Genomic DNA, 71,713 nt, shown 5'->3' on the forward strand with positions numbered 1-71,713 from the left:
GGATCCACTATGAACCGGAAATGTCCAGATTTGTGCAGGTTGCAGTCTCACCCACCTATGGGCGGTATGTCTCAACTCTCTGTCCTCGGGACCCACTAATCATTTACAGCCTGTTGATGAAGTATTTTGAACCAGAGGTCAAGGTGAACAGTCTCAGTTGCACAACAAAAATGCAGACTTTGGTCATTTGTGTGTGTGTGTGTGTGTGTGCATGCACGTGATATGTGTTTCAGAAAGCCTGTATAAAATTCTCTGCTGTTGAGGACCACAGCACAAAGGATGGTTTGACACAATGAAGGCCCTCGCTGCAGCCCTGCTTTTGGCCACGCTGCACTGTTCGTGGGCAGTGACTCCCACTGACTGCAATGCTGTCAAGCCTGTGGCTGAGAAAGCTCTAGATCTGATCAATAAGGGGCGACGGGATGGCTACATTTTCCAGTTGCTGCGGGTCGCTGATGCCCACTTGGATGGAGCGGTGAGGAATCACCAGTGGCAGAGTTCAGCTGGGAGTCCATGTGACTCTGGTCCCTACGCCTGCTGCTTTACACAATGAAGAGCTTGGGCCAGGGCTTTCTGTAAAGCTTTTTAGCTGCTCTATAATGTTCTTTTGTTCCTTCAAATTAATGCTTGCTGTGTGTCCTTATTTACAAATCAATTTTCAAGTACTTAGAAGCAGTTATGGAGATTTAAGTTACAATAAATTGTGGGCCATGATCTCAAGGGAATAATGATCTGTGGGTACACTCTGGCAATAGTGTAAGACAGATGTATCCTGCTGCCAAATATGTGCCATGGATGTGGAGCAATCCAGTGAAAGGAGATCGAAGGGCTGGTGGAGAGAATGCTTCAGCTGTGTGCTGAAGAATGGGTAGGCATTGAGTAGGAAGAAGGCATGGATAAAGCATTTTGTCTTTGGGTGGACGGTAAGATGGGGGCAGCGTATTAGGTGGAAATTGAATATACTCCAGAGGCCATATTCAGTATGGCCTCCGGAGGAGCCAGAGGTTGGAAATGAAACTGGAGTTATCTGAATGCCAAGCAAAGTCACTGTCTTTACTCAGCTATATGCTTCTCTGGAGTGCATTGCAGGGCTGATGAGGATTTTCGGGGGAAGTCGCCACTCAATTCCTCTAAAGAAATCCTGCTCTCTCTTAGATGAAATGAGAGAAATCAGAGAGGCCAAATTTGGAGTCCTACTGGGGACAAGCAGCACAATCCACCCATGTTAAAGTATTACAGAGGGAGGGACTGCAGGTTACAAACAACAGGGATACAGGAACTAAGGTGTCTACCAATAACTTCATAAGCATTGGTCCCATTCCACGCTTTCTGTCGCATGCATAGGACATTAAGTGAATCTGCCCAGAGCTATTTGTGAGCAATGCCATGCAAGCAGGAGGGTTGCAGCTAGAGCAGCAAGTGCCTGGGAAGAGGGAGGCAGTGACCTGAGTTAGGAGGCTGGTTCGGGCACTCAGAAATGAAGGTGAGCATCAGGCGGTGGGAGTCAGGATGAGGAGCAGCCTTGCAAGACCATTCACCATCTACCTCTGGTCAGCCAAAACAAAGCCAAGGGGGAAAAAAGACAAAGCTGATTAACAGTTTTAAGCTGGAACTTAAGGCACCCAAGTAATTTTTTAAGGGTGCCAGTGACAAAGACAAGAGAAGTTGAGAGAGGCAGTTGGTTTGGAAGAGAAGAGAAGTAACTTTGGGCAAGTTGAAGTACAGGCAGGAAATTCAAATTCAGCAACAGGGTGAGATCACAATGGGCTGAAAAGAACATTTGGAAATCCCTTTGGAAGCTCTTTATTCAAATAAATAGACCAAATAATGCAAAATTTGCATGATAATAATGCAATAAAAATTTGGAGAGGAGCAAGAATTCTGCATAAGAAATAGGAAATTGCTGGGGCCCGGCGTGATAGCGTAGTGGTTAAAGTCATCGTCTTGAACGTGCCAGGATCCCATATGGGTGCCGGTTCTAATCCCCTTCATTGAATGACTGCCTATGATGGTTATTTTGATGGATGATTTGAAGCTTTAAGAGTTGCTACTAGGGCCCAGTGCGGTAGCCTGGTGGCTAAAGTCCTCGTCTTGCATGTGCCGGGATCCATGTGGGCGCTAGTTCTAATCTCCGCAGCCCCACTTCCCATCCAGCTTCATGCCTGTGGCCTGGGAAAGCAGTCGAGGACGGCCCTAAGCCTTGGGACCCTGCACCTGTGTGGGAGACCTGGAAGAGGCTCCTGGGTTCGGATTGGCTCGGCTCCAGCTGTTGCGGCCACTTGGGGAGTGAATCATCGGATGGAAGATTTTCTCTGTCTCTCCTCCTCTCTGTATATCTGCCTTTCCAATAAAAATAAATAAATATTTTTAAAAAAGAAATAGAAAATTGCTTCTATTAAAAAAAAAAAACCTCTCAGGCTCCATATGCTACTCACCTGCCACCTGTCTTCCCATTCCACAGGAGTCTGCAACTGTGTATTATTTAGTCTTAGACGTGAAAGAGACGGACTGTTCAGTGCTAACCAGGAAACATTGGGAAGACTGTGAGTCAGCTGATTCCAGACGTCCAGTTGACTTCGTAAGTTCATAGAGCATCATTTCCCTGCTCTGCAACCCTGCCATCCATGCCCTCTGCTTACTCAAGACAGCCACACCTGAGCCAATACAGCCAAAAGAGGAAGAGCAGTATATGCCCTGAGTGTTATAAAGATGGGGGTGGTCTTGAGGAATGCTGTCATGAGAGCCATCTCTGAGAATAAAGTGTAAGACAAGTCAGCATGGTCTGTGGTCCTGAGGGACCTAGCATCCCTAGATTCCAATATCCTCCACTGGAAAATAAGAGAAAGGGTTTGGAGCGGGTGGACACTAAGGTCCTTGCCAACCATGAGAGTCAATGGCTGTAAGAACCAGGAGCTTGTTATTGTGTCCTATGAAACCTGGTCCCACACACAGCAATGGCCAAAAACGTTAGTCCCAGTGAGGATGAGAGTCTTGCTCTGCACAATGAGCAAGAGTATTCAGATGCCAGGTTTTCTGCCTGGGTTCTCTGCCCGGGACCAAGAAGCACAGATATAATAAGATTTCATTTCCAAATAGGGAGAAGTTTTAGTGGTTTTTCTCCCTGAAAATTCTGTAAATGTGGTCCTCACCCATTTAAACAGTTTTTCCCTGATTCACATGCAGGTTTAGGATGCTGCCAGTATGCAGCACATGGAATCAGACTAGAAAATGCAAGATTTGGTGAAGCACATTTTAGACAGATCATAGGAATATACTGCATCCCCTCTTTGCTTCCTTCTGTTGAACCTGAGAAAGTGTATAATGACTTCAAACCCCCTTTCTTACAGGTGATTGGACAATGTAAAGTAATAGTTACCAGGTACTCAAATGAATTTCAGTTTCTTAAACTGAATGACTTTAACTGCACCATAAGTTCCGGTAGGTTCACCTATTAAATTGTTAATTCATTCTAGAACATGGTGTACATGTCACAAAGACCCTGCCCTTTTGGTTTCCATTATTATTCACTCTCCTGAAAACAGAAGAAGGAAACTTTGCCTGTTACTGCAATACCTTCCTTTTTTAAAAAAGCCAGTATATAGGCCCTGGCACGGTAGCCTAGTGGCTAAAGTCCTCGCCTTGCATGCGTCGGGATCCCATATGGGCGCCAGTTTTAATCCTGGCTGCTCCACTTCCCAGCCAGCTCCCTGCTTGTGGCCTGGGAAAACATTTGAGGACAGCCCAAAGCCTTAGGACCCTGCACCTGGAGGAAGCTCTTGGCTCTCAGCTCTGGCCATGGCAGCCACTTGCGGAATCAATCAGCACATGGAAGATCTTCCTCTCTGCCTCTCCTCTCCAATAAAAAAAAAAAAAATCCAATATAGAAAAAACAGAAAGATGGGTAAGAGACAGTCTAGCGTCAATGTAGAAACAGTGGAGTCAGGCATACTTGAGTTTGCATCCCAGCCTCATCATGTTCCAATTGTATGGTCTTTGGAGCAAATCACTTATTACTATTAAGCTTTCCTTAATAGTAATATGAGATTAATAAGAATAACATTAGAATTAGCTCTTGTGCTTTTTTTAGAATTAAATAAAACCCTCCAGATGGCACACTTTCGGAGTACTTAGCATTCAGTGAGTATTGACCTCAAGGTCTCAAGGTTATATAATACTGTACAGTTTACAAAGAGTTAGACCTGTGATCTCATTTAATGCTATAACAAGCTACAAAGTCAAATTAGGATACTTTCTGTTTTCAACATAAACTAAAGGCAATTCAAAGTTCTATGATTTGGTCTTGGGAACACAGTCATGATGTGATGAAGCTATGACGACCTTGACAGTATTACCCTAAAGCCTAACCTCTCCTGTTTGTTTGTTTGTTTGTTTGTTTTTTTAAAAAAGAACCATTTCGGAATCCCTTTTAAAAATAGCAAGCGTCAGCATGATTCAGTAGATTAAAATACAACAGCCTTAAAAAGCTTCATCTGGGTCCTCTTTCACTGGGCTAACCTGTGTGTGATTGATGCCTTTCTCCCTTTGGCAAAAACAGGACAGATTCTTTGAAATACTAGGACCTAATTGTGGTGCCAGAGGGGTGCATTGCACCAGGGATCACAACAGAGGCTTGGGCAACCGAAGGATCAGCAGGCTAGTTCTGCTGCTGACTGACTGATCTTGAACAAGTGACTATGCTTTTTCAACCCTTAATTTGTCCATCTGTAAGATGGAAGCCATTGTTATTCTTGCCACTGGACCTGCATATTTCTATGTCCCAACAAGGATGCTGCTGGGTGTCTGACCCATTGGGCATAACTCTGCCATTTTCTTCCTCTAGTCTCTTCAGCACTGGCCAACACCAAAGACAGTCCTGTACTGTTTGATTTCATCGAGGACACAGAGCCCTTCAAAAAACCAGCAGACAAAGCTCTGGATGTGTACAAGAAAGAACATGACGATTTCGCCTCTTTCAGAGTAGACCGGATAGAGAGAGCCATAAGAGTGGTGAGTCTCCACTACGCTTCAGCTGGAGTCACAGGCCTTGGGCCATCATGGGCCGCAAGTCCCAAAATACCTGGGTGTGGGCTGGGAGAGGACAGAAGATATCTGACACAGAGGAGGAAAAATCCAAAAAGGAAAAGGGGAAAAGATAAGATCTTAACCTCCTAGTACAAGGCTATTTGTAGAAGTTGATGGGAAATGGAATTAAACAATGTCTAGTTTAGTACGAGACAATGTTGAAATGGATGCATAGCTTTTTTAATTATTTTGTTTTGTGACACAATTTAATAGGCACTAGGATTTCCTCTCCCCCTCTCCAAATTTCCTCCACCCGCCCCAATTGATTTTCTCATCCAGTTTTACAATGGGTGTCTTTCGTGAACTTTTGCAAGTGCATCATACTCCCACTGAAGTGTCATCCAACAATATAAGTGTGAACAGTGTCAATTTTCAACCATTTCATTGGGAATCCATTCTTGTACTGTATGCATGGAGACATACTGCTTTCTCTTTCCATCAATGAACATATCAATTTCTACTACACTTCCATTATGCATCCTGTTAAATACAGAGCCAGTGTACACAGTCCACAGTAGGGAGAAAAATAATGAACTTTCATCCACGTAAAGTTAACAAACATGCAACAAAGATACCAATGTGATGCTAGGGTGGTGAAAAAGAGTATCAAGAATATTCATGTAAGAGTAGATGCCAGTGTGTGACCCATGTGGCACTAATGAAAGTACAATAAAGACTAGAACATCATTATTTATGGGAAGCAGCAATAACAGTGATAAAGGGACATGACCAATCTCAGATGATTACAAGCAATGAGTCTCTTATGGATGATTGATTAATGAATTACATCACAAGATCCTATTGAGAAAGATACAAATAACTAGGAAGTGTAAAAAGGTAAAATAACAGGTAAAATGCTTAGATTTGACATATTACTATGAATTGAAACAGGAAAGAACCAATCCCTGAGATGATATGCAAAACTTGCCCTAGCCATGTTAGCATTGCGCCTCACCAGGGCACAATCTTTTAAAATTAGATATATGTCTATGTGCATTCTTTAGTACAAATGCATTCCATTGATTTTCCTTGATTCCTGGTATTCTGTTCTCTGTTACAACCTTTGATTGTGGGGTTACATGTATTTATGTGTTCTCCTCTTAGTTGTTTTGTATTTTTAATTGATGTTATCTTATATTAGAGCAAACATGATATCTGACCTTTTGGGAATGACTCACTTCCCTTAGCATAATGGTCTCCAGTTCGGCCCATTTGGCCACAAACAACTGTATTTCATTTTTTTAATCGCTGAGTAGTATCCCCTAGAGTAACTGAACCACAATTTCTTTATCCAGTCCTCCATTAATGGGCATTTAGGCTGCTTCCATGTTTTTGTGATTATTGATTATGCTTCAGTGAACATAGGGGTGCACGTTGTTTTCTCATGCATGAGGTCTTTTGGATATATTCCTAGAAGTGGGATTGTTGAGTCATATGGTAGGTGAATTTTCAGTTGCCTGAGCAGTCGCCAAACTAACTTCCATAGTGGCTGCACCAGCCTGAAATCCCACCAGCAGTACAGTAGGGTTTTTTCTCCTTGCATTCTCACCAGCAGGCATTGTTGGTAGTTTTCTATATTTGGGCCATTCTCGCTGGTGTTAAGTGGAACCTCAGTGTTGTTTTTATTTGGCTTTCCCTTATTAGTAGGGAATTTGAGCATTTTTTCATATGCCTGTTAGCCATTTGAATTTGTTCCTTTGAAAAGTGCCTATTTCCTTTGCCCATTTCTTGACTGGTTTGTTTGTCTTATTGTTGTCATTGTTCTGGAGTTCTTTGTATATTCTGAATATTGGCCCCTTATTTCCTGTGTAATGTGTAAAGATTTTTTTCCCATTCTGTTGGTTGCTTTTTTACTTTGTTAGTTGTTTCCTTTCCAGGGCAGAAGTTTCTTAACTTAATGTAGTCCCATTTGTTTATTTTGGTCTTGACTTCTTTTGCTTTTGATGATTTTTCCAGAAAGTCGGTGCCTACACCTATATCTTGCAAAGTATTTCCAATGTTTTCTTCCAAAAGTTTGATGGTTTCTGGGTGTAGGTTTAGATCTTTTACCCATTTAGACTTGATTTTTTTGTATGGTGGAAGGTGTGGGTCTTGCTTCTTATTTCTGCATACTGCTATCCAATTGTCCCAACAGCATTTATTGAAGAGACCTTCCTTTTTCCCTGGGTTGTTTCCTGGTTTCATTTGTTTGTTTCCTTGTTTGTTTTTGTCAAAGATTAGATGACTTTGCATGTGTGGGCTCCATGGATAGTTTTTGTAATAGACATTTTTCCTGAACTTCTTGAAGACCATTCATTTTGGGATAGAAAAATGAGGCTCTCCCCTCAGCGATGGGGCCAAGAGCTGGATGGGTCGCTATCTTTCAGTCCAAGGACTCTAGTACTTTCCCACCAAAGTTGTCCTGTGGAATGGCTGGTTGATATTTTCCTTGCATTTTGCAAATGCAGAAGTAAATAGACTATGGGGCATGCAAGCAATGGGAGGAATATAATGTTGCTCAAAAAAAGGTTTACAGCCCATGTGCATTGGAAGAAGCTTAAGATGTATTGCCAAGGACTAGAAACAGGTTACAAAACGGTATCTAGAAAATGAGCCCTGTACATGTACAGGTGCAGCATATCTAGAAAAAGGCTAGAAGGAGAAATATACTGAATGAATGTAGAGGGGCCTCTGTGACACGGTACGGGAAGGGGAATTTTCTCACACTGTAAGTATTACTTGAACCTTTTCAGGACATGGCGTCCATCTTGCCAGTTCCATAAGAAATTTTAAAGAGGTCAGAAATCACAAGGCAAGTGGATCACGTTAAGTTTGGAACACTTCCAGTGCTTTATGCTAAGTGGGGCAGTTGGAATCTGCAGCTTTTTTTTTTTTCTTTTACTTTCTCCTGTTTTGAAACTGTCTCACACTCATGTTTTCCAGAAAGGAGATGAAAGAACCAACATCTACGTGGACTTCTCCGTGAGGAACTGCTCTAGATCTTACTTCCGCAAGCACCCTGTGAGTACAGGGATGTCTGTGAAATAGCTCCCTTCTGCTCTGCACCCTTCCAAGCACTTTACACACATATTTGTTACCCTCACACCACTCAGAAGGGCACGAACTAGTTTCAGCCTGGTTTGTAGGTGTGGAAACTGAAGTACAGAACAGGAAGTGAATCATGAGAATGAAATTCTGCCATCTGCATCACAAGATATTGTGTGTGTACCTAACCTTAAAACAGAGTCTTTTAACCCATTGGGATTCAAGCTGAGCTAACTCGTATGTAGCTTATGTTAAGACCCTGCACAGCAGGTGCCTTCACTCATTCCATCTCAAGCATACTCACTGGGGTCCCACTGGACACTGAGGAAGAATGAAGTTCTGACACCCCCCAGTAGGATCCTTACCCTCCCCCACACCAAATCACGGACAGAATGATACTTATGACCCTGTAGGAAGATCTCAGTAATAGCAGACACTTTATTATTATTATTATTATTATTTTATGATACAGTTCCATAGGCTCTGGGATTTCCCTACCCAATCCCTAAGTCCCTCCTCCCCATTGATTTCCCCCATATTATTACAGTAGTAAGTCCTTCACAAATAGTCAATAGCAGACACTTCCACAGTGACTTAAGGCTTATACACACTGTTGTGCAACACACACACACACACACACACACACACACACACCCTATTGCCTGGTAGGAGCCTCCTAACAGCCCTGCTGAAGAAGAGTAGGATATGTCTCCGAAAGTGTGATTACGAAAGATTCTGAAATAACAGGAGGGGGAATCTGATGTTGCCCTGATTTTTCTTTCCTGCACATCTGCAAGCTTCTAGGGAGGCACCTACACACACACACACACACACACACACACACACACACACAAACAGGCTCTCTCTCTTTTTTCACAGGATTTTGGATTCTGCAAAGCAGATCTGTCCTATACTGTAGGAGCCTCGGATTTGGAAAACCCAGAAAACATCGTTATAAACTGTGAAGTCTTTAACTTTGAGGTGGGTTGTAACTAGCCTTCATTATGAACAGTGCCAGGTCAAGTGATGTCTGCACATACATAAAGCATTTGGTTTATAAAGTTATGAGCACAGCATGATGGTGGGTTGAGGGGTGGGGTGGCATTGAGAAATACAGAGAGAATAAGCCCCTGGGCAAAGGAGTACAATTACTGATATCACTTCAAAGTAGGAAGAAATGTCCTAGAATTAAAAGGGATAATATTTAGCAGAAAAATAAAATTATCAACAATTCAAATCCACCCCAAATAAATTTCAAAATATTATTTTGTAATCAAGACTCCAAGTACTAAGATTTAGTAATTCTTTTTTAAAGATTTATTTATTTTTATTGGAAAGTCAGATTTACAGAGAAAAGGAGAGACAGAGAGAAAGATCTTCCACCTACTGGTTCAATCCCCAAATGGCCACAATAGCCAGAGCTGAGCTGATCTGAAGCCAGGATCCAAGAACTCTTTCGGTCTCCCATGCGGGTGCAGGGTCCCAAGGCTTTGAACCATCCACAACTGCTTTCCCAGGCCACAAGCAGGGAGCTGGCTGGGAAGTGAGCAGCTGGGACATGAATGAGTTTCCACATGGGATCCCGGAGCATGCAAGGCGAGGACCTTAGCCACAAGGCTACCACATCGGGCCCAAGATAGTAATTCTTAGTTTTATTATTAGGGAAAAAAAGCCTCCAGAGAATTTATCAGCTTCAATTTTATTTGTTAGAGGCATGTTAGGGGTAGCACTTGGTATAGTGGTTAAGTTGCCACTTGGAATATCCACAGCCCATGTAATAGTGCCTGGGTTTCCATCTTACCTCCACTTCCAAAGCAGCCTCTTGAAAATGAGTACCCTAGGAGGCAGCAAACAATTGTTCAAGTAACTTGGTCCTTGACAAACACAATCTCCTGGCTTCAGCCCTGATCCAGCCCTGGCTGTTGGGGGGACCTGGGAAGTGAACCATCTGAGAGAAGCGCTCTCTCTCTCTCTCTCTCTCTGTCATTCTCTCACTGCTTCAAATAAATAAAATGATTTAAAAAGTTATGTAAAATAAGATGTAACACAATTTTTACATACATTCCAGACTGTTCTGTTCTGTTTTTTGGGTTGACCTTACATAGTCTTAATAACATTTTTAATATTATTTAACTATTTAAATTTATTTGAAAGAGAGCTCCCATTTGCTAGTTTATTGCCAAATGATCAGAATGGTGCCTGGCTGGGGAAGAAGCCAGGAGCCAGGAACCTGATCCAGATCTCACTTGTGGGTGGTAGGAATGCAGTTACTTGAGCCAGGGCTTCCAGGGTGTGTGTCAGCAGGAAGCCGGTGCTGAGCTGCAGACAGGGCTCAAACCCAGATGCGCCATTGTGAAATGTGAACATACTAACCCGTGTCCTAACTACTAGGCAAAAAACTCACCCCATGGTATGTTTATATGATCCCAGAAACCTGAACATAATCCAAACATCCACGTTCCAAGGAAAAAAGAAAGAGAAATCTTGTCCCCATGGAAGTGACTCCATTTTTTTTTAATTAAAACTTGGACAAAGAAGAATGTGACAAGACCAAATGTTTATCCTTTAGGAGTACAAAAGGTTTATGTAATCGAGCCTCAGCATAGTGTTGGGAATATCTGTTACAAGGTACTCATTTCCCAATGAGTACCATTGGTCTACAGAGGGTAACAGACCATAACTAAGTTTCCCAATTTTCTCTTAAAATGAGAAAACTAAGGATAATAAGGAAAGTTTTTCAAAATGTAACATTCATTCCATCTAAATGATTCTTTTTTAAGATTTTTTTTTCTTGCTGTCAAAATATTGTTCCTTTTATGAAATAATGATTGTGGCAGATGAAAGTCTTTCTTTGTATTTAAAATGTCCACTTAGCTAGGAAAAAATTGAAAAAGATGGTAGCCTACTTAAAAAAAATATATATATATATATATATATATTCTGATTGATTTGAAAGGCAGTGCTAGAGAAAAACAAAAAGAACTTCCATCCATTGCTTCACTCTCTAAATGGCTGCAATGGCCAGAACTGAATCAAGCCAAAGCCAAAAAGCCAGGAACTGCATCTGGGTCTCACACATGGATGGGAGGGGCCCAAACACTTGCGCCATCCTCTGCTGCTTTCCCAGACACATTAGCAGGGAGCTGGATCAGAAATGGAGCAGCCAGGACCCCCACTGGTGCTTATATGAAATTCTGGCTTTGCAAGTGGTGGCTTAACCTGTTACACCACAACACCAGCCCTGGTAGACTACTTTTTAAACTGATTTGTGAAAGCCAAGTTTGTGAAAGCCAAGTTTGGGAAACCACTGTCCTCATCAAGTGAAACACCTGATGTCTCCTTTTATGCTACACAGTGAGGCTGACTCTTCTGTCTTTACCAGGATCACAGAAACATCAGTGGTTTTGAACCCCATCTGGGCCACCCTTTCCACTTTGGCGGTCGCAAGCATCCCCACAAGCCACATAAATCTGAATGCCCACCTCCCCAAGAAGGGAAAGACTTCTCAGATGGACCACCGCTCCCAGGAGAAGCACCTCCACCATCACGGCCAAGATGTCGTCATCTGCCTTTTGGAGCCAATGAAACCCATAGGTTCCCTCATCATCGTAATTTCAGTGAACACCATCCGCCCCATGGACCCCCTCCCCACAGCCATCCCCACGGCCATCCTCCCCATGGACGCCCTCCCCACGGCCATCCTCCCCATGGACCCCCTCCCCACGGCCATCCTCCCCACGGACCCCCTCCCCACGGCCATCCTCCCCATGGACGCCCTCCCCACGGCCATCCTCCCCATGGGCCCCCTCCCCACGGCCATCCTCCCCATGGGCCCCCTCCCCACGGCCATCCTCCCCATGGGCCCCCTCCCCACGGCCATCCTCCCCATGGGCCCCCTCCCCACGGCCATCCTCCCCATGGACCCCCTCCCCACGGCCATGGTTTCCACGACCATGGACCCTGTGACCCACCATTGCAAAGACAAGACCCTCAAGATCCCCGTGAGCATGGCCACGGACCCCCACCTAAGCATCCCGGAAAGAGGGGCCCAGGTAAAGGACACTTCCCTTTCCACTGGAGACCATTCGGAAATGTGTACCAGCTCCCTCCACTGCAGAAAGGTGAAGTCCTTCCTCTTCCAGAAGCCAATTTTCCCAGCTTCTCTTTGCGAAACCATACCCATCCTCTAAAACCAGAGATTCAGCCCTTCCCTCAGACTGCCTCGGAACTCTGCCCAGGGGAGTTCAACAGTGAGTTTTCACAACTTTCTAGTTTTTTTGCATCTACAGTTCCAAAATAAAATCTGATTTCCTTGTTGTGGAAAAAATGAAATGATGTTCTGTATTAGAACCATAAATAAAACATGATAGTGAATACAAATCAGTACTTTGAACTTCACTTCTGTGCTCCGGATAGGGGAAATGTGAGTGGGGGAGAAGAGCCCGTGAGGACACTGAGCGAGGAAAGGAGCGGAATGCTCCCAGCACCACGGTCAGTAAATCATTCTCCATAGGCCGCCACCACACAGGAGGCAACCTCTAACCCTCAAAATTTCTGTCTTTCCTTGGACTTAACTCTTCTGATCTTAGGATCTCCATTACTGCTTACACTACAGTTGGGCATACCAAGAAAGCATGTTAGCCTTTAAATGCTTATGATTACAAAAGTAACCTAGATTCTCTCCCCTTCCAGAACAATAAATTCTAAATTCGATTATGAAGCCAACAAAACTCTGGCTGTAAGTTGTAAAGATGGCTGCAAGCATACACCATGACCACAAGTCTTGGTACATGGAAATATCACATTCTTTTCTGAACCAATCCACTTCTGTTGCAAGGCGTCACCCTACTGGACTCCCGTGTACTATAATCTCAGTCCTTTTTGGTGTCTCCTCCCATGCACTGGGCCACAGTTCCCAAAACTCACCCCACAGTGTTTGGAGGTCTGGTTCTTGATCATGGCTGTGCCAAGCCTCCTGCTGGGGAATGCTCCTCCAGTCTGCTGATGTCATTCTTTAAGTCCTGACTGTTGACACGTGCACACAACTCTTTCTCCCCGGGGTCATGCTGCCTCCAGGTTGCATGCCCAAGAAACAAGGGAGAGGTCTCTTCTACCTCCTAGCCCAGTCTGTACTTTCCCCTTCGCTTCTCCCCAAGCAAGGGATTCCTTTTTTAGTCTAGTTATTTCTTTATCCAATTTTCTTGAGCCAGAGGGTCTTTCCCCATATTGTAATCCTCTTTCTTTCCCCTCTGCCCCAAAGAAGGAGTGATCATTTAGTCACAGGCTGGTAAGAATTCAGATTCTCTGTGCCTTAAGCCACAGTGGTGGCATTCCTAATACTGAATAACCAAGACGACACAAGTGGTGAGCAATCAGACCAGAGACAACATGTCATCAGAAGAGTTGCCAGGTATACCGTGCCAGCCTGGCCACAGTGGTGGGCACCAACTGAATGCCACTGTGCAGGCTCCTGCATCACAGGGCCAGCTGCTTGAATGGGGAGCTTGAAGGCTGAACTCCAGGGAGCCCCCAAAATACACATGAATTAACTTCTTCTGAAGCATTTATCACCTACCAGGGGTGGGGAACATTCAGCCCAGCATGCCACATCAGATCTGCAAAATCTTTTGTTCTGGTCCTGCAAGGCAGCCAGAGATAGGATTTAAAAATCAGTAAACAAATAACGCTCATTTTTTAGTTGATCATTTTGTATGACCTGCAAATTATGTCATAAATATACAAATAGTTCTTGGCTGAAAAAAAATATTTCCCACTCAGGATAGTACTTTGAAAAACATTGCTTGAATTAATTAAAGTGCTACTTGGAAGACATAGGGATTAAAAGCCTAAATTTTTTTGGGGGGGGCAGTGTGGTAGCTCAACAGGCTAATTCTCTACCTGCAAGCGCCAGTATCCTATCTGGGCACCAGTTCGTGTCCCAGCTGCTCCACTTCCAATCCAGTTTTCTGCTTATGATCTTAGAGCACAGCAGAGGACTTCTTGCGACCCTGTACCCACATGGAAGGCCCAGAGGAAGCTCCTGGATCCTGGCTTTGGATCAGCTCAGCTACAGTTATTGTGACCATTTGGAGAGTGAACCAGCACATGGAAAATCTATCTCTCTGTCTCTGCTTCTCTCCATAAATCTGTCTTTCCAATCAAAACAAATAAATCTAAAAATAAAAGTCTCAATTCATTTCAATGAAATGTATTTGTCACATGCACAGTTGCTGCATGAGGTAGAAACTGAGCTTCTATACTTGTTGATACTATATCAATGATTATTGTTTTTCGAGACTTTTTGTCATGAGGGCTATAAAATACATAAAGGTTTATTTGGAAATATTCAATCGACTTTCAAAGGTGATACAGAGATACTAAATATTACTGCCTTATCAAATGTCCAAAGCCCAGACTCCTTACTCCTATCCAAACCATTTCTTTCATTATATAACATTACTCTTTCTAACCACACCACTACCATTTAAGTCTTACAGACCAGTAATAGCTACTGATTCTTCCCTTTTCTTCTTTCCCAACATGTATGACATCACAGACTCCAATTTGTTCATCAAAGTTCCTAGTGACTAGGCATTGAATAGGTTCTTGTCTAGTAAATACATATGCATCAATAATGGAATGATAGACTTATGGCTATTCATAAAAGACTACCCATTGTAATCCTCGAGGAGAAATCAGTAGTGGGGGAGGGAAGAGAACTTGGGGAAGGGAAGGGAAAATCCCAGAGCCTATGAAACTATATCATAAAATAATAATAATAATAATTTTAAAAATAAATAAATCTACATATATATGTATATATAACATTTACTATGAGTTGGAGAGTTTCACATTTTGTGATTTAATCTTCATTGACAACTCTCTTGAGTTTTTTCATTATTTATTTGAGAGACAAAGAGACACAGAGATAGACAGTGAAAGCAAGCTCCCAGTGGTTGGTTCACTCCTCAAATGCCTACAACACTAGGGGCAGGGACAAGCCAAATCCTGGAGCCAGAAAATCAATCCAAGGCTCCCATGCGGCAGGAAGTTCCTTGGGCCACCACTTGGTACATCCAGGATGTGCATTAGCAGGAAATCAGAATTGGGAGTGGAACTGACACTTCTGCTTTTAACATATATTTATTTAGTTTCACCTGTCCGAGAGGTAGAGTGGCTAAGACAGAGAATGAGATGGGGACAACGGGGGGAGAGAGAAATCAAGGAACAGAGGGACAGATATCCCATCTGTTCACTTGCTTCTCAAATGCTCCCAAAAGCCAGAGTTATCTCGAGTTGAAGCCAGGTTTCCCACCTGAGGAGCAAGGGCCAAAGTTCTTGGGCCATCTCCCACTGCTTTTCCAGGTTAGGTTAGCAGGAAGCCAGGTCAGAAGCAGAGGTGCCAGCACTCTGATATGAGATGTAGGCATCCCATCATCTGCTTTCCCCGTTGTGTCACATGCCCACCCCTGGAGTCAGTACCAAAACCCAGGGATTTGGGTATCCTGATCAATATTTTAACCAGTAGGACAAACAACCACCCAAGTTCTTTTATCCAGATAATACTGCAGCATGCCATCTGCTATAACAAATAAACTCGGTGTCTTAAGGAGACAGAATGTGATTCTCTCCCATGTAACAGCTCCATATGGGCTACCAGAAGGTGACCTTCCACACAGTGATTCAGGTTTCGAAAATTCTTTCACCTTGCAACTCTATCTTCCTTCTGGGCACCTATGTTTTCCCCTAGATCTTCTGTATCCAGCCTCCTTAAGATAAGAGAAAAAGATCATGAGGGTGGTTTTTAATGGGCCTGAGTTAGAAGTGATATGCATAATTTATGTTCACATTTCATTGGCTAGAAGTCAGTCAGCTGGCCACACTTATGAATGCAAAGGAAATGAATGCCCTCCTTGTCTTCTGCTCCAGGCTGCTGCTCAGTGAAACCCAGCAACTAAACACTGGAGAAATTGACTGCAACAACGAGGATGTGTTTAAGGCTGTGGATGCTGCTCTGAACAGAAAAACCACCAGAAGGGGTGAAGGGTAGCTGTATACCAAGAAGCAAAGGGAAATAAGTTTGGAAAATGAATGCCATACTGGTTTTTTTTAGAGAAGGAAGATAAGGTCCAAATAGGTTTAATTACTTGTGGTACTTCACAATTATTAATTTGTGGTACTGGAATTAGAGTTCTTACTGTTCCCCCTCCAAAACCACATTTGTTCTTTGTTTATCACACTGCGTGAACACACTACCAAACCCAGCTACAAAGACTGTGTGACATCTGCTGGACACATCCCCCGCTGGGCAGCCTTGCCTAACCCTTTCCAGCCCCTCTGGGGTGTGCATGTCGCTTGATTCCTCACCCTCCCAGCTCTCAGCCCCTGCATCTCTGCTGCCTCCTCCTTCCTGTCAGCCTAAGAACCTACCCACGTTTTGTACACCTTTAATTTTGTTCTTTCCTCTTCAGGTAGAATTTATCTCTGCCATCACCATGCAATTTTAGTAAGTCAGAGATTTCCAAACATCTCCCCCTAATAGCAGACACCATTTATAACAGACAATTACCAGGCCCTGCACATATACTTCAATCACTCCTAAAAAAAAAAATGAAACAAAACAAAAACCTTTTTAAGAAGGGGGCCAGTATTGTGACATAGTATGTTAGCTGATGCCTGAGATGCTGGCATACCATGTGCTCACCTGTTTGAGACCCAGCTGGGTCCGCTCCTCATCCAGCTGCCTGCTAGTGACCTTGGGAAAGCAGTAGAGTAAAAGAAAGTCCTTGATCCTCTGTACCCTCTTTGGAGACCCAGAAGCTTCTGGCTTCAGCCTAAACCAGTCCTGGTCATTGTGGCCATTTAGAGAGTAATCCAGTAGATGGAAGATTCTCTCTCCCCATCTGTAATTTAACCCTTCAAATAAATGAAAAGGAAAAGATATGATGACTCTCCATATTTTACAGGAGAAGAAACTGATCCACAGAAAGGTTATACAATTCCACCTTGCTCAAGGTAATATAGTTCTCAAGTACCACAGCCAGACTGGAACACAACTTGAACTTACTGCCACGTTCCTATACCACTCTAACGCACGTTCCTATACCACTCTAACGCACGTTCCTATACCACTCTAACGGCACCGTTCAGTCCCCACTGACTCCTCTTTTCCAAAACGGGGAGGGGCTTCTCAGACAAATTCAATTGCCAAGCTAAAAATCCTATCAACAACCGCAAAAGAATTCAACCTTTGTTTTGGTAAGACTTGTAGGCAAGCATCTACCAAGGACCAATTCATAGCTTTAACCTTACAGCTTCCATCAGAAAGCTTGCTAAGGCTTGGCGAGTAAAAGACACCCATACCTAGAAACAAGAAGCAAAGGCAGGAACTGCAGGTCTACACTCAACCCAACCTTTACTACAGGAGACTAATTGTCTCCTGTCTCTTCCACCCTGCTGACAATTTTTTTTAATGTAATCAATGCACTCGAACTGCGAGACTGGCTTGGCCAAAGACCCAAGAGACTTCTCATGTTTCTTTTCAGTTGTGCTACTGTTGTGGGGTTCCCAGGCATGCATATCAAGTGACGGCAGCCGGCTTCTATACAGACAGATGAACTGCCTAGAAAGTTGTTGGGCAAAGAGGTCTGCACCTTGTACTCTTTGTTGCATTGTTTACACATGGAGTCACTTTTGGGAAAGTCATCGGAGAATAACAGAGCTGACTGATGGTGTTTTCTGCTTTATTGGACTCTGCTGTGATTTGCAATGCAAAGTGGTGCAATCTCCTGTAAATATGTCCTGTGCTCCAACACACTTTTCCAAGGCCAATGGGCAGGTCAGCAACCCCAGAGTCACAATGTTCTAAGCCAGAAACTGCCTTGGGTAATGAAACAGTCATTTGTCCTTTTGGAATAGGGGCACATAGCGTATGGCAGCAGGAATCCAATCAAGGCCCCATACGTTGAGGCAGAAGAGAGAGGAGACAAGAGGCTGAAGATTGCTGGACTCAGCATCCAACTTGGCTCCAGAATCCTCATCCCTCTGCTCCTAGAGGGAGACTGTTACATCATGAAGCTCATTGCCCTCCTTGTCTTCTGCTCCAGGCTGCTGCTCAGTGAGACCCAGCAACTAAACACTGAAGAAATTGACTGCAACAATGAGGATGTGTTTAAGGCTGTGGATGCTGCTCTGAACAAATATAACACCAGGATCCAAAGTGGCAACCAGTTTGTGTTGCATCGCGTGACAGATGTCAAGAAGATGGTGAGTTACATTTAACCTTGGGGTCCTTTGGGATTTGTACTGATACTCAGAGACCAGGAACCTCCCCCTACACACACATACAACCATTGATAATCAAAGGTAGACTTTCCAACTCTTAAAAACATTGACACCACTCTCTGGCCTTGGAGGGAGGACAGGGAATGATGAGTCCTTGGACCACCACAGTAAGACTCCTCAGTGATGGGAGAAGTGATATGTAGTGATGGGAGAAGCTGTTTCTAGGGTAAAATGAAACAAAGGGAGGGGCAGTGATCTAAAAGGGATTCAGCCAAGTGGGAGAACCCAGGAACTCGGACTGCAATATGAAAAACCCCTGAGAGTCTGGGATCAACTAAAATATAAAGCCCGTAGATCTCAAGTGAGGCAAATCACCAAGAAGGTCCATCTACACAGAGTCAAGGCTGAGATTAGCCTGGGTAGGCTGCTTAGACAAAATACAAAATATGAAACTCAGATGCCTGAACAAATCAAGTCTGACAGCCAGGACTTAGCTGGCTGTTCCCATTTTTGGTCACTGCCCTGACATCCCCAGGTAGGGGACAACTTCTAGCAGAAAGTGTGATTCAAAGAAGTCATTGTTCCAAGGTTTGTTTTCGTTAGAGAAGACTACGTGGCTGAGACAGATAAACAATTGATCGCCTCGATGGGAAAATAACCCAACCATGTGACCTCACAAATATAGGGCCAAAAAACACAGTGGGCAGATCTTGGTTATTGTTGGCTTTTTTTCCCCTGAAAGTAAAATCACGCCACTCGGTCTCATAATCTGGGGTGGTCATGTGAGGAGTTCTGTTCCCAGGGGCCCTTGCATGACAGTTGGCTCTGGTGTCTTCGTTGGATGAGGTTGGTAGCAACTGGGGACTTTGCTCTAAACTGACCATGTCATTCTCTAGTTAATCTTCACTTTGCCACATGAGTGCTCCCGCCACTACCTGTGCCTTACGCCTGCCTCTTCACCATGCAGGGAATCTTGGAGACCATCCTGTTTGACTGTCCTTGCCTGATGCATTCACTCTGACCAGGCAGGCTCGCAGCCAGCACAGTCATGGGCTTCCCTAGCTCCAGAATTGTATCTGGCTCTGCTCAGGACCTGGGGGCAGCTTGAGCCAGGCCTCATTCCTCCTGGGACATCCCTGCTCTCAGCTGCAAAGAGAGGGGCTGCACCATGTCACTGCCCAGGCCCTTTACTGCTTCATATGCCAGAAATCTGCATCCAAAAACCCAACCAACACAGCACCTTTCCACCATAAAAACATACTCAGTTAGATCTTACGAAGTAATAGAACAGCCATGAAGAGGAAGGAAGTACTAACATATCCACACATGGCCAACATTGAAAACATGATGCAAAGTGACAGGAGCCACCGATGAGGACCACATGCATGACCCACTAATAGTAGTGTCTGGAACAGGCAAAGACAAACTCAGAAAGTAGGTTATTGGCTGCTGGGCTGGAAGGAAGGAGGAACGTGTAAAAGATTTCTTTCGGGTGAAGAATTACTTGGAAGAATACTAAAAAACATTTAAGTGTATACTTGGGTGGGTTAATACATCTATTTAAAATTGGAAAGAACAAAGGGCCTGATGTGGTAGCTCAATTGAGTAATCCTCTCTCTACAAGTGCTTACATAACTAAGGATGCCGGGTTTGTGTCCCAGCTGCCTTATTTCCCGTCCAGCTCCCTGCCTGTGGCCTGGGAAAACGATAGGGGACGGCCCAAAGCCTTTGGACCCTGCGCCCATATAGAGTCCTGGCAGAAACTCTTGGCTTCTGGCTTCAGATTGGCTTAGCTCCAGCCGTTGTGGCCACTTGAGGATTGAGCCAGCAGACAAAAGATCTTTCTGTTTTTCCTTCTCTCTACAAATCTGCCTTTCCAATAAAAATAAATTTCTTTTTTTTAACTCAAAGAAGAAAAACTAGAAAACAAATAGAAATACCAAAATTAATTACTCATATTAAACCCCACCACTCAGATACAGCTATTCACATTTATCTTTAATCATGATCTCTTTTTTGTTTTTTTATTTTATTGTATTGTGTTTTTTGATTGTCCAAAGTACCTCAGTGGGGCTGGAACCATGGCATTATAGGGTGAACCTCTGCCTGTGGCACCAGCATCCTACATGGATACCAATTCAAGTCCTTACTGGTCCTCTTCTTTAAAATTAATTAATTAATTAACTAATTAATTAATTAATTAATTAGAAAATTGTTTCTCCCAGGCCACAGGCCACAGGCCAAGAGCTGATGGGAAGTGGAGCATGCAGGACATGACCCAGGGCCCATATGGGATGCCAATACTTTCAGGTGGCAGATTAGCCAATTAAGCCATCATGCTGGCCCCTGCTGCTCCACTTCTAATATAGCTTTCTGCTAATGATCTGGGAAAGTAACACAAGATGACCAAAGTGCTTGGGCCCCTGCACCCACATGTGTGACCTAGAAGAAACTCCTTGCTCCTAGCTTCATTTTGGCCCATCCCCAGTCTTTGTAGCCATTTGGGTAGTAAATCAATAGAAGGAAGATCTCTCTCTCTCCTATCTCTCCTTCTCTCTCTCTCTCTCTCTCTCTCTCTCTCTCTCTCTCTCTCTCTCTGTAACTTTGCATTTCAAATAAATAAATACTTTCATGCTCATTAGAAAAAAATTAGAAGATCATTTAGAAATGTTTGTTTGAAGGCACTCCACTATTCCAGCATCATAAGTAGCAACTTAACCCACTGTGCTACAAAATCTGCCCTTTTTCTAGTCTTTTAAAAGACATGCAAGGGATCTTCTAAAAGTCTGTAGAAAATGTAATAATGGAAGCCAGTGCTGTGGCAGCGAATTAAGTTGCCATATGGGCACCGGTTCGAGTCCAGGTTGCTCCAATTCTGATCTAGCTCCCTGCTGATGAGCTTTGGAAAGCAGTGGAAGTGCTTGGGACCTTGCACCCATGTGGGAGACCCATGGGAAGCTCCTGTCTCCTGACTTCGACCTGGCCCAGCCCCTACCATTGTAGCCATTTGGGGTAAGAACCAATAGGTGGAATCTCTCTCACTCTCTCTCTATTTCTCTCTCTCCTCTGTAACTCTGCCTTTCAAGCTAATTAATTAATTATTAAATTTAAAAAGATGTGTATCACAAAAAACTATGCAGGAATCTTAAAGATTTGTTCTGTGCAAATAAACTTATCTTTTATTCCATTTTCTTATAAATTTTTTTAAAGTTTCGTCACCTGTGGACATATCAACAGTTGTTTTTAATTAACTAATACTAGGGATGTTTCCTGGCAACCTTTGGAAGTTGGTGCTGGTGAGCCACCTGCCACCTCAGTGCATGTTAGCGCCTCCCAGTCATTGTCGTGAGAACTCCGTTCCCACTGGCTGGATCAGCCATTACAACTCCACACACACTCCGAGGACTGCTCTGCAGTAAGCTGACTGCACTGTAACTTTGATTGCTTTTTCAGGTTGGCTCCGATATATTTTACTCCCTCAAGTACCAAATCAAGGAGGGTGACTGTCCTGTTCAAAACGGCAAGAGCTGGCAGGATTGTAACTACAGGGACGCTCAGGAAGCTGTAAGTGTCATGTTGGCAACACAGTTTTGCTTGCACAGATTTAAAAACAAAATAATGAAGAAGCCAGAAGTTACACAGAGCAAGCCCACCCGTGAGAAGGGGGCTCTGGTGTCGAGCCAGGGCATTGGACAGGGTGAGGGGGTGTCACCTTCAGGAAAGCAACTGAGCACTGGGTAAGTTGAGCTGAAGGACTGGCAAGGGAAGGACATGGGGCTTCAATGGCACAAACCTGAGAACAAGTGTTAACCTTGTCTCAACTAGCTGTGTGCCTGCAGGCAAGTTGTATGCCCTCTCTGAACTCATGTTCTCCCTTGTTTAAAAAAAAAAAATCTGCAGAAGGAAAAAGTGATGATTATGCAAGTGATCTTATAAGTAATGGCCATTTTAACTGAGCCCCTAACAGATGCCTGGCACACCATGGCTGTCTGGAAGTTTGCAGCCCTCCTCCCGAGCCTGCAGATTCAGCGCTTGGGTGTCAAGACACAGGCAGTCTGTGTGTGGTTTGAACAAGGCAGTCAGCTGCAGTTCTAAGAGAGCTCTGGGCTCCGAATCGGATGTCCTCAATGTTCTCATTTGCAAAGTGGGGACAGGTGGCCACTGTGCCCTGCCCGGCCTGGCTCCCAAGGCGATACAGCCTGTACATAGAGAGATGTGCTTCATCCTGAGAGAACAGCTCTGGGTGGGACTGAAGAATGGGGAGGCAAGACAAAACAGACACCGTTGCTCTGCCTAGCCAAAAGCTGCCAACAGGAAAGCCTGACCATGGTGGGCCTCTGTCAGGTGCTCTCATGATCACAGCATCCTGTCAGATCCACGTGGCATGTCTCCTACAAGATGGGTAAACATGAAGGGACTTGACAGAGATAACCTCTAGCCTGTGGCTGGGCTACATGGGCACCAAGTCCTTGTTCTTTCTACTAATTTGAACTTAGGTTCATATGAATCGTATGAAGCTACTGACATTAAGAACTGAGTTAGGAGCTGCATTCTGTAGGCTGGTTCTTTGACCCTGTAGTCCAAACATCTTGGGGGAAAAGAAGGCTCTCCAGGGATGGAAATGCAGACACAAGCTTAGGAATGCCACCACTGATACTGCTTCTCCTCCCACGTCTCATGGATCTTGGTGACTTGTACGGAATTATTGGTAGGCTAGGAAAACACACATCTTCACTTGTCAAAGCTCTCCTAGTGTGGTGCGTTCTGTGTTTCGTAGAGATAGCTATGTGTAGCGAGTCCAAAGAGAGCCTCTCTGTGTGACGCATCAGCATAGATACTGCCTTTCTGTTACTCACAGGCCACAGGAGAATGCACAGCCACCGTCTTGAAGAGGAACAACGAAAGATTCTACGTGGCAACACAGACCTGCCAGATCACTCCAGGTAACTGATGGGCTCATGGCACAGCCCGAGGGGCAGGGAACCAGAGTGGACAGTAGCAATGCCACTGGCAGTGTCAGGGGGAGGGGAGCGTGCACGTGGGTCGGGTGAAGTGAGTGAGTGCCGGAGTTGGACCAGGGTCCTGCTGGTCATCACCCCCACTTTGCTTCAGAACTATCCGAACCCTTCTGTGGGGCCACATTGTATCACGTGTGTGTGCAAAGCAATGGAAACACTCAAGCCTAACCTGTGTGTAGTTGGCAGCAGCAGGCTATTGTGGAAGAGGTGGCATAGCACAGACCCTTAGGTCCAACCTGACCTGAAATCAGAGCTCTTCGCTTTCTTGGCTTTCCTTTTCCTCACGCAGACAATGGAGCAAGCAGGACTTTCCTCCTCCTGGGATTGCTGTGAGACTCACAAAAGACGAAGTGCAAGTCCTGTCTGGCACATAGACCAGCACAAACACACGGGCAGCAGTGCGAGTCACGGGCACAGAGGAGGAACACTGAACTAGGAGCAAGAATATCCCGTGACCAAAATCTTGGCTCCCCATGTTGTATAGGGCTAACTTCCAGGAAAGCCATCCATATTCATGAAGTTTCAGGGCCATTCTGAGAAAAGGCATGCATATTCCAAAGGGAGCCAGCACACATGCCCACTAGGCTCTCAAGCATGTTGCTTGGAGTCCATGCTCAGTTGGGGGTTAGGAGGGGGTGTGGGCTTCTTCCCGTGGCAGCAAGGTGAAGGAAAGGGTACAGTTGCCAGCTGTGCCAGGGGCCTCAAACAGCTGGATCAGAACTTCCAACTCCCTTTTTTCTTAAAAAAAGGTTTTTTTTTAATTACGTATTTATTTGAGAGGCAGACAGAGAGCGCCCATCAACCGTTCACTCCCCTAAATGCCTACAATTGCCAATGTTGGATCAGGTCAAAGCCAGGAGGCAGGAATGCAATCCAGGTCTCCCAGGTGGATGGCAGGGGCCCAGCTTTTTGAGCCACCATCCGCTGCCTCTCAGGGTCTGCTTTAGCAGAAAGTTGGAGTCAGGAGCCAGAACAAGGGATTGAACCCAGAACAAGGAATCAAGACATGCAGATATGGGACTCTGGTATCTTAATTAGCCAGCTAAATCACCAAGCCAAATGCCTACCCTCAAGATTTGCAATTTTTTAATGAGAAGTCTTAGCCATTGAGTTTTGCTTCATTCAATAAGCTGCCTCCTGCTTGGCTGCAGGAACACCTGGTTATTCTCAACCAAGGTTTAATCAAGGCTATGTTATTTATTTTTCCTTTGGAGAGATGGTCAAAAGCATCATGCCAAGCAACCATAAAAATGTATTTATGATAATCATCAGAGCACAAATACTAGAAAGTAAAAATACTGAGGACTTCTGAGGCAGCCATGGTTCTGAACATTTTACTTGGCTTAACATACCTCACCCTCATCTCAACTCCAAGAAGTAGACATTCATATCCCCCAAGTACAGATGAGGAAGTAGAAACCCAGAGCAGTTAATAAACTTGCTCAAGATCCCATAGCTAGTAAGCAGTGTAACTGGGAGAGCAAATCCTCAATAAACAAAATTCCTGAAGACTGTAAGTTACAGTGCAACCAATCAAGAGATGGGCCTACTATTAGCTTCTTCCATAACATGGCAGACATGCAAAGTTCAGAGGGTGGGCACATCTAGATAATGTCAATCACCAAAGCCTTCCCAGAACTGGCCTTCCTTCTGTGAGACCCTGCACCTGACGAGCCTGGGACAGCTCGGCTTCCCTGTCCAACGTGGCCCTCGTGGCAGTGGTTGCCCATCAGCACTAGCGATGGCTAGAACCCACAGAAACGGCATTCCTGGCCTTCGGATGGCTGCCAGCAGTTGCACTCCAAGAAAAACAGCCCCAAACAGGAAAGAACTCACTACTAATCGCAAATATTTAATTGCTAAACATATCTCTAGGAATAGGAGGGTAAGTGCGTAGAAAATCCATTCTGCCACCCAGAAAAATGGAGTGATTCTGTTCCTGCTAACCTCACCTCAGGGGTGGTTCTCCCACCAGGCCCCAGTCAATGTCCTGAATGCCAGCTGGCTTTGAGAACAGAAAAAGCAACCGCTGGCCTTGTCTCCAGCACCAGCTCTGCCATTCAGGCTTATTATTTGTATTCAGTAATTCTTTTCCCTTCCTCATGGAACTCCCCTCCAGTGTGTAATGTCACCCAATACCCTGACTCAAAAGGAATCTTCAAAAAGAAAGGAGGGAGGAAGCTACACATATCCATCTTGCAAATGTTTCCCTGACCCACTTATCTAAGGAGAGAAATGGTTGCGAAGAGAGTTGTGTTGAGCTGTTTACAACCTGGGGACAGTGCAGTCCAACTGTTGGCTTCCTGGCTGTATTTGGATCGCAGGCATGCAGACACAGGTGCAGGCAGGGAGTGGAGCATCCTGGAGGAGGAAGTCTTGGGGGCCCAAGACCAGCCAGCCTTCTGCAGCTGCTTCCCCCCACGCCCCCACCCTCCCACCCCCAGCCACGGCATTTGCCCCAAGCAGCCAGCAGGTGGGACCATCTGTGAATGAATGTTGCTTGGCAATGAAGCAGTACAAGCTCCTTTCAAAATCCTTTGCATAAACTGAGTAGTGACCTCGGACTACAGTTAGTAACCCCAGGCCTAGGGAATGCAGGCTGTATAACTGCACAGGGTCCTCTTTGCAGATGCTGCACACTCTGATGACCCCCCTCCCCACCGCATTCTTGAGGCTCTGGTAAAATGCCTGTGTGCTGTGTCCCATGCTGCTGTGTCTCACTAGACCTGTCTGGGCTGGGGCCATCCATCCCTCCTCACCACGCCCTCACCCTTACATGCATGCCTCATGTTACGTCATCCTTTTTAGCTCAGGCATCTTTATCTTTATCTTTACGTGCAAGTCTTCCTTGATGCCATCCCAGCTCCTGCCTTGGAAGATGTTACCAAATAATGTTGAGGTGATCTGCCTATAGTTCTGACTCTCCTCCCTTCCCTGTCCTTTTCTTTATATCAGTAACTATCAGTGATGAACCTGAAGAGCCCAGTGTGTAACAGCAGGTGCAAAATACATATTGATGAGATTTAGTTAAGATAATATCTAGGAATCCCTGTGCTCGACTTCAAAGAGCTTTTTGTAACACTGAAATATAAATAATAATGTAGCTATAATGTTTCACTTCTTTTATAAAAGGGTAAATTAAAAATTAATTCTATAATTAGAAATTACTTTAAAATAAAAATTAAAATGATGATTCATGTCCCTATACCTATAAGATGTCCCTGAGTGGGCCAGCACAATGGCTCAATCAGCTAATCCTCTGCCTGCAAGCACCAGGATCCCATATGGACACTGGTTAGTATCCCAGATGCTCTACTTCCTACCCAGCTCTTTGCTTATCGCCTGGGAAAGCAACAGAGCATGGCTTAAAGCTTTGAACCCCTGCACTCATGCGAGAGACCTGAAGAACCTCCTGCCTCTGGCTTTGGATCAGTTCAGTTCCAACAACTGAGGGTAAACCAGCAGATGAAAGATCTCTCTATCTCTCCCTCTCTCTGTAAATCTGCCTTTTCAATTGGAAGAAGAAGAGGAGGAGGAGGAGGAAGAAGGAAATGTTCCTGAGTGAATGACAGTTCTTCCCCCTCCCTGATAAAGCATCTTGTATTCTCTCTTTCTAACGCATACTAAGACTGACTGGGAACTCGGCCTATTAGGGTCTGCTCAATTGTCCTTGTTTAAAACCCCAGTGTCTGAATGCTGGTATCCATCATTAACACTGCCCTTTCTTGCCCTTTGCGAAGCTGAGGGCCCTGTGGTGACAGCTCAGTATAACTGCCTGGGCTGCGTGTATCCTGTGTCCACCAAGAGCCCTGAACTGGAGCCCGTTCTGAGGCACGCCGTTGAACATTTCAACAACCACACTAAGCATTCCCACCTGTTCGCTCTTCAGGAAGTCAAAGGGGCCCTAAAACAGGTCTGCTGCTTCATTTTTTATGTTACATGATATTGATCAAAACAAAATGTTAGTTCTTTACATTTAGGGTTTCATAATCTTAAATATCATTGGCTACCATGGCAGCACGGCCGTGGTGAGGAGTTCTTCCGGGTGTCTCATGTCCAGCACTGGGGCAAGAATGGTGCGACCCACAGTGGGAAAGGTGGATGGTCAGATCCACTTCCTTTGAAGTTTGTTCATAAAGGGGAAATGTGAGTCCTACCAGTGGTGTGATGGCAAATCACCCTGGCTTTATAGTCTTGAGACAACTGGTACCGTCTTGCTATCATAATGTAAACGTGGTTCTAGCATGTTCAATTGTATCTTAAGAGGTTGAAATGCCTTTCTGAGTACCCCTGAAATTATAGTTTCCATATCATCAGAACAATAAAGGAAGTGATAAACCAAAAATTTTTATTGGCTCAGTTCACCAAATCTTTGCTGGCAGTTGATTGGGTCGCTTGCATTTCATCCTCTTATTATGAGTGATTCATTTTAGTCAATAATGTTCTCTCTTCAGTAAATGCCTTATAAGGGATAGGCGTTGCAGCACAGTGGGTTAAGCTGTTACTTGGGATGCCTGGGATGGAGTCCCATGTCCACCTGCAATCCAGCTTTCCAATAATGCAGTGAAGGGAGGTAACAGATGATGGCTCAAGAACTTGGGCCCCTGGCACCCACGTGGGAGACCCAGATGGAGCTGCAGGCTCCTGTGTTGACACAACCACGTTCTGGTTATTGTGAGCATTGAAGGGAGTGAATCAGTAAATGGACGATCCCTCCCCCCCCCCCAACTTCTTTCCCCTCTCCCTTCTCCTATCTCTTTCAAATAAATAAAAATAAGTAAACAAAAATATGTATTTCACAAATTTCGAAAAAGGCCCCACAGCTTGCCTTCAATAAAGATGCCAGTATTGCACAATTACAATCTTATTCAGGCACTAGAATGAGACAGCACAGAAAGCAGGAGAGAGTGTGCCACCTAGTGGTCTGATAATCTAAGCACACCCCAAAAGGTCTAAAGGCCACTGGAGCATCATTTTCTTTACTTAGAGGAGCATTCTTGTTTCATGACAGTCAACAACACATACTCTCTCTGTAGCCTGACAGAGGAAATACTGTTGGGTCTTATTTAAGGGGTTGGCAGCTCCATCCACTTCTTTTTGTTTTAGATTTTTTTTATTGGAAAGTTAGATATACAGAGAAGAAGATCTTCTGTTTGCTGATTCACTCCCCAAATGGCCACAATGGCTGGAGCTGTGCTGATCCAGAGCCAGGAGCCAGGAGCCTCTTCCAGGTCTCCCACGCGGGTGCAGGGTCACAAGGCTTTGGGCCGTCCTCGACTGCTTTCCCAGGCCACAAGCAGAGAGCTGGATGGAAAGCAGGGCCACCAGGATTAGAACCGGCACCTATATGGGATCCTGGCGCTTGCAAGGCAAGGACTTTAGCCGCTAGGCTACCATGCTAGGCCCTCCATCTACTTCTTATGCTTCATGTTTTAGATGGACTTGGGTGTGTGTGTGGGTGGGTGGGTGTGTGTGTGGGTGGATGTGTGACTCTCAAGGTATTTAGTACTTGCTCAGTAGTGATGTTTGTCTAGAAATTATTATAAAAGTCTACTTCTTAAATAGAGTATATATTATGTGTAATAATATAGTATAAATGATATTTAGCATATTTGTAATATATATGTAATCTATGCCAGGTAGTCTCCTAAACTCATTGTGTTTACACCTCACAGTGATTAATGCTTAAATTATCCTCTTTCAATGCTCAACCGCAAATTGTTTCAGGTGGTGGCTGGATGGAACTTTGAGATCACCTACACAATTATACAGACCAACTGTTCCAAGGAGCATTTTCTCCTCCTGACTCCAGACTGCAAGTCCCTTTTGAGTGGCGTAAGTAGACAAAAGCTGAAGGATGAAGTTCTCAACTTTCTGGTTATAGGACCTACACACGGGAAGGATCAAGCTGTGTGGCACAGTCTAAGCCCTGGAGTTTTAGCTGACATTTTGTGATTTACATTCACCATAAGCCCACGTCTTTGCCTTCCAGGAGAAGACTCTCCACAGCCAGCTGTGAATGTTTAGAATATAAATAGGGCTCTGGGTGGGTCTGAGTAGACTGATGATATTGTCAAGTTCATCTGGTGATGTCCTCATACCTTCCTGTTTCCTGTTCTTCCCTTTGCACTCAGTGTCCTTCCGCTGTTTCCAGCTTTCCTTGGGACAGTTCCTCACTTTAAGCTTCTCTGTTTTTCTCACCTTTCCTTCTCTGCCTGTGTCTTTAACATCCAGACTCTATACCTTTGTGGTCCATGCTGGAACCATAGTTTTCCTTCTGAAGCATAATTACGTTACCATGGTGTGTCTCAAAGTGGCAATGGGTGAGGAATATGCAAAGAGCCAAGGCATGATGCCGTGCAGGAGTATTTTCTTTTAACACGGTGCCACTACCAAGGCATCGCTGTCAGTCAGTCTAGTCATTTTGCTTCTAAAAGTCCGTTCTACGGGGGGGAAATGGGAACTGCAGACCACAAGACATTGATGTTGATGTTATTTTTAGAAGGAAAACAATGAAGCTAGATTTTTTGAGTAACATTAGGGAATAATTAAAATACAGTATGTCCATACAGTACAGTATGATGTAGCTACCAGAAGACCTTAAAGCTTTCAGTGACATACTAATGTGGCTATGAGTTAAGTAAAAAAAAAAGTTAAGTCAAAACAAAAAAAAGCAGAATCAAAAGTAAACATATAGGGCTCGGCAGTGTGGCCTGGTGGCTCTAAGGTCCTCGCCTTGATCCCACATGGCCGCTGGTTCTAATCCCGGCAGCTCCACTTCCTCTCTATCTCTCTTCCTCTCAGTATATCTGACTTTGTAATAAAAATAAAATAAATCTTTAAAAAAAAAAAAAGGGCTCGGCAGCGTGGCCTGGTGGCTCTAAGGTCCTCGCCTTGATCCCACATGGCCGCTGGTTCTAATCCTGGCAGCTCCACTTCCTCTCTGTCTCTCCTCCTCTCAGTATATCTGACTTTGTAATAAAAATAAAAATAAATCTTTTTTTAAAAAAGTAAACATATAGATTTCATTCAAACATGGTAAACATAAATATAAAACCTGATAGAAAGCAAACATGCCAAATAGAATATAGCTAGCTTTCAGTGGGAATTACAGATCCTCCTCCTAAGAAGACATCAGTTTGAAAACAGCCTCTGGGCCCAGCAACATGGCCTAGCAGCTAAAGTCCTCGCTTCCTGTCACTGTGCCTGGAAAAGCAGCAGAAGATGACCCAACTGCTTGGGCACTTGCACTCATGTAGCATGTCTAAGAAACTGTTGCCTTAAGTCTTGCTCACTGGCTTCATAAGACAGTTTGGAAAGTAGATATCCTATTTGTAGATTTTATGGTTGTTGAAAGAGCATTTAAAAAATGTGATTTGTGTATATATTTGCATATTTTTTTTCAACTCCAGGATACCGCTGAATGTTTAGATCATGCATACATGGACCCTCAGCTAAGGATAACTTCCTTCTCCCAGGAGTGTGACATTCTCCCAGGTGAGGCAGCCCTCCAGCAGAATCATGCTCCCAGACAAATGGCTGACTCTTTCTCGGAAACTGAACATGGCTCCCCATGGCCTACCAGGCAGTCGATGTAACCTCCCACCCTTTTGGAGAGTACTGTCCCCGTCCCTACCCAACTTAGGCAGCAGGTGCACCTGAGTCTGCTCTGCCATAAAGGGACATGGTGACAGAAAGGACATGTCATGTCCTCTGGGCAAGGCTGGCCTTGGTGATCAACACCGGCTGGCCTTCCTTGAGTAGAAGTTGTCTTTAAATTGGGTAATAAAAGAGAGAAATGTATTCCACTGTTAATGACACAAAATAAAATCCTTGCAATCACAAGGGTTTTTCTTTTCTCCCCCACATGTTACAGCAGAAGAAAATGAAGTTTCTTGTTCAGTATTTGTTGTAACTGTGCTTGGCTTTTCTCATGCTATATGCATTCAATAATGAGAAGCTTGGCATAACTTTCTGTCCCCCAAGACTTAAACATTTTCATTAGAAAGTCACTCCTTTACTTTGAACATTGCTTTCAGTATCAAAAGTAAAAAAGTCAGAAAAAATAAATCATGCTGATTTTATTTATTTATTTATTTTAATGATTGACTCATTAATGCTTCCAAATGAAGGTGTTTCCCTACCATACGCTAAGAAGAAGACAGTCAAATAATGACTCATTAATGCTTCCAAATGAAGGTGTTTCCCTACCATACGCTAAGAAGAAGACAGTCAAATAATGCAGGTCAGACAGACAACCTTCAGTACCTTGGCTACCTCGTGGCACTCCACAAACCACAGGCTGGGTCTTGTGCAGGAGAGGCGTTAGGGGAGGCTGTTCTTGCACTGTGCATATTCACTTAACATTTGATTCTTTCAGGGGAGGAGTTTATTCCACCACCCACCAAGATATGCGCTGGCTGTCCCAAGGCCATACCCGTGGACAGCCCAATGCTGCAGGAGGTGCTGACTCATTCCACAAAAAAGCTTAATGAAGTGAATAATGGAACTTCCTTGTTTAAGATTGACACTGTGAAAAAAGCCACCGTACAGGTCCGTACCTTATGCTACAAACACAGCGATACCAACAATCTAGGCTCAAGTGGCTTACTAATTTTGTCACTGATGCTGGTTCTGGATCGGGAGACGGTACCCTTGGGCACAGGACTTGGTTGATTTGAATTCCAAGTACTGGCCTTGCTGCATGCTTGATGTACGACCATGAGTAACTCTCTTAGAACATTCTCTCTGTTTTCCATTTGTAAAGAACTGGGTTGAGGATACAATAAGATAATCACAAATCACTTCTCAAATCCTAAAAGACTGTATTAATACTAACAAGTAGAACATAAGAAACAAAAGCGCAGGCAAGGAAAGCAAGATTCTACATGTATCTACTCTGTCATCACGTCACCTGGTGCCACGGGCTCGACTGTGTGGGTCAGTGTGTCAATTTGTCTCTCCACACTTCTGTCCATGTCACTCCTCCCTCCATTCTCACTGCCTAGGGTTTCCTTTCTTCTTAGAAATGCACCCTTAGGCCCCGGCAACATGGCCTAGCAGCTAAAGTCCTCGCCTTGAATGTGCTGGGATCCCATATGGGTGTTGGTTCATATCCCGGCAGCTCCACTTCCCATCCAGCTCCCTGCTTGTGGCCTGGGAAAGCAGTTAAGGACAGCCCAATGCATTGGGACCCTGCACCCGTGGGAGACCTGGAAGAGGTTCCAGATCGGCGCAGCACCGGCCGTTGCGCTCACTTGGGGAGTGAATCATCGGACAGAAGATCTTCCTCTCTGTCCCTCCTCCTCTCTGTATATCTGACTTAGTAATAAAAATAAATAAATCTTAAAAAAAAAAAAAGAAAAGAAAAAAATGCACCCTTAGATGTTGGGCTGCTCGGTCAAGGCATGTCCGTGGTGCACAGGTCAGAGCCTGGAAGGCAAAAACCCTGGGAGCCTAAAAGCCAGGTTAAGAATGTCCAGGTGGGGGGTCAACTCCCCACTGTCACCTGCATAGGTGAGAAAAGGCAGAAGCAAGGTGAGGACTTTAGCCACTAGGCTACCACACCGGGCCTGCCATTCAGGCTTTTTCAGCTCATAGGGCTCCATCTGTAAAATGAGTGGCTGGGTTTGAAGAGCCTGAGCCTCTTCCACTGCTACCATTTGGGACTCAGGCGTCGGTGGACGACAGGTGGCTATTGCAGAGACCCAAATCAGGCTTCCCTAAAGATAAGCTAAAGAAAAGTAAACAAAATAAAACTTAAGTCTTAGAAAGCAAGCCAACGTGACCATAATATCATTGAAAATTTTCACAAGAATCTAAAATAGGAGTCTTATATATATAATGATATTCATTGTAGTTTTGATGATAAGAGCAAAAAAAAAAAAATGGTGAACTGTCCAAAAATCAATAACACGAGAATTAATAGACAACTAGGCCTGGCATAGCCTTAGAGTGGAGCATTAAATAGCCATTTTTAAATAAAGGTTTATTTATTTATTTGAAAAGCAGAGTGACAAAAAGAGCGGGAGCTACAGAGAGACAGAGAACAAGAGAGAAGTTCTATCAGCTGGTTCACTTCCCAGGTGGCTCTAACAGCCAATGCTGAGCCAAGCTGATGCCAAGTGACAGAAACTCCCTCCAGGTCTCACCCATGGCCTAAGGCCTTGCACCTTCTTCAGCTGCTTTCCCAGGCACATCCACAGCGAGCTGAATCAGAAGTAGAACAGCTGAGACTCAAACTGGTACTCACATGGGATGCTGGCGTCACAAACAGCTGCTTAATCCATAGCACTACAACACTGGCCCCTGAGCAGCAATTTTTTTTTAAAGATTTATTTATTTTCATTACAAAGTCAGATATACAGAGAGGAGAGACAGAGAGGAAGATCTTCCTTCCGATGATTCACTCCCCAAGTGACCACAACGGCCGGTGCTGCACCGATCCGAAGCTGGGAACCAGGAATCTCTTCCAGGTCTCCCACATGGGTGCAGGGTCCCAAGGCTTTGGGCTGTCCTCGACTGCTTTCCCAGGACACAAGCAGGGAGCTGGATGGGAAGTGGAGCTGCCGGGATTAGAACCAGCACCCATATGGGATCTTGGCGCGTTCAAGGCATGGACTTTAACCGTTCAGCCATGCCGCTGGGCCCGAGCAGCAATTTTACAGTGCCTCTTCAAGAACTGTCATCATGGGAAATGTCTTCTGTTTTCATAGTTAATGTTTAAAAGGAGCCATACAATTGAATATATATTGTATTCTCAATTATGACATAAAAAAATGTACAGAGAGCAATAATGAAAAGAAACCAACGCGTCGAGATTTACAGAGGTGGTTTTCAGGGGGTTGCACTAGAGGTCATTTATCTTTACCATTCTGATTTCTTGTGCTGCTTTATAACTGGAGAAAAGGTGAACAAATTACTAAAATCAATCAAAACTGACCCTCCGACTTCTGTACTCTGGGGCCTCTTTCCTGTCCTCCCACTTCTCATAGTCACATGACCTGCCTGGGGCTTACTTGGTACCAACCCAGAACAGTCTTGTTTTTTTGTCAGTTTGACTTCCCCTTTCTGGTTTTTGCTTTCCTATGAAACTTTATTCTTTAATTTACTTAATTATTTATTTGAATCACAGTGAAACGTTGATATCTTCCATCTCTTGGCTCACTCTCTCAGAATATCCAGTTCTGAGTTGAGCTGGGCTGACCACAGCCCAGAACCAAAAACTCAATCCAATTCACCCACATGGGTGGCAGGGACCTAGGACCCTAAACCATCAGCACTGCCTCCCAGGGTCTGCATCAGCAAGATGAGTCAGGACGCAGCGCTGAAAACCAAATCCAGTCTCTTCAGTGTGACACATGAGTATCTTAACCACTAGGCTAAATACCCACCTGCCAAATATTTTAAATATGCATACAAACACAAAACTTTGTTGCAAAGCATTGGTGTTCTTTTATATGTAACCCTCCAAGGCAGTCAGGATATGATTGAAATTTCAAGAATCTCGCTTTAACATCCTTAGAGTAATAATATACATGATTTATTATACATACCTATATTAAGCAATTATTTCATACAAATTAATTTTCCAGGTGGTGGCTGGACAAAAATTTGCTATTGAGTTCACAGCCAAGGAAACCACATGTTCTAAGGAAAGTAATCAAGAATTGACTGAAAGTTGTGAAATCAAATCACCTGGTGTGAGTACTAACACAGCTGTCTACTTTCTCCCTGGAAACCTCTTTGATATACTAAGAATCACTTGTTTCAGTCTCTTACAAATGACCTCTTGTTTTTTGTTTTCACAAATAGCAAAATCTAGAATGCAAGGCTAACGTTCATGTGATACCTTGGGAGCAAAAAATTTACCCTACTGTCAACTGTCAACCACTGGAAATGGTATGACTCTCATTTTCTCAAATATTTATTTGAAAGGCAAAATGACAGAGGGAGAGATGGAGATCTTCTGTTTGTTTCTATTACCCAAATGGCTGCAACAACTAGGCTGAAGCCAAGAGTCAGGAGTGCCATCCAGGTTTCCCAGGGTTGGCAGGGACCTGAGTACCTAGGTCAGCATCTGCTGCTTTCCCACGCATCGTAATAAGAAGCCAAGCCTCAAACCAGTAGTCCAGTACAGGAGACTAGCATTGCAGGTGGCGGCTTAACTGAACTGGCCCCCAAGTGATATTATCGTAACTACAGTCAGCTTGGTGTCATTTCTGCTCATTGCTCATTCTAAAAACTCCTATTTTGAGGTTGACAATGGAGAATTTTTTTTTAAGATTTATTTATTTTTATTACAAAGTCATATATACAGAGAGGAGGAGAGACTGAGAGGAAGATCTTCCATCCGATGATCCATTCCCCAAGTGACCACAATGGCCGGTGCTGTGCTGATCCAAAGTTAGGAACCTGGAACCTACAGGTTTCCCACGCGGGTCCCAAGGCTTTGGGCTGTCCTCAACTGCTTTCCCAGGACACAAGCAGGGAGCTTGGATGGGCAGTGGAGCTGCTGGGATATGAACCGGTGCCCATATGGGATCCCAGCGCATTCAAGGCAAGGACTTTAGCCGCTAGGCCACCGCACCAGGCCCAATGGAGCATTATTGAAATTAATTGGGACACTATAATGTTTTAAATGGGAGAAATCTTACATTTCTCTGCTGATCTTCCCCTCCCCCCCTTTTTAAATGGCTAGAAATGACAACAAGCCTCACAATCACTTCTCACACAGGATCATTTTCTTTCTTTCTTTTTTTTTTTTTTAGCATTTTAAACAAAATTATTGGAAAGTCAGATTTACAGAGAGAAGGAGAGACAGAGTTGGAAAGATCTTCCATCTGATGGTTCACTCCCCAATTGGCTGCAATAGCCAGAGTTGAGCTGATCTGAAGCCAGGAGCCAGGAGATTGCTCCACATTTCCCACACGGGTGCAAGATCCCAAGGCTCTGGGCCATCCTCAACTGCTTTCCCGGGCCACAAGCAGGGAGCTGGATGGGAAGCGGAGAAGCCGGGATATGAACTGGAACCCATATGGGAACCTGGTGTATGCAAGGCGAGGACTTTAGCTGCTGGGCTGCCGCACTCTGCACAGGATCAGTGTCTTAAAGCTCCCTTTGCAAAGTGCCAGGAGACTGGCCATCTACCCTCCAAGTGTGCCTGAGGGAAATGTTAGCTCTCCACTGCCCTCTACTTACCTCCAAGGAGCTCACTCAGCCCCACTCCAGTTCTAATGAATCAGAATTTGCTTTTTAACAAATTCCACAGGAGCTCCAGTCACATGATTTGACTTGGGTTTTCAGACATGTAGAGGTGTACTGATAGCCTAACCTGAACAGTACACAAAGGGGGCACTTCACTCTGGTGAACATGTCCTGACTCAAGAGAGTAACCATTAATACATGCTCCCTTTGTATTCAGTTCATAAAGCCCTTACGTTTTTCAGTCATGGTGATCACAGATATAGAATCAATTAATGAACAATGTACCATGTACTTGCCCAATTATAAGCCTGCAGACACGGCAGCAGGGATGGGAAACCTTTCTTGTACCAAGGAACATTTGGATGTTTATAACATCATTCACAGGCCATACAAAATGATCAACCTAAAAATTAGCCTGATACAGACTTACGAAATTTCAAATCCTGCCTGCAGCTGCCTTGGCAGAGCCAGACAAAATGATTTTGTAGGCCTTATTTGGCTCACAGACCAAAAGTTCCCCACCTACACTAAAGGCTATATAGCTGAGCCAATCACTATTCTAGATAGAAGAAAAACAAAGCAAAAAACACTCTAGCTTGCTTTAGAGTATTAATAAAATGAATAATAACCAATGTTCATACATGTTAAGGTCAATCAAAAGAGGACTATATATTATTCACTCATTCTGGAACACTAATGCAGTACATAAAATCTGGCAGACCTTTCCCTTTGATGTCAATCTCCTTTTTCTTTACTGATACAATGGTTTTTACAGTAACCCATTCACCCCAATATTGCCTTTTAGGTGTCATTTATGAAAAGACCTCCAGGATTCTCACCTTTCCGATCAGTACTCATGGAGCAAGGGAAAGAAGGCACAACTGTAAGTCCATCCCACACTTTCACGGCACCTGTACAAGATGAAGAGCAGGATCCAGAAAAAGAACAAAGATCCACTCGTGGGCATGGCTGGTACCTTGAAGAGCAAAAAAAACATAGCTTTGACCATGACCATAAACATGGGCATGACCAAACCCCTGGGCACAAACAGGGGCATGGCCTTGGCCATGGGCATAAAAAACAACATGGCCTTGGTTATGGACACCAACAGGAACTAAACTATGATCTTGAACATCAAGGAGGACATGGTCTTAATCATGGACAGAAAAGGGGGCGTGGCCTAGCCCTTGGACAAAAAAATAAGCATAAGCTTGGTCATGGCCATGAAAAATATAAAAATAAAGGCAAAAACAAAGGAAAGCACTCGGAAAGCTCATCTGAAGAGATTACCACTTCTGCACAGACACAAGAGAAGACAGAAGGGCCGACATCCCTGCCTTTCCTAACCCAGGCAGATAGAGCAGTTACCCTTCCCGTGTTTCAGGACTCAGACCTCTTGGCAATTACGATGCCTAACACACCACCAGCTCCCACAGAAAGTGATGATGATTGGATCCCTGATGTCAAGATAGGTTCCAAAATCCCTTTGTTTAACCTGATATCTGACTTTCCAGAAACAACATCCCCCAAATGCCCTGGACGTCCCTGGAAACCAGTTAGTGTAGCAAGTCCATCCACAGAAACATCAGCATTTGATGATTTCGACCTTGCTGATGCTCTTGGTTAATCGGTGCAGCCATGGGTATTTCTTTAGCACTTTATCGCTCCCTTTACCCCTTGTCCAAACATAAGCATCCTGATATAAGGCACCAAACACCATACTGCTTCAGAATAGCCTGAAAAGAAGCAGTGAAAATCTCGATGTGGACACTGTTGATCTCCACAGACTACATAAAACAACATGACACAGCCCTAAATCCTTGCTGGGCTTTCTAAACTAGCCCAGAAACTGGACATACAAATGTGCCTTTTGGTCTAATGCAGTTGCTTCTCTGATAACAAATATGTACCTTAAAAAAGGTGTCATCAAACTGTTATACAAAGATTCTTGGTATCCCAAACAGAATGGTCCCTAAATCCATGTGAAAATTAGGGAAATCAAGAGACTAAATGCTGGCCTTATTAATGGGGAGAGGATGACAATAAAACTTCGCCAAGACACCAAAGCAGGATAACAAGAAAGATGAGTTGGCCAAAGAGGAGAAAATGGAAGTGAATCCATTGCCTTTCTGCTCGCCACATGAGCTAACTGTATCAAGTAGATACTCCCATTTGATAAAGCTGTTCTGATAATTGCTTCTCTTGGTGGGAGTGTTTCCCATAGGTCAATATCCTCTGTGTGCTCGTTAACTACTCTGTGTAACAAGATTTTTCAAATAGGAGTTTTCTGTATATACTTTACCCAGCTAGATTGAGTAATCCTTAGTTTGTAGAAAGCCTGATAAGGAAGAAAAACAGAAACACACTTGCCAGGAAAATCTTTTTTCATAATTCACAAGAGACTATTACAAAACAAACTTTGTTCAGAAGTTTTGTCAGGAAATTGTTCTCCAGCCTCACTTTATAATCACGCCTTCTTTTTGCAATGGAATTGAAGGCCACGGGCTTTTGTAAAAGAGAAATAAATTGTCTTTGCTGCCTTAGAATACAAGAAAAGCAAGTATCTCATGACGCATGCTGTATTTACAACTAGAGATACAAGATAAGGCTTTACACTTCTACACACACCTGTGGCTATTACCATTATTCCCACTGGTCTGATGTCTTTTATTTCATTTCAAATATGGTCTGTATTTTAAATAAATAACCAATGATGCCAGGAAAAAAACTCATCATGTCAACTGGTTGCTTTACTTTTGTTAAAAAATGAATGATAACATCAGATTAATAGAGTTTTACTATACTTACAGAGGCAACTAAGGTCCTGCGAGTACCAGGGCCGACCCCCAAAGGCAGGTGCAGAGCCAGCTCCTGACAGTGAGGTCTCTTGACCAGTGGGCTGATTCTTCACACCTTTGGCACGATAGTCCCGACAACGTCTGCCAGCAACTTTTTGTGCAAGGACAAGAAGGAAGATGGGGTAGAATTTATACAGAAGATCTCCATCTTGATCATTCTGTTTCTGAGTGAAATAAAGTTCGGTTTGGACATTCTCACTCATGATTCAATCACAGTGCTTTGTTTTCATCCATTCCTTCCTATAGCCAACCCCAGCCACGCAGAATTGTGGAGCTCCTCACCCAATTCTGGAACACTCTGTCAGTTCAAGTCAACAACTCATCAGGTGGATTTTGTTCCCACCAAGAACTGGTCATGGATGCTAAATCTAGGTTTATTGGGTCAAGTTTATACCACTAATTCAAGGATTCTCTCACATTCCAGTTTTACCCTTTTGATATCTGTATCAAAGTTCAGAATAACTTGACCTGTTATTACTTATTATCCAAACAATTGCCAAAAAAAGAAAAAAACCTGCCTTATCAATACAATGTTTTCCAGTCTTCATAATTAGAAAATATCTAACTCCTAAAAATTTTGAGGAAAGGACTCGGCATGATATCCTAGTGGTTAAAGTCTTTGTCTTGCACACACCAGGATCCCATATGGATACTGGTTCATATCCCGGCAGCTCCACTTCCCATCCAGCTCCCTGCTTGTGGCCTGGGAAAGCAATCGAGGACGGCCCAATGCATTGGGACACTGCACCCGTGTGGGAGACCCGGAAGAAGTTTCTGGCTCCTGGTTCCTGGCTTCTGATTGGCGCAGTTCTGGCTCTTATGGCCATAAGATCTTCCTCTCTGTCTCTCCTCCTCTCTGTATATCTGACTTTCCAATAAAATAAATAAATAAATCTTTTTAAAAAAACTTTAAAGAAATTTTGGAATCATCTGTCTGATCTGAGTACAGGAGTTAACAGCCAACAATAAAATCAAAGGAGGGCAATTTTAAATTTTCTGTACTAAAACATTTATTGAAAGCCATTTATAGCCACTTTCTGTGTTAGACACTTTACCTTTGGCATGACACTTCATCCTCACATCTACTCTTTTTTTTTTTTTAATTTTTTTTTTAAGATTTTTATTATTATTGGAAAGCCGGATATAGAGAGAGGAGGAGAGACAGAGAGGAAGATCTTCCGTCCAATGATTCACTCCCCAAGTGAGCCGCAACGGGCCGGTGCGCCCCGATCCGATGCCAGGAACCAGGAACCTCTTCTAGGTCTCCCATGCGGGTGCAGGGTCCCAAAGCTTTGGGCCGTCCTCTCCTGCTTTCCCAGGCCACAAGCAGGGAGCTGGATGGGAAGTGGAGCTACCGGGATTAGAACCGGCGCCCATATGGGATCCCGGGGCTTTCAAGGCGAGGACTTTAGCCGCTAGGCCACGCCGCCGGGCCCACATCTACTCTTTTTTTATTACAAGGTTATAAAGTTCATAGGACCCTGCCCAACGTTGCAGTGAATAAGTCATAGAACTGGCATACAAAACACTTTTTGAACTCTATTTTCATCATTCATGTTGAGGCTTTATGATCAATTCCGTAAACACACACACACACACACACACAAAAAAAAAAAAAAAACACAAGGCTGCTTTCTGACTCTGAGATGACCATTGTCTTAATACAACCCCTCTCCCAAATGTATCCTGTGGTCAATATTACTGAGGCTTGCTCAGGGTAAACCACAGCAGAGTTAAGCAGCAGGCTTCCATGGTTTACCATGTGCTTAGTACTAGGTTCTGAGAAGAGAAATAAACTTTAAAAGACATTAAATCCTGGAGATGGCGCTGTGGCCTAGTGCCTAAAGCCACCATATGTGATGTCTGCATCTCACATGGTATCCTGTTCATGTCCTGGCTACTCCACTTCAAAACCCACTCCCTACTGATATCTTGGGAAAATCAGCAAAAGATGGCCAAAGTGTCTGTGCCCATGCATCCACTTGGGAGATCCAGAAAAACTCCCAGGCTGGCTCCTGGCTTCAGCCTGGCCTAACCCCAGCCATTGTGGCCATTTGTGGAGTGAACCAGCAGACTAAAAATCTCTCCCTCTTTCTCTTGTGCCTCCCTCTGTAACTCTTTCAAATAAATAAATCACAAAAAAAAAAAAAAAAAAAAAGGAAAGGAAAGGAAAGGAAAGAAAGAAAGAAGCAAATTCTGTTCCTCAAAGTTTATCACTCCTATGGGAAATCAAGATGAAAGCTTATGGAGAATTAATCAAGCTACCATTCTTTCTGGAGCAGGGAGCAGCCCTGAGCAGTGGGATAAGACGATGATAAAGAGAAGGTGCCGACCCGAAAGGCAGAAGGAAGCCCAGCTGGGGCAGGTGGCCAAGTCCCATCTATCGTTCTTACCTAACCCACATTCCTTTCATGGTTTAAAACAAACCCTAGCCAAGGAGGCCTTTCCTTGGATTTTTGCTCAATGCTCCACAGGCTGATAATTTCCCAGAAGACACCTGTGTGTTAGCCCGGCATACTCTGTCCTACATCCATGCCCTCTGTGCTATGTTCTGAACCTCTACCCTGGGGGAGAAGCCAGGCCTCCTCTGGCTCCTGGGAAAAGACCGGAGAGGTCTCAGTGTGACAGTCATAATGAGTTAGTTGGCAGTTCAGTCACACGCCTGTTGGAATGAGAGATGTGGGAATCCCTTTAAAAATGTACAAAAATGTTTGCTTCTGCCTGGAAGGTACTTCTAGCAAAACAAATATGCCCTCCCACCCTGCTGAGTTATTAGCTTATCAGGAGAAGTTACCAGTCACACCCTCTGATGGCTTTTGCCTTATTGTGAGTCACCCACCCAGACAAGATTACAGCTCTGGCTTTCTGAAGGACTTTGTCCCTATCCTCTTGCTAATTATTGGTTCTGGGGCTATTCACCCGAATTATGTATAAAGGACATCACTTTCACCATTTTCTCAGATCTTTCCTCTCATGGATTCCCCCTCCTGATCCTGTGGCAAGAGGTGTCTGTCTTTAATAAATTTTGTTTTACTCACTGAAACTGTTTCCATAAAGATTCTTCTTTTGGACAGAACAAGTCAGTCAACTACCCCAGCCATATGTTGGCAGTGAAAAACTGGGCAAACAGAGACTCAGATGGACTATGTCAATCAGTGGATTCTTCAGCGACCTCATCGTGCTTGGAATGGTGAGATTGGCAGCAATTCAGAACTGTTGAACTATCAAAACCACTTGAGCAAGACCCTCGGAGCATGCCCCACATCAGGGACCTGGGATGGGTGGGAGGTTGGGTGGGGCTTCTCCCTTTATCTCCCCCTTTACCCTAGATACATGAAAAAAACAATGTGGAAATAATAGTCTTACCCACTTTCCTGTAGCCCTTGAACCTTTCTGCTCTATTAACTATGTAAAGATTGTCAAAAATAAAGGAAAAAATAAATAAGATTCTTCTTCTGTGTGAGTTAAGAATAGAGTTTGCCTTTGTCTTTCATGTCAAGTCCCTATAATACCAGATTGTCTGTGAACAGCCCCTGTTCCAGAAGTTTCTCCCTAGAGTATACAGACCATCAGCAAACAATGTGTCATCTCAATATCTTACAAAAAAATACTCTCATTAGATTATTCAGCTTTATTCTGAAAGAATATGCATTCAAGCACCATGTGTCTTCTACATAACTAACTGGAGAACTGCAGATTTGCGAGGAAGTGAAGGCCCTGGATTCTGTGGTTAGGCAGCCAGAGTCCAAACTCCGGCAATTAACTTCTTGAAGTCCTAGCTTCCTCATTAGAAATATTAGATTAATAATATACTCATTTCCAGTTGTGTTATGAAGATAGCGAGAAATAAGTTTCTTAACTGGCATAGCACATGGTAAGCACTCAGTAGAAAGTAGCTACTATTACAACTACACTACTACAACATACACAGTATGTGACTTTAAGAGTTTAGCTCTGGAGGAAAAAAGTGTTTTGTCAGACAAGGCCGTGTGACACTTCCCATGTTGCTTTTGCAGTTACACCCAGGACTCAGCCGCCACCGTCGGCACACGCTGAGTGACTGCGCATGTTTAATCTCTTCCTCTTCCTCTTGTTCTCTACGTTGCTGAACACTAGAATAACTGAGGGTGCTCCAGATCGTATGAACTACACATCCAGGAGCAGTTCTGAGGATCAGTATTCTTTAAATATTTTTCAGGGATTCTAACGCATACAAGGGTGAGAACAATTGGTTTGGTCTCAGCTCTCCTTTCCATCTTCTTTTTTTAAGATTTATTTATTTTTTATTACAAAGTCAGATATACAGAGAGATGAGAGACAAAGGGGAAGATCCTCCGTCCGATGATTCACTCCCCGAGTGAGCACAACGTCTGGTGCTGCGCTGATCCGAAGCCAGGAACCAGGAACCTCTTCCGGGTCTCCTACGCGGGTGCAGGGTCCCAAGGCTTTGGGCCATCCTTGACTGCTTTCCAGGCCACAAGCAGGGAGCTGGATGGGAAGTGGAGCTGCCGGGATTAGAACCGGCACCGGATCCCGGCATGTTCAAGGCGAGGACTTTAGCCGCTAGGCCACGCCGCCGGGCCCTCTCCTTTGCATCTTAACCATCCAGTTTTACATTGTTCCATTTGCTTGACCCTTTCTAATCTCCTTGAAAATAGAATTGTTATGAAACTCCTAAGTGATGGATGGGAGGATGAGGGGGTGGTGACTAAGTATTACCTGACCAAAAATGTCATAATAGGATTGCAGAGAATATGATGGATGTAAAAATCATTTCAAAGACATAATGAATAATTTAGTGAAAATGAAGGAATAAAACAAAGGTGACAAAAGATGTTCAAGTCTAGGTGCCTGAGAATGGGAATGCCATTTCCACAAACAAGAAAACAGCCCATCTGTGCTTTCTAGTTCATTAAGTCTCAGACAGGAGCCAGTGCCATGGAGTATCAAGCTAAGCCTTCACCTGCAGCACCAGCATCCTATATGGGCACAGGTGTGAGTCCTGGCAGCTCTGCTTCTCATCCAGCCCCGTGCTAATGGACTGGGAAAGCAGTCGAGGATGGCCCAAAGCCTGGGCCCCTGTACCCACTTAGGAGACCTGGAGGAGGTTCCTGGCTCCTGACTTCAGACTGGTCCAGCTCCAGCCATTGTAGCCATTTAGGGAGTAAACCAGTGAATGGAAAATCTCTGTCTCTCCTCTCCCTGTAACACAGCTTTTCAACTTTAAAAAAAAAAATTGACCTAAACAGCACAAAACTTAAACATTCTAAGGGCAAGCATTTAGCCTAGCCATTACAATGTGGGTTAAAGCACACACATTCCACATTGGTATGTCTGAGTTTGAATACTGTCTCCATCTCCTGATCTCAGTTTGTGCTATTGCAGACCCTAGGCAGCGATGACTACAATAACTGGGTTCCTGCTACTCATGTGGGAGACTTGGATTAAGTTACTAGCTCCTGGCTTCAGCATGTTCTGGCTCTGGCAGACACTGAGGGAGTGAGTCAGCATATGGGAGTTCTCTCTCTTTGTCTCTCTCTCATTCTCTCTAAGAGTTCAAGGCTAGCCTTCATACTCCCTACTTTGCACACAGCTCTTTTCCCCACTGCTAACCATACAACCTACAGCCAACCAAGCCCAAAGATTTCTTTACTTGGTCCATGCAGTCTCCCTCTGGCAGCTGGATATACCCATGTTTATTTCTCCCAAAGCTCTGACTTGCCCAACGGCACCAGTGCTGGAAGATGGCTAATTAGTAGCGCTGCTCTTAGTAACTTCCCTTCTTTGGATCTTACTTTCCTAGCTTTTCCCACCCTGAAAAGAAACCTAGTTCCTATGATAAATGCCCTAAAAGACCTATGCACAGGTCTTCTTCCCTGGTCAAACCTAACTGACACACGAGCTCTTTTTCCCTATCATTTTGATGTAGACTAATAGGTAGGCAACTAGTTAGGTTTGTGGAGCTGGAGTCATAAACCACTATGCCCCACCCCACCCAACTACTACTCTCCTACTAACTGATCAGAGTGCCCACCTTCCCATCGTGCGTCTGTTGCATCCAGATGGCACATAGACAATAAAAGGAGCTTGAAGGTGGGAGAGTGCTTCTTGGTGCCTTGGCCTAGCTTGGAGGCACCGTGCCTGTCTTTAATGAGGAACATAGATTTTCCCCTCTCCAGGCCTCCTGATCTCACACAGACAGACACTGTTTTTGGCTTTTTCCTTTCTCTCTACTTTATGGGAAACTTGGTCCACTCTTGTTGTATGTTTGTCTGTGTAGGAAGGCTCATGCTTGCATGTGATACGTGTTTTTATACCCTCACTTTCAAACAAACTACATTTCTAGTTGGGCAGAACACCAGTCTCTGCTCAGCACTTCTATCTCTGGGAGACAAAAAACTGGGTTAAAAAATGAATAGATTCGAGCCTGGTGCCACGGCTCAGCAGCTAAAGTCCTCACCTTGAATGCACTGGGATCCCATATGGGCGCGGGTTCTAATCCCGGCAGCTCCACTGCCCATCCAGCTCCCTGCCTATGGCCTGGGAAAGCAGGTGAGGACAGCCCAAAGCCTTGGAACCCTGCACCCACATGGGAGACCTGGGGGAAATTCCTGGCTTCTGGCTTCGGGTTGGCACAGCACCGGCCATCGCAGCCACTTGGGAGTGAATCAGTGGATGGAAGATCTTTCCATCTCTGTCTCTCCTCCTCTCGGTATATCTGACTTTGCAATAAAAATAAATCTTTTAAAAAATGAATAAATTTGGGCCTGGCAGCATGGCCTAGCGGCTAAAGTCCTCGCCTTGAATGCACCAGGGATCCCATATGGGCGCTGGTTCTAATCCCGGCAGCTCCACTTCCCATCCAGCTCCCCGCCTGTGGCCTGGGAAAGCAGTCGAGGACGGCCCGAGGCTTTGGGACCCTGCACCCGCGTGGGAGACCTGGAAGAGGTTCCTGGTTCCTGGCTTCGGATCGGCACAGCACCAACCGTTGTGGGTCACTTGGGGAGTGAATCATCGGATGGAGGATCTTCCCCTTTGTCTCTCCTCCTCTCTGTATATCTGACTTAGTAATAAAAAATAAATAAATCTTTAAAAAATGAATAATTTCATTGCCTGCACCAATTTAACTGTAGGTGAACATGGGCTATTGCTTTTGGGTGAAAAATCAGATCCAGCAGCTACCTACATTAGAGCATCTCCTAAGAAAAGAGCTAAAAGCTGTCCCTGCACTTGAGGGGACCACAGAGTGTGGAAGACATGGTGACATAAAAATATACAAGATGTAAGACGGCACAAAAATACAACAGTGGAGAGTAAGGGATGAAGAAACACAAGCCAGGCCTGAGAGGATTTAGTAAGAGAATAAGGACCTGTCTCCTGTGGCATCATATTCCCAGAATCCAGACACAATTCCTTAACGGAAAGTTAGGGCTCAGTAACTGTTTCAGAAATTGAATTGAGCTAAATACAATTTGTGTGTGGCACAGTGTGAAGCCCTAGGAAGGCATCCCTAAGCAAACAGACAGTTCATGCCTTTGTTTATTTTTCAACCTAAGGCAGTTGTTCATAATTTTAACATTGCCATCTTCTGGAAGTTTATTAAAAGCTAATTGTTGAGGGCTAGAATGGTGGCTCAACAGGCTAATCCTCTACCTGCAAGTACCAGGATCCCATATGGGGGCTGGTTTGTGTCCCACTGCTCTATTGTAGATCCAGCTTCCTGCTTGTGGCCTGATAAAGCAATGGAGGATGGGTCATGTCCTTAGGACGCTGCTACCCACATGAGAGACCTAGAAATGCTCCTACTTTGTATTGGCTCAGCTCTAAATATTCTGACAATTTGGAGAGTGAACCAGCAGATAGAAAATCTTGCTATCTCTGTTTCTCTCTGTAGTCTTCTTTTCAAATAAAAAGTCAGTAAATCTCAGGAAAAAAAAAAAGTCAATTGCTAGAGCTCATTTCTACGATTTCAGTAGGCCATATTGAGGGGGGAGGGAACTACAATTTGTATTTCTAGCAATTTCTCAGGAGATGGTATTGCTGACCTTGGGAGCATGTTCCCAGAAACATGAGTCAAGCACAGTAGTTTACAACTCTGATTACACCTTAGAATATTTTGAAAACAAACAAACAAACAAACAAACAAAAACCTTGGGCGAGTCACAGTAGCCTAGCAGCTAAAGTCCTCACCTTAAATGTGCCAGGATCCCATATGAGCACTGGTTCATAATCTGGCAGTCCCAATTCTTATTCAGCTCCCTGCTTGTGGCCTGGGAAAGCAGTTGAGGACAGCCCAAAGCCTTGGAACCCTGCACCCTCATGGGAAGCTCCTGGTTCCTGGTTTCAGATTGGTGCAGCTCCGGCCATTGCAGATACTTGGGGAGTGAATCAGTGGATGGAAGATCTTCCTCTCTGTCTCTCCTCCTCTCTGTATATCTGACTTTCCAATAAAAATAAATAAATCCTTTTTAAAAAGCTCACTGACACATCAACACATAACTGTTACACCATGTTTTAAAAGCTCTGTCTTGGATTTAAGGAAAACAAAAGCCTGTATTGATTTGAAAAGCAGAGACTGCGTGAGAGCTTCAATCTGCTGGTTCATCCTTTACGTGGCCATGGCAGCCAGAGTTAGGTAAGGTTGAAGCCCAGAGCCTGAAGTTCAATCCAGGTGTTCCACATAAGTAGCCATTCTAACTACCTGAATCACCAACTGCTGCCTCCTAGAACGCATCATTCCAGAAGGAATCTGGAATCAGAAGCAGATTTGATACGGGATGTGGTCAGCCCAAGTAGAGTCGTAACTGTTGCATCAAGCCCTGTCATATGCCTATGATCGCACAGTTTTTACAGATTTATTTACTTATTTGTTTGAAAGTAAGAGCAGGAAAGACACAGAGATCTTCCATCCATTGGGTTACTCCCTAGGTAGTCACAACAGTTAGGGCTGGGCCAGGCTTGGCTAAGAACAAGGAGCTTCTGGATCTCCCACATGGGCGGAAGGGGCCCAAGCACTTGGACCATCTTCCACTGTTTTTTCCAGGGCATTAGCAAGGAGCTGGTTCATGAGTAGTGCAGCCAGGACTTGAACCGAAGCCTGTATGGGACACTGGCACCATAGGCAGCAGCTCTACCCACCACACCAAAACATTAGCCACTGCTTGCAATTTTAATGTACATGTCAGGGTTGAAACCAATGATGTGACCAATAGTAGTAGTTACCATTCATTGATTGTTTGGTCTGTATCAGCCACCACCTAAAGATGAAATAATACTGTCCCTCCCAGGAAGCCCTCTTCACAGGTGAGAAACCCAAAGCTGGCCATGACGGTGGAAGCAATGGTGAGTAGGGGAGGCCCCCATTCTGACAGCAGAGACCACATACATAACTGCCCCCATGACAGCAAATGGGCCTCACAGAAGCCGTGTGCCTGAATGGAGTGCTGAATGCCGAGTAAATATTCCTGAGACAGGCCAAGAAGCTCATCATCTCTGGAGGTGTTGGGGGAGAGGCAGGAAGGGAGTTACTATAGGAGGGATTTCTGAGCCGGACAGGAAAGCAGGAGCAGGTGACCATCGTGGCCTGCCCTTGTCCAAGTCAGTCCAGATGCTGACAGCTGCTTCATCTACAAAGAGCCAGCCAGGACCCAGGAGAAAGGAGAAAGGCCTGGCTTGCTCAAGTTGCCCTGAGAGAAGAGCAAAATATGTGTGCTGTATTAGTGTGTCTAGTCCCCTTTCCTTGAATCTCATCCATCCTCAAACAACTTCATGCTAGATCTGTGTACTCTAGAAATATATATTATGCTACATATATTTATAATATATATATAGAGAGAGGAAAATGTGGGATGGAGGCCAGCTTTTTAAAAATATTCATTTAAATATTGGAATTCATTATTTTTCCTGCTTTCTTTTTCTAGACTAGTTTATATTACAAACTATAATATTTAGTGTGGAAAGCCAAGAAACTAAATAACAGTGTAATGAAGGAAAGAAACACTTATAATCTCATTGACTACTGTTGAAATTTTGGTTATAACTTCAGAAACAGTTACTCCAGATGTATATTTTAAAAATTTAAATGAAACAGGAATACATTATGTAATGTCTTTTTTTTTTTCATGCAATATGTGCCACAATGTATCTGGAGTATTTATTTGATTTCCATACGTTGTTTTGTAATTATAGTAAATACCCAGCATACCTTTCAGCGATGATCGGTGGCGGGAGGACCCCAGCGCATGTGAAGACGCAGGAGGTGTGGTCTTGGTCCTCTTTATTGTGCTGCCTTGGGGCCACCCTAAAAAATACTGAACCATAACAGACGTGGAGTCGCCACTTGTGAGTCATTACTGACTGACTCACAAGAGGAGCTAAATGGGTTTGCTCTGTGATGAGTGTTCCTATGTCTGAGAGGTGACTCAGCTTAAAGTTTCCATCTGAACGCAGGCGACAAGGGTCTGCTGGGAGTACTTGTCCTCGGCCACAGTACAATGGGGGGCAGACTGTCCCAATGGGGAGACAGAGCTCCTTTCCCCCTGCTGGCCTCCTTGAGCCAGGAGCTGCTGCCCCCGCGAGGGTGAATGTGTGCCCTAAGCGAGGGTGAATCTTGGCCCGCAGCTCAGCGCATTTGGGCGTCTGGGTGATTTACCTAAAACTGCTCTAAAGTCTTTTGTTTCCTATGATTTTCCTCTATCCCCGTTAATCCCTATGTTTGTAGGAGGAGCTAGGACCTCCAGGCATTTTGAGGCCTTCTGGAGGGAAAGCTTTATCCGCAGAGGGCTGGTGAGGCCCTGGGGAATTGTAACAAAGGGCAGAGCCAGGACACTCCCCAGAGGTGGCCTTTGAACCAGAAGGGGTAATTTACCCACGGAGAAGATTAGGACTAAAGGGAGCTACAGCACCGCAGGTTCAATGGCGCGTGTATGATGGGATCACTAAGCAGACCTTATAAGAATTTAAGGGAAATGGTTTTCAGGGTCATGTAGAGAAGTGAGTCACTGAGCCCAAAGAAGAGCTCTCCTGGCAGGGCAGAGAGGACAAATACACTGTCACCCTTACTCCAAGTGTCCTACACTAAAATTGCACCCTGTGATTCATACAAATGCACTGTGGGTTGAAGTCAGTCAAGAGCACTGAACCCTAAAAAAAAAAAAGTTTTTAGACCAAGACAGGATGATTTCTGAGTAGGAAAGTTCAACTGTAGATGAGAGTTCAAAATCTATCTCATCAAAATAGCTTTTACGAGATACAAGTTAGGGTATAAACATGTATTCATAAAAATGTTCACAGCCGGTCTGTTATTCTCTAACATAAACATTCTCAACATTGTTCTTAGGCGAGAAAAGGGAAAATTCAACTTACACTGAGTCACCTCACGTATTTCTTTTCTTCTTTTTTTTTTTTTACGTATTTCTTATGAGGAAATGCAGACAGGTGATAAGGATCCTGATAGTGAGAGTTGGATTAGTCATAAGGAAAGGGAGGAGGAGGAAAAGGAAGGGGAAAACATAGGAAGGTTTACAAGTGAACCATAACTCCATAACTCCCCAGCCGAAGTTTTGAAAACTTGATGAAAGTGACCTGAAACATTGTCTGTGGCGAAAAGTGAATAACAGAAGCTCTCTCTGGAGGGAAGAGCAAAAGAGCATGAAAAGCCGCCTTTTCTCCATTTGTCCTTTCCTTCCTTGGCCTGTTGTGCAATGGATACTGCTTGTCCAAAAGCTGAAAAGAGGGATGGATGCTTAGACACACTGGTTGAGACTGCTTGGGGTGACCACACCCCATATTGGGTGCCTGTGATTAAGTCTCACCTCCACCTCTGATCAAGCTTCTTGTTACTATGGTAGGAGGCAGCAGATGATAGCTTAAGCGCTGGAGGTCCTTGCCACCCTTGTGAGAACCTGGAAATGGAGTTCCTGGCTCTCAGCTCCAGTCTTACACCTGCTCCAGCCCCAGCCATTGCAAATGCTTGAGGAATGAACCAGTGGATGAAAAATCCCACGGTCTCCCTCTCTCTCTAGCTTCTTTCTGCCTTTTTTTTTTTTAATTTTTGTATTATTATATTTTTGACAATCTTTACATAGTTAATTAGGGTAAAAAGGTTCAAGGGCTATAGGAAAGTGGGTAAGACTATTATTTACATATTGTTTCCTTCATGTATCTGAGGCAAAGGAGGATATTGAGCGAGAAGCTCCACCCAGTTTCCCACCCATCCCAGGTCCCTGATGTGGGGAGGCTCCAGGATTCTTGCTCAAGTGATTTTCATGGTTCACCAGTTATGAATCGCTGTCAATCTCGCCTCCAAGCACGATGAATCCACTGATTGACATAGTCCATCAAAGAGTCTCCATTTGCCCAGTATTTCACTGCCAACATATAGCTGAGGTGGTTGATTGACTTGTTCTATCCTCTGTCTTTTCTTGGTTAGGGTTCTGAGTCCGGCATTTCAATTGGGGAGATCCCCAAAGAAACTGTCTGAGGTATTCCCAGACCAGATTCTTGTATGTGCTAGCAGCACAGGGCCTGGCACAGTCCATCGCCCCGATCAGCTGGTAGTTGCAATAGCTAGGTTGGTTCTGTTTTCAGCCCCGACTTGCACTGGAACCAATGGGTGTTGCAGTCCAGCCTGGCTCTGCCCAGCACATACTCGGCCCTCACATAAACCAGTGGGAGCTGCAGCCTAGTCAGAGCGACCCACAATAACCACCACCAGGCTCGCCCCCTTCCCTGGTTTGCCAGTATGTGCAGCAGACTAGTCCAGTCTGTCCCATACCCCATTCAACTCATACATGTCGATGGGTATTAAAGTCTAGCTCCGTCTAACCAGCATGGGTGCCTCTCTATCTAGCCACCCAGCAGCCCCTGTCCTAGTTTTTGTGCCCTCCCATGGGAGTGGTAACCCAAGAGAGAAGAGCCCACTATTTCCCTCCCAGGCCTATCCCACTCCCGGATTATGCACTCTCCAGGAGGTTCTGTGGTTTGACTTCAAAGAATCAGACCCCGGTGCCAGCTTCTGCTAGCTGATGCTGTGGCTAAGCCCAAACAACCCTCACCCACTCTAATTCTGTTTGCACCAGTAGGAATAATCAGCCCAGCCTGGTTTTTCCCTGATCTAGTCCACATGAGGCACACAGGTGTTGTAGCCCTGCTTGGTCTGGTCTGCCTCCATCCCAGCTCACACTCTCCAGTGGGAGTAGCTGTCCAGCAAGGGAAACCCCGCCCCCCCATTCCTCCTGCAGGCTCTGCCCCCTCCCTTCCTGATTCTCACGCATGCTGGTTGGGTGCTGCAGTCACATCCGGTACAGGCAACCTCACCTTGGCATTCCATATTGTGCACTGTTTTTTTTTTTTTAAGATTTATGTTTATTACAAAGTCAGATATACTAAGAGAGGAGGAGAGACAGAGAGGAAGATCTTCCGTCCGATGATTCACTCCCCAAGTGAGCCGCAACGGGCCAGTGCGCTGGAGCTGAGCCAATGCCAGGAGCCAGGAACCTCCTCCAGGTCTCCCACACAGGTGCAGTGTCCCAACGCATGGGGCCGTCCTCGACTGCTTTCCCAGGTCACAAGCAGGGAGCTGGATGGGAAGTGGAGCTGCCGGGATTAGAAGCGGCGCACATATAGGATCCCGGCGCGTTCAAGGCGAGAACTTTAGCTGCTAGGCCACGCCGCCGGGCCCTGTGCACTGGTTTTTGCCGCGACCGAACCTGGCTCGACCCACACTTTGTTCTGGTGCTCAGATTTGCCAGTGAATGACCTGAACGGATTCAGCCTGGTCTGCCCCCGACCCATGCCAAATGTATGCCAGTGGGAAACTTTCCATGGCTTGTTCTGGGCTGTTTCCTATCATGTTTCTTGTGCTTACCTGCAGAGTTTGTGTCCTGCCAGAGGAGTTGCCCAGGCTCCTCCATCAGAACCTCTCCCAATGCCAGCTTTTGTGCATTCCAGGGGGTTCATGAGCCAGTCCTACTCAGTTCACCTCCTGTCCTATCAGGAACAGTGGCTTTTCCTGACTGGCCTTCAACCCACGCTGGTCCTTGCTGTTGGATGTTTCAGCCCAGCCACGGCTCATCCATACTCACATATGGTACACACGTGGCTCAGTAGGGGCTGAGACATCGCCCAGTCCGTCCCACATCTACCCTGGTCCTCCAGGACACCAGACGGTGTTGGGGTCTGGCCTGGCTCGGTGCATCCAGTCCCAGTCCACACTTGTGCCAAGAGAGACTACAACCGTTTCCTGATCAGAATGTAGCCCCCATTCCAGCCCACGCTCTTCTTGGTGGGAACCTCAACTCAGCTAGGGTGTCCCATTAGGTCCCCAACTGGGCTTGTTCCTAGCCATAGACCATGCGCATGCCAGTGGTTGCTCTGACTCAGCTTGGCTCAGCCCCTCACCTGTCCCGACCTCTGCCTTAGACACGGCGGCTTAGTGTCCCTGGCTCACGCAGACCAGTAGGTGCAAGAGCCTACCTCAGCATGACCTGTGCTCCATCCTGGTCTTTAGTTTCGCTTGTGGGATAAGGTTTGCTCAGTCCTGCCCAGTACACCCCATTCCATTACCAATTCACACATTAGCCAGCTGTTGGAGCTGCTCTACCCAGCTTGTCCGACCCCCAGGTCTGGACCACATGTTCACCAGTGGGAGCTATGACTCGCCAAGGGATCTGCCTTTTCTCCTGCTATAATTCTACTCTTCAAATAAATCGAGAAGAGCAAAGAAGACAGAAGGGGAGGTAGAAGAGCAGGAAAGAGGCAGAATACACCACTCCAGCTTAGCTCTTGGTTCCAGTTTTCTGTTAATGCATATTCTGGGAGGCACCAGTGATAATTCAAGTAGTGAAAACTCTGCTACCCCTGTGGGAGACCCAGCTCAAGTTCCTGGCTCCCGGCTTTGACCTGATCTGGCCGTTGTGATCATTTGGGGAGTGAACCAGTGGATGGAAGATCTGTTTCTCCTTCTCTTTGTAAATCTGCCTTTCCAATAAAAATAAATAAATTTTTTAAAGGGAGGGTTGCAGATTGGCCTCCATCTATGATTTAAATGGAATCATGTGATTCTGAAGGTCAATGATTTGATGACTGAAGGGGTGGTGAGAGAGGAGAAGGCAGGAACTAAAAGAAAAAGGAAAATTCCCAGAGGGCTCATCAGTCTTCCTGCTGTTAACAAGGAGTTTGGGTTTCATATTTGTTTGTTTCTCATAGATACTGACCTTGTGATGCATCAAGGATTGTACTTAGCCACTTTTGACCTGAGTGAACTTGTCTCCAAGACTATAAAAGGATTTATACAGGGGCCGGAGGCGTGGCCTAGCGGCTAAAGTCCTCGCCCTGAACATGCCCCAGGATCCCATATGGGCAAGGGTTCTAATCCCAGCAGCTCCACTTCCCATCCAGCTCCCTGCTTGTGGCCTGGGAAAGCAGTTGAGGACGGCCCAAAGCCTTGGGTCCCTGCACCCGTGTGGGAGGCCTGGAGGAGGTTCCTGGCTCCTGGCTTTGGATCGGCCACAACCGGCCGTTGTGGTCACTTGGGGAGTGAACCATTGGACAGAAGATCTTCCTCTCTGTCTCTCCTCCTCTCTGTATATCTGACTTCCCAATAAAAATAAATAATGAAAAAAAGGATTTATATAGAACTACTATATAGATAACCTTTTTGCCCAAGCTGGTTGTAATCACTTTCTTGTTAAGAACTGAGTACACACAGGCAGTCTTCTTTACACATTTCCAGTATGCACACATTTGAGCTAGCATGACCAGTGAATTAAACCAGTCCAATGACAACAGGGTGCAAATTCCAGTTACACAGTGTATTCAACAACATGAAGATCAAACTCCACTGTCCTCAAGTCAGGACAGAACAGCAAGGTGTACGGTAATTGGTGACCCAGCACCTCAATTCTTGCCAAGTCCGTTGCAGTCACTGGGCATTCACTACTCAGTTTATACACAGTCTAACCAAGGAGCTGCTGCCTCTTGCCTCCCCATGATAAAACCACAGCACAGTTTACAGAATTGGTTCATCAAAAGAGGTAACTGGGGCCTGGCACGGCCTAGCGGCTAAAGTCCTCGCTTTGCACGTACCGGAATCCCATATGGGTGCCAGTTCTAGTCCCGGCAGCTCCACTTCCCATCCAGCTCCCTGCTTGTGGCCTGGGAAAGCAGTCGAGGATGGCCCAGAGCCTTGGGACCCTACACCCACGTGGGAGACCTGGAAAGAAGTTCCTGGCTCCTGGCTTCAGATTGGCTCAGCTCCAGCTGTTGCGGCCACTTGGGGAATGAACCATAGACGGAAGATCTTCCTCTCTGTCTCTCCTCCTCTATGTATATCTGCCTTTCCAATAAAAATAAATAAATCTTTATAGGAAAAAAAAGAAGAAAGAAGAGAGATATTAATACTTCCACCTTTCTCAAGACCCCAGATTCAGAAACAGAGGAACTATTGTGACACGACGGAATGAAGCCCTCTGGTGTGTCACAAAGGAAGGCATGCTCGCAAATAAACTACACATTAAAGGAAACTCTCAGATATAATTCATGGATACTTCACTTTAGATGAAGTATCCTTGGAAGCTCAGCTATGAATTCTCAAAAATATTCATTTATTTTTATTTGAAAGGTAGATCTACAGAGAGAAATCTTCCAGCTGCTGGTTCACTCACTAGCTGGCCACAATTGCCACAGGTGACCTGACCCAAAGACAAAAGTCAGGAACTTCTGGACCTCCCACATGGGTGCACGTACTCAAGGATTTGAGCCATCCTCTCCTGCTTTCCCAGGCCTATAGCAGGGAGCTGGATGGGCAGTGGAGCAACCGGTACATAAATCCACACCCATGTGAGATGCTGGCACTGTAGGCAGAGGATTAGTCTGTTGAGCCACTGTGCCAGTCCCTCAGCTTTGAATTTAAAGCACTTTTTGTTATAATATGCCTAGCATTTCTGTGAGTTTATTGCTGGTAGATTTTTCAAGTCAGATTAGTTTCACTACACACCAAGCCTCAATTCTCTACTTTCTCTTTCATCTGCTTAATCGAGTCTTCATCCCCACTGCCGAATCTGCACCAATCAGCGTTATTAATGGCACCCATCTCCCAAATCCAGTGGCCTGATCTTATTAGTCAGATAGCCAGGCTTTCCTTAGCATTGGAACAGGTGAGGCCTCTCTCCTTGAAACTATTTCCTTTCTAACCACACTGGCTTCTCAGCCTACACAGTGGACATATATAGATTTTGTTGAACTTTAAATGTTGAATCCCACTGGGCTTAGTCTAGTACCCCGTCTCATAACTTGACGTTAACATCTTCAGTGATACCATCCAGTCCAAGGATTTTGAATGACATGTATATGTCAATGGCTCCAAAATGGAGATCTTCCAAGTTAGTTTCTCTGGCCTTATGCATATTAACTGCCTACTCAGCATTGCTGTTTGAGTGCCAATCTTAATACGGCTCAAATAGAACTCTCAATATGGTGCCAGCTGTACTGGAAAATAGTGAGTAAGTCATTATGGCAAAAAGCCCTTTGTAGCACAACAGAATAGACTGGAGAATGTACACTTGGTCCTTCCCACAAGAAAAACAGTACAAAATGGGAAAATTGTGGGTCTCTACGTGACCACCAAACTTCAAATGTACCTTCACAAGGCCTCTCAATCCAGAGACCTTTGTATTCTATTCACCATTGTTGAAGAATAAATCTCAGGGCTGAGAATAGAACCAACCCAGCAGTTGCAACCACCAGCTGATCGGGGTGATGGACTGTGGCGGGCACTGTGCTTGCTAATACATGGTCTGAGAACACCTCAAAGTTTCTTTGGGGATCCTCTCAATCAAAATGGAGGAATCAGAACATTAACCAAGAAAAGATGGAAAATGGAGTAGATCAATCAACCACCTCAGCTATATGTTGGCGGCGAAATACTGGACAAGAGGAGACTCTATGATGGACTATGTCAATCAGTGAATTCTGCACCAGCCTCATCGTACCTGGATTGTTGCTAATGGTATGTTGGAGCTTCTAATTGATCAGGATGATACTCTGCTGGCTCTGCCTTCAAACCAGAGAGGGCCTCCCTAAGAGGCCATTGAACTTGACTGGACAATAGGATGCTGGACTATGTATGGAATATGCTTGCAATGAGGGAATACCAACGGAACTTAAGCTGTGGTTATGCATCAAGATGGAGGAATCCACCATGGGGGGAGGGTTTGGGGTAAGGGGGGAGAATCCCAGTACCTATGAAACTGTGTCACGTAATACAATGTAATTAATGAATAAATTAAAAAAAAAAAAAAGAATAAACCTCCAGGTTAGCCATAGTGGAGGAAGGAAAGCCGGATGGGAAGTGGAGCCGCTGGGATATGAACCCGCCCCCAAATGGGATCCTGGTGCTTGCAAGGCAAGGACTTTAGCCGCTGGGCTACTGCACCGGGCCCTCTACTATAGGCTTTTCTCTCTCCTGTGGTAGGACTCCACTTTCTCCCATCTGTTAATTTGGTCATCATTTTCCCATTTTTTTCCTAACCGAGGGAACTTTGTGAATTTTTATAATTTTCCCTGTAAGTCTTTAATAAGACTTTTTTACTGCATTTTGATGAACTCTCAGGTAAGAGAAGCTGAATTTCAATCCTCCAATTTTAACCCCTCCTCCTCCTCCAAAAAAAATCAAGTCTTGTTGCAAGTTGACCAAATCTATCCCAGAAATGAGTTGGAAGCAGACCCTTTTACTCAATTAATTTTCCCAGTTACTCAGGAAGGAGTTTTTTATGCACTGGCCAGCAGGCTGCCCTGTTTTATGACGTGTGGAAGAGAGCAGCAACACCCATCAGCTGTGTTCAGTTTTTAAACAGCAACCATCCAATCAATGAGGACAGCACTGGCAGGTGGTAAGAATCCGTCTCCAAGCTTACATCAGTGCACAGTGCAAATTATCCAGTCAACTCTAGTGGCAGACAATTACTTTAGACTTTGTGCACTCTAAACTATCCCTTCAGTTAGAACTACATCCTGTCTGGTAGCAAACAACTGAACCCGGCAAACAGGTACTTCCAATTCCATGTAATGGAAACCAACTTGGGGCAACCAGCTCGCTGCATGCACTGTAAAAGGAAAGCTCATTCCTGGAATGGGATAATTTCTAGCAATAAGCACTCTCACATTCCCGGAACTTTGTGAGAACCCAAGGGTATGGACACGTCTAGGAAATATTTCAGGAGATCTAGCTTACTGTCGCCATTTTGTTGTTGTTGTCCAAGTTGTCACAGACTTTCATCTATGTAGACAAAAATCACTATGAAAAGGGAGGCAAGGTGCGGTGAACAGCAGCCCTTGGGAGCCTCAAAAACTCCCCGGAGAGCTCTGAAAAGCTCCAGGGGTTGCCCCAGGGAATTCAGCTCAGCTGTGCTCACTCAGGATCAGCATTTCAAGGCCCTCTCCTAGAGAAAGATCAACCTTGGAGGAGCTTGGGAAATTCCTTCATTGGAACACAGTCCCTGCAGGTGAGCCAAAGAAGCGAGGCAAGGAGCAGCCCAGACAATACCAGGTTACAGTACCCGCTGGCATATATGTGGGTCAGGGCTGGGGATAGACCAGTCTTGGCCAGCACATAGCACCCACTGACAGATCTGAGAACCAGGGCGGCTCCTAACGTTGGACTGGCTCAGCTCCAGCCCATGTAGCCACTTGGAGATTGAACCAAAATTAAATATTTTTATTGGAAAGTCATATACAGAGAGGAGGAGAGAGAGGAAGATCTTACGTCCGCTGATTCACTTTCCAAACGACCACAATGGCCAGAGCTGAGCTGATCCAAAACCAGGAGCCTGGAGCCTCTTCTGGGTCTCCCACGTGGGTGCAAGGTCCCAAGGCTTTGAGCTGTCCTCTACTGCTTTCCCAGGCCACAAGCAGGGAGCTGGATGGGAAGCTGGGCTACTGGGATTGGAACTGGCGCCCATATGGAATCTCTTTGCTTTCAAGGTGAGGACTTTAGCTACTAGGCCACCATGTTGGGCCCTCACGTCTCTTTATTCCTGATAGTACATATTCTTGATCTCTAACCCCTTAGTTTATGGAGAAAGATAACACTATGAAATACTAGATGATATTGTGAAAAAGGGAAAGAATTTAGCATATAGGAAACTTGTACCCAAAGTTTATTAAGTGGCATTGTAACTTAGAGCTTAAATAGAGAGTTAATTCCAAATTTTTGATATTGCTTTCTAAAAGGATTTTAAAGGAGAAATAAAAATGAAATCCCCCTTGTGTTTTCCTCCCTTCAAGGCAGGTCCAAGGGCCTCCTGGAGACATCTTGGAAAGCCCCAGTGAGTTCACCAACACCACAAAATTTCCATGGGGATAAATGGCAGTTGGCCAAGTGGCAGTGCTAAAGTTTTATTGTTACTTTTTTTTTTTTTTTTAACACTGATGGTCTTGTGACATAACCAAAAATAATTTCCTCCGGAAACAGCTGACAACATTTGTCTGCTACTCACGGACTTCAGCAGAACCACAAACCAGAATTTAAAATTGGAAACCAGGGCTCGGCACGGTAGCCTAGCAGCTAAAGTCCTTGCATTGAACAGGTCAGCATCACATATGGACGTCGATTCTAATCCCGGTAGCCCCACTTCCCATCAAACTCCCTGCTTGTGGCCTGGGAAAGCAGTCGGGGATGGCCCAGAGCCTTGGGACCTTGCTCCCACGTAGGAGACCCATAAGAAGCTCCTTGCTCGAGGCTTCGGATTGGCTCAGCTCCAGCCGTTGCAGCCGCTTGGGGATTGAACCATTGGACGAAAGATTTTCCTCTCTGTCTCTCTACCTCTCTGTATATCTGACTTTCCTATAAAAATAAATGTCTTAAATAGAATAAAATTAGAAACCAAAGATTACGTGCTCTGGCTGGTGACGACAGGCTCCAGCAGACGTCAGTGCATCCCTGTGTATCCCAGTCAGAGGACTTCAGATGCAATGCTGCCATACATTGTATTTAATTTCATAAAGGTGGAATTATTTTAAGCAGCTTCAGAAAAAAATATAACAAACTAGTGGTTTCACTAAAGCTAAGCAAATGCAAATTAGAACCTATAGTCACAAAAATTTCTTAAGAAAAATTAGAACAGTTAGAAGGGAATCGAGAATGGATGGCATAAATATGACATCTGAGTAACTTGGGAATGACTGGATTTACAGCAAGGAGGTCTGGGGTGGGAACGGCTACTTCACTTCCATATGTTTGCGCCCACAGCCTGACATGCAGCAGCCAGAGGAACTGTCTTGTCATGTTGAGCTTTGCTCCTTAGTATGGCAGGGTGAGAGATGTTTCATTTTTTTATATATATAACCATTTTAATGGTATAAATTTTATTTTTTAGACTTTTTGCACATTTGATTAGGGTGTAAAGGTTCAAGGGCTAGAGGAAAGTGGGTGTGACCACTGTTTTGATATACTATTTTTTCCTTCCTATATCTCTGGAGATGGGAGAGATAAGGAGAGAAGCCACACTCAGCCTCCCAACCATCCCAGGTTCCCTGATGTGGAGCACGCTCAGAAGGTCCTGCTCAAAGGGTTTTGGTTGTTCAACAGTTCTGTATTGCTGCCTATCTTGCCACTCCATTTGCAATGAAATCCCTTCAGGTTCCACTGGCTGACATAGTCCACCTTCGTCTCCATTTGCCCAGGTATTCACTACCAACTCTTCGCTGGGGTTGTTGATCAATTCGTTCTGTCCCCAATCATCTGTTATGGTATCAGGTGTCCTCTGCAGGCTCCAGTGTACTGCCGTATCCTCCATGTGCATCTGGATATGCTGGCCACTGCTTCATCTAAGCCACTGAGGAGGCCCAGCTCTGACACATGCACTCCACGGTCAGACCATAAAATCTGCCATTTTCTCCATGGTTGGAATTATGACTCCAGTCATTCAGTTGGGGGGATTCCAAAAGAAACTTCATCTGAGGTGATCCCAGACCTAATTCTTGTGTGTGCATGCCAACATAGGGTCCAGTATAGCCTACATGCACACTGTTAGTTGCAATTGCGGGGTCAGTTGTCTCCAGCCCTGTCTTCTACGCAAACTAATGGGTGCTGCAGCCCAGCCCGATCCTACCCATTGTACATTTGGCCCTGACTTAAACCAATGGGCGTTGTAGCCTAATCAGAGCGACCGGCAATAATCCCCACCAGGCCTGCCCCCTGCTCTGGTTCCTGTGTTTGCCAGTATGTACAGCGGACTGGTCCAATCTGTCCCACATCCCCATGCGAATGAGCACTGTAGCCTAGTTCAATCCAACCAGTCCACACATGTGCCGGCAGGTGCCACTGTTTGTCTAGCCAGGCCTGTCCCAGTTCTGGTTTTCATGCTCACCAGTCAGACTGGCAACTCAAGAGGTACTCACTGTTTCCCTACTGGGCTCACTCCCACTCCTGGATCTTGCACACTCCAGGTGTACTGCAGTTCAGCTCAACAGAGTTCCCCCACCCCTGCCATGCTAGCTGATGCTATGGTTTGCCGCAACAAACCCTAACCCACTCTGGCTTATGCATGTACCAGTAGGTACAGACCACCTAGCCTGGCTTGTACCCAGTCCAGCTTACATGCAGGCCAACAGGTGTTGTAGCCCTGCCCAGCCTGGTCTGCCTTCAACACCAGCTCTCACGCTCACCAGTGGGAATACTGGCCTAGCAGGGAAGCTCCCTGCAGTCCCTCACCGGATTTGTCCACTCTCTCCTGGGTCTCACGTGTGCTGGTTGGGCACTGCAGCCCATTCTGGCAGGCCTGCCTCACTTTGGCATTTGCCAGTAGGTTCTGTAGTCTGGGCCAGCCCAGCCTGCCCCCAGGTCCAGCTCATGCTAGTAGGAACTACAGTCTAGTCAGCCCAGCCATCCCTCAGTCCCAGCTGTAATTTGAACTGGCTTGTATTGCCCGCCCCCCCCACCCGACCTGGCATGACCCACACTCTGTTCTGGCTCTCAGATTTGTCATTGGGTGATATGAACTGGCCCAGCCTGGCTCTCTCCAGACCTGAGCCAAAGGTAAGACCACGGGCACCATAACCTGGTCTTGTCTCGGCTGCTCCCTTTCTTGCTTCTTGTGCTCACCTGCAGGGACTGTGTCCTGCCAGAGGAGTTCCCCAAGTTCCTTCATCAGAACCTCTCCCATTGCCAGATCTCACGAACACCAGTGGGTCCATGGGCCAGCCCTACTTAGTCTTCCTCCTGCACTAGCAGGAACAGTAGCCTTTCCTGACTGGCCTTCAACCATTCCAGTTCTTATTGTTGGGTGCTACAGCCCAGCCAAGCCTAGTCCACACCCAGACACAGCTCACGCATGGCTCAGCAGGGGTAGAGACCTAGCCCAGCCCATCCTATACCCACCCTGGTTTGCATGATCATCAGTGAGTGCTGGAGTGTAGCCCAGTCTGGCACACCCCAGACCAAGTCCACATTTGTGCCAAGGGAGACTGCATTTATGTCCAGACCAGACCACAGCCACCATTCCAGCCCCCACATTCACCAGTGGGACCCACAACCCAGCCAGGGTATGTCCCGGCAGCCCCACTTCCCATCCAGCTCCCTGCTTGTGACCTGGGAAAGCAGCAGAGGACAGCCCAATTCCTTGGGACCCTGTACCCATGTGGGAGACCTGGAGGAAGTTCGTGGCTCTTGGCTTTGGATAAGCACAGCACTGGCCATTGTGGTCACATTGGGAGTGAATTTTTCGGACGGAAGATTTTCCTTTATGTCACTCCTCCTCTATATCTGACTTTGCAATAAAAATAAATCTTTTTTTTTTTTTTAAAAAAAAAAGACCTCCAAGCTCACATTGATAGTAAAAACCCAACTCCACAGCAGCAAACATTGCCTGAATGGATTAGAATTCTTCCACAGGGTGGTCTGGTTTCCATGTAAAGGAAGGTGGAGCTGCATTCAGGTGGCTGTAGAGATAATCTGCAGGGCCTTGCCATGCAGTGGGAAATCCTTGTGGCCCTGCCTGCAATGCAACAATACTCTTCACATCTTCATGCCCCCCACATCCACTGCACAGACCCCAGCACTGGCCCAGTTGGCCCCCAGTCCTAACTCTCAGTGGCAGGTGCTGCAACCTGGCCCTGCTCAGACTGCTCTCATCCATGGAGCATGCAAACCAGTAGGTATGACAGCCTGGCCTGGTGTGACCTGTACTCCATCTTGGTTTCTCCACCTGCCAGAAGGCTATGGTTTGCTTGGGCATGCCTGGTCCTCCCCCTTCCAAAACCAGTTCACACACTTGCTGATGGATGGAGTTACCCTGCCCAGCCTGCCCAACACCCAGGCTTGGACCACATGTTATCAGCAGGAATGATGACCCACTAGGAGAGTTTCCCAGGTTCCCCCATTCAGGCCACTCCCAGACCCAGATTTCACGCATGCCAGTAGATGCTTGGCCCTTACCCAACAAGGTCTGCCCCATCTGTCCCGGTCTTTGTATGAGCTGGTGTTGCCTGGTCCACCCCACATCCTGTTTTAGGGTGCTCATGTGGGTACTGCAGCCTAGACCTGCTTGCTCCAGCCCCAGTACCGGTGAGCATCAGTGAGTTCCATGGTCATGCCTAGCTCAGCCCATCACCACCCCAACTCTCAAGCTAACCAGTAAGACCTGTAGTTCCATAGAGTTGGGCCCACATATCCCCCACAGAACTCACCCTGGACCTGGTTCTCTTTTGTGATGGTTAGTATCATGGCCCAGTCTAATGTGACCCACCCCTGATCTGACACTCAAGGTCAGGTACTGGGATCTAGCTGTACCAGACAGGCCTCCAGCCATAGCTTGCATGTGCATTGACATGTGGTGGTCAGTCATGCTCCATGCTAATAAGCCCAACCCAGGACTCCCATGTGGGCTGGTGCATCAGTCTGACCCATATTGATCTTCCAGTCTCTCCTCTCCAAACCACCAGGTCTCAGTCCCCTTGCTTACATACAAGTACAGTGGCCCTGTCATTGGGTGTCCCTCAAGATTCATTCCTCACCTACACATACAATGGCCTTATCCATGGATGTCCCTAGGCAGTAATACCATACCCCCAAGACCCGAAGGCTTGTTGCCGGGTGGCCAGAGGGCAAAGCCAGGTGCTGGTTGGTGCTCTGGCTGCCCACAGTCCCAGGTCCCTCCTCTTGCCTAGCAACAGTGGATGGGGGGCCATGGTTCCCAGCAGGAAGCCTGGCCCAGCATGGGTTCCCTCAGCCACAGCCACATGGCTGGGGGATCCAGACACCTGCCTGCTGCTCAGACTTACCTGGATTCCGCCCACCAACATGGCAGCAGTGGGCAGAGACATGGTCCTGAGCATCCCCAGAGCATCCCCAGAGCAGCATGGTCGCTGTGGACACAGGAAATTCTTGGACAAGCCCATGATCCTCACCCCGCCCAGCAGTAGTGGATGGGGAGCCAGATAACCACCCACTGCTCAGACGTACTTGGACTCCCTAGATGTTTCATCTTTACCATGTCCTTTGTTTATTTTTAAAAAAGATTTATCTTGTTATTTTTATTGCAAAGTCAGATATATAGAAAGAAAGATCTAACATCCACTGGTTTACTCCTCAAGTGGCTGCAATAGCCAGAGCCATACCGATCTGAAGCCAGGAGCCAGGAGCCTCCCCCGGGTCTCCCACATGGGTGCAGGGTCCCAAGGCTTTGGGCCATCCTCGACTGCTTTCCCAGGCCACAAGCAGGGAGCTGGATGGGAAGTGGGGCTGCCAGGATTAGAACCAGTGCCCATATGGGATCCCAGGCGTGCAAGGTAAGAACTTTATCCACTAGGCTATGGCGCTGGGCCCATCCTTAGTTGATTTTAAAGTACTATTTGTGCAATAAAAAGTAGGATTCACAAAGATTTCTTTTTATTTCACTTGAAAGTCCGAGCTACAAAGAAGAGAGAGAGAGAGAATCTTGTATCTGCTGGTTCACTCCCCAAATGGCCTCCCATGGCCAGAGCTTAGCCAAGAACCAGTAGCCTCCTCCAGGTCTTCCACGTGAATCCAGGGTCATCCTCCATTACTTTCCAGGATCATAAGCAGGAGCTGGATCAGAATTGTGCAGCTGGGAGTCCAACCAGAGCCCAAACAGAATGTTGGTGCCACAGGTAGAAGATTAGCCTGACACACCACTATGCTGGCCCCAAAAAGTAATATTTAAAAATTACAAGTGGAATGACCGCTTCTGAACAATTCCAAAATCTTGCCTAGTTTCTTTGTTTTGCTTAGTTTCAAATAGCTCCTTGTTAGAAGCACATTTATGTAAAACATCACTATCTCAGTAAGCATGCAGAGGCTTACAAAGCCAAAGGACGGCTGCTGTCACACAAGGAGCAAGTGTTTGGCAGAGCAGCCAAGATGCCAGTTGGGATGCCGGTACCCCACATCCAAGTGCCTGGGTTGCAGTCCTGGCTCCAGTTTTGAGCCAGCTTCCTTGCCAAAACATATCCTGGGAAGCAGTGAGTCATGCATCACATCCTAGAGAGACCCAAATGGAACTCCTGTCTCCTGGCCTCAGCCTGACCCGGCCGTGGCTGCTGCATCTGGGGAGTAAACCAGCAGATAGAAGGACCCTCTCTCTCTCTCTCTGCAACTCTGACTTCCAATAAATATATTATAATATATATATATTAAACATAGGTGCACAACTTAGTATGCACACACACACACACACACACACACGACTACAAACTGTACCATGACAAGCGTCAGAAGACTGGTACAGCAGAATTGTTACGGGAACCTGAGGGAAAGGAACCACTTTATTTCTACAGTAATCAGGAAGGGTCAAATCGAAAGGGCAGTTTTTGAGTCCATCTGAAGGGGAAAAGTACATTTCAAGAGATTTGAGGAATGGAAAAAAATCACACTTTGACAAGTTGACTCACATGAGAAATTACTTTCTTTTTTTTATTAAATAAAGCAAACATTTATTAAATTGAGAAATTACTTTCAAGTAAACTTATTAGTCATTTCAGAAAGGAAATAGTCTTATAATAAAAATAATCACATTGTAACGCCTTTTGTACTAGGCAAGATGTGGTTATATTTGCTTATACCCCAAGAATGTTATCTACAGTAATTATGATTTTTAAGATTATAAAGGTAATACATAATCATGGCTTGCAAAAGTATCAACTGCACGGGCAAGTATCAAGTACAAAGCAAACTTGTCTCTCCCAGGGAAGAAATCACTATCTCTTTTTAGAAGTGTTGATGGAGATAATTACGTATAATACATGGTTCCCTGCATAAGGCCAGTGTGTAGCTAGCCATTTTCATTACAAACAATATTTTACTAAACATACTGTTATTTAAGGAGCTTTTTAACATTTAGATCTCAAATATCCTTCTATACTGGTACACAAAGACCTAGTGACCTCACTGTCGGCATTTTCTTGTGTAAGCACCAAATCCAGGAAGCCAACCTATATTTAGCAATGGTTTTATTATTTTGTTATTGTTGCTAAACTACTTGTTTTGAGATAATCACATGTTCACATGTGGTGGCTAGAAATAACATTATTGGGCCCAGCGTGATAGCCTAGTGGCTAAATTCTCACCTTGCATGGACTGGGATCCCATCCCGGCTGCTCCACTTCCCATCCTGCTTGTGGCCTGGGAAAGCAGCAGAGGATGGCCCAAAGCCTCAGGACCCTGCACCCATGTGGGAGACCCGGAAGAAGCTCCTGACTTCAAATCAGCTCAGCTCTGGCCATTGTGGCCACTTGGGGAATGAATCAGTGGATGTAAGGTCTTTCTCTCTGTGTATCTGCCTTTCAAATAAAATAAAATAGAATAAATTTTTTTTTTAAAAGAAAGAACATTATCCATTTTCTTCCAATGATAGCATCTCACAAGACTTCAGCGTAATGTCACCTCTGGGAGACAATGACCACTCCAAACACTTCTGCTCCCCACATCCTTCTTGGTGCCTTTTTAGAGCCACATCCACTTCTCCGCTAGCCTGACCTCTTCGAACCCTGGCTACCACGAATCTGCTAAACATTTCTATGATTTTGTCCTTTCAAGAACGCTATAGAAATGGACTTGTATAGTAGGTCTCCTTTTGAAACTGGCTTTTCCCCCACCCCTCACTCGGCATATAAATGTGTAACACCATTCAGCCACCTTTTTAAAGACATCTGGGTTAGGCTCAGGTTTGGGCTCGGATGATGAAAACTGCTCTGAACACTCCAATACAAGCCTTTGTTGAGTGTACCTCTTCATTCCTCTTGCCTAAATGCCCAGAAGTGGCAAGATCCCATGGAATGATGATGGCATGTTTAGGCAAACTGCTGTAGGCCCTGGTCTCCCAAGGGTTAACTCCACAGTTTAGCTTGTTTCTAAAGGGTAACAGGATGGGCAATCTTGGCCTGATACATTTAGCCCCTGGCTTGACAGCAAGTTCCCTCTTCCTTACCTCCCCCCCTTTTTTTATTTATTTATTAATTTCATTGCATTATGTGACACATTTTTTTTTATGCACTGGAATTCCCCCCGCCCCTCCCCAAACCCTCCCCCCGCCCACGGTGGATTGCTCCACCTTGTTGCATTTCCATAGTTCAAATTCAGTTGAGATTCTTTCATTGGAGGTTTTGACCAATCATAAAGTCCAGCATCTTATTGTCCTGGTAAGTTCAATGGCTTCTTGGTGAGACCATCTCTGGTCTGAAGGTGGGACCAGCAGAGTATCATCCCAATCAAGTAGAAAACCCAACATAATATTTACAACCATTTACAACATTATGGCACTAATTGACGTGGTATTGATTAACCAATATGTTACTAGGGAAATGCAGGTTCTCGACCGAAACCTGTGACTTCCTCATAGACGTTTCAATTTTGGTTTACATTCAACCATGCTCCATATACCCTAAAATGGCTATAGATTGCTATTCAGCTGTCTCTTGTCTATTTCAATGTTAGTATTTAGCATTTTATAGCATTGAAGCATGATTTTGCTAAACCTGGTTGTTTTTCAGGTAGTCTAACTCTATAACTTTAACAGGACCAATGTCAACAGTTTAGGTGAACGTTTTTGGGAGGGGTGTGCAGAGAAATCCTCAACACCCCAGAGAGGAGTAACTGATCTTTGTGTCCCACCCAGTGAGTTATAAGTGCATACCGGCTGGCCGCTTCCTGTCTGTTTCTAAGCATTCCTAGTTGTTCTCTGTCTCTCTATTCTAGTTTGTTTGTTCATATGTTTGTTTGTTATGAGGGGTTTCTGGAGCGATCCTGATGGTCCTTACAAAAGAGGGTGGGGACCCAAAGTTGGAAGCAGGCAAGGGCCAGAGAAAGCTCCTCTCCCTAGTTCCGAAGGAGTTTACTGTTCTTCTGTTTCTGCGGACCGCTCAGGGATCCTGGTTGTCGTTCTGATGACCCTGGATCCTGCAAGGCAGGAATTGGGCTTCTTCCATCCCACATTGTAGGTCCAAATGGGGATGGGTGATCTCAGAGTTCTTGGCCTCTGAAGGCACTCCTTCCCCCCCCCGCCCCCCCCCCCCCCGTGGTCTCCTTGGCAATAGGGATGTAGTCCTCAGTGGTCCTACTGAAAGTCCTTGGTGAGGCTCCGGGAACTTCCCCTTTTTTAAAATGCCCCCAGGGGAGCTTAGGAGTTGCTTAAGCATTGGGAAAATACTGGGAGGAACTAGGAAGACTATAAAAGAGGCAGGCTAACCTCAAATAAATGGCATTCTCTTTACAAGAATGACCCACTGCCTGTTGTCCTGTGTTGTCTTTTTGTAACCCTAGTCATAAAATACTAAATACCTTCCATGTGTACCTTGTCACCTGCATAGTAACTTCAGTGTAATTTTTTTCTATGTCTTTGCTCATGTTTTATTACGATTTTTAATTTTATTGCCTTTTGTGTGTGTGTGTGTGTGTGTGTTGTCTTTGATAGGATGCCCTACACTGCAGGTGGAGGATTTGCTGGCTGGACCATTGCACTGGCCCCAACCTGGACACTTCTGTATAGTTGTGCGATTATAGTTTGTTTTTTTTCTCTCTCTCTCTCTTAGTATACTGTTTTTTAACTCACTAGACTAAAAATCACATGATAAATTACTTTACTGTAATAGATCCTGGGCAAGGATGTAGCTTATATAGGTATTTCTACTCAAGTAGACCTTCCTACTAATTTTTTATTGTTTTGTTTTTTTTTTTCAAAGATTTATTGCTGTTTGAAAGGTAGGTTTACAGAGAGAAGCTGGGGACAGAGAGAGAGCTCTTCCAATTGCTGATTCACCTCCTAAATGGCCACAGTGGCCAGAGTTGAGGTGATCTGGAACCAGCAGTTAGGAGCTTCTTCTGGGTTTCCCACGTAGGTGCAGGGGCCTGAGGATGTGGGCCATCCTCTGCTGCTTTTCTAGGCCATAAGCAGAAAGCTGGATTGGAAGTGGAGCAGCTGGGACTAGAACGAGAACCAACACATATGGGACGCCAGTGCTGCAGGGCAGATGACTAGCCTGTTGAACCACCAGACTCACCCCTTTTGCATTATTTTTTGTTTTTTTTTTTAAGTTTTACTTATTTATTTGTTCACTAATCAGACAGGTAAAGACAGAGACCATCTTCCACTGCTAGATCACTTCCTAGATAACCACAAAGGTCAGGGCTGTGTTGTGCATGATCTAAGAGTTGAGAATTCTGGGGGCCCGGCGTGGCCTAGCGGCTAAAGTCCTCACCTTGAACGCCCCAGGATCCCATATGGGCAAGGGTTCTAATCCCAGCAGCTCCACTTCCCATCCAGCTCCCTGCTTGTGGCCTGGGAAAGCAGGAGAGGACGGCCCAAAGCCTTGGGACCCTGCACCCACGTGTGGGAGACCCAGAAGAGGTTCCTGGTTCCCGGCTTCGGACCGGCACAGCACTGGCCGTTGCAGTCACTTGGGGAGTGAATCATCGGACGGAAGATCTTCCTCTCTGTTCTCCTCCTCTCTGTATATCTTTGTAATAAAAATAAACAAATCTTTAAAAAAAAATTGAGAATTCCATCCAGGCTTCCCTTGTGGAGACAGGGGGGATCTAGCCACTATTGCTTGTTACTTGCTGCCTCTCAGATGTTTGTCAGCAGGAAGCTGTATAAGAAGCAAAACAGGTGTTCCAAGAAGTATCAGAACCACTGTGCCAAACACTGGCCTCCGGGTTTTTTTCCAAGTTGCACTTAGTTTTTCATTGAAAGGTACAGTGACCCAGAGAAACAGTGATTTTTAATCATGCCATTTTAGATCCTTTGTTTTTAAACATGGTAATGTACCTTTTGTCTTCCTCTCAACGGGCAAGAAAGTTTTTATAACTTGGTTACAGAAAAGTTACTGACTTTGGATAAATGGATACAAACCCAGTCTCCATTGTCTTCAAATCTAGCAAATATCTTTACTTAGCTTCATGCAAATATATTTTAAAACCTTGTAAAGCACAAGGCAGTGAATGTTGCAGGGGCTCCTATTGCCTACATTCTTCTGATTCCCTGCAGGACTGAATGATAGAACAGGAGGCGAGTGGTCTTGCTCTCCCTAGCTCAAGGCAATTCTGCTTTCAGTGACAGATGTAGGGACTGCAGGTATTCCTAAGTAATACTGAAGGGTCACAAGTAATAATGAGATCCAAGCCACACACCGGAACACACTTTCATTTATCAATCGACCCACAAGACACAGCTTGAAATGTATTGTTAGCACTGGAAAATCAACTGATGGGCTTAACGTAGAAATCTTAAGATGGACCACAAATATTCCTACCCCACCAAAAGCATACCCTTTAAAATTTGGGAAGGGGGGCTGGCACGGTGGCTAAAGTCCTCGCTTTGCATGCACCAGGAGCCCACATGGGCACCGGTTCCAATCCCAGCGGCCCCACCTCCCATCCAGCTCCGTCTGTGGCCTGGGAAAGCAGTTAAGGATGGTCCAAAGCTTTGGGACCCTGCACCCGCGAGGGAGACCCAGAAGAGGCTCCTGGCTTTGGATCAGCACAGTTCTGGCTGCTGCAGCCGTTTGGGGAGTAAATCCTCAGATGAAAGATCTTCCTCTTCTCTTCTCTGTATATCTGACTTTCCAATAAAAAAAACTCTTAAATTTTTTTTAAAGATTTATTTATTTTTATCACTAAGTCAGATATCCAGAGAGGAGGAGAGACAGAGGGGAAGATCTTCCGTCCCATGATTCACTCCCCAAGTGACTGCAACGGCCGGTGCTATGCCAATCTGAAGCCAGGAGCCAGGA

At 45.2% G+C, this 71,713-nt stretch overlaps 2 protein-coding genes across 3 annotated transcripts; both read left to right on the top strand.

Annotated features, from left to right (window-relative positions):
* The first annotated feature begins 236 nt into the window (after window positions 1-236).
* Window positions 237-12,473, top strand: HRG (histidine rich glycoprotein). Its single transcript, XM_004591319.3, has 7 exons — window positions 237-475; window positions 2,462-2,578; window positions 3,348-3,438; window positions 4,841-5,007; window positions 8,005-8,082; window positions 8,986-9,087; window positions 11,489-12,473. The coding sequence occupies exons 1-7, from the start codon at window positions 293-295 to the stop codon at window positions 12,404-12,406; spliced, it is 1,656 nt and encodes a 551-aa protein (XP_004591376.2). The 5' UTR covers window positions 237-292; the 3' UTR covers window positions 12,407-12,473.
* Window positions 12,474-18,029: 5,556 nt separating this feature from the next.
* Window positions 18,030-39,650, top strand: KNG1 (kininogen 1). Of its 2 annotated transcripts, XM_058662202.1 has the most exons (11): window positions 18,030-18,372; window positions 21,844-21,954; window positions 23,249-23,333; window positions 27,149-27,321; window positions 29,136-29,243; window positions 30,821-30,905; window positions 31,789-31,961; window positions 35,003-35,110; window positions 35,223-35,309; window positions 37,420-37,497; window positions 39,425-39,650. In XM_058662202.1, the coding sequence occupies exons 1-11, from the start codon at window positions 18,178-18,180 to the stop codon at window positions 39,503-39,505; spliced, it is 1,284 nt and encodes a 427-aa protein (XP_058518185.1). In that variant the 5' UTR covers window positions 18,030-18,177; the 3' UTR covers window positions 39,506-39,650. The 2 variants fall into 2 exon arrangements, with proteins under 2 accessions (XP_058518185.1, XP_058518184.1); XM_058662201.1 differs by lacking the exon at window positions 39,425-39,650 and having other exon boundaries at window positions 37,420-38,994.
* The last annotated feature ends 32,063 nt before the right edge of the window (window positions 39,651-71,713 follow it).

Source organism: Ochotona princeps, chromosome 3 (genome assembly GCF_030435755.1).
Source record: "Ochotona princeps isolate mOchPri1 chromosome 3, mOchPri1.hap1, whole genome shotgun sequence".
Taxonomy (NCBI): domain Eukaryota; kingdom Metazoa; phylum Chordata; class Mammalia; order Lagomorpha; family Ochotonidae; genus Ochotona; species Ochotona princeps.

Bases quoted from the DNA above. Each gene is read 5' to 3' on its own strand.
- HRG (XM_004591319.3), top strand. From the start codon at position 293: ATGAAGGCCCTCGCTGCAGCCCTGCTTTTGGCCACGCTGCACTGTTCG. The intron at 5,008-8,004 runs GTGAGTCTCCAC...CATGTTTTCCAG, and splicing joins TAGAGAGAGCCATAAGAGTG to AAAGGAGATGAAAGAACCAA. The intron at 8,083-8,985 runs GTGAGTACAGGG...CTTTTTTCACAG, and splicing joins CTTACTTCCGCAAGCACCCT to GATTTTGGATTCTGCAAAGC.
- KNG1 (XM_058662201.1), top strand. From the start codon at position 18,178: ATGAAGCTCATTGCCCTCCTTGTCTTCTGCTCCAGGCTGCTGCTCAGT. The intron at 29,244-30,820 runs GTAAGTAGACAA...TTTCAACTCCAG, and splicing joins GCAAGTCCCTTTTGAGTGGC to GATACCGCTGAATGTTTAGA. The intron at 31,962-35,002 runs GTCCGTACCTTA...TTAATTTTCCAG, and splicing joins TGAAAAAAGCCACCGTACAG to GTGGTGGCTGGACAAAAATT.